Genomic DNA, 71852 nt, shown 5'->3' with positions numbered 1-71852 from the left:
CTCCGCTGTCCCCCTCCATAGGCTTGCATTGAAATCCAAAAAAGCCTACAACTTTTTTTCTGTTAATGTTAGACACCTCAAACTAGGCACCATGATAGCTTATCCATGTATACACATGCATGCCAAGCCTCAAGCAAATCCAAGCATCCCCTGGTTTTCGGGGAATTGTTGAATATCTTTCACCCCATTTGCAGACATGGGATTTACTCCTACATTTTGACAGATAAAAACTTCAAAGTAGGCACCCTCACAGTTGCCGTCTAGATCCACATTCATGGCATGTTTCAACTAAATCCCATCATCCCCTGACTTACAGCTTCTTCAAATGCGTAGGCCTCTAAAGGACAGGATCAAGAAAGGAGGTCAAAAGGGAAAGGGAAAGCCTGGTCAATGGAAAAGGTGTTCGTGTTTCACCTCTCTCCTTGATGCTGCACAGAAATTTCAGGTGAAAAGCAATGGTGTGAATGTGATGTCTGGTATCTCAAGCCAGTAACTCTTAAGAGTAATAGTACTGTCTCACTGCATTAGACACCATGGAAGTAATAGGTATCAATGGAAAAGTTGATGCTTTAATTCTTTTTTCTTATGAGCTGCTCCCTGCTGTTCAACTCAGGCTTAAAGAGAATAATGTAACATTTGGGGGAAAAGATACAGCCTAATAAACCAGCACTGGAAGCTAAGATGGAGAAGATCTCTACAGCTACCATGTATTTCCCTTTGGTGCTTAGGTAGGCTGGAACAAAAGACAACCAAACACTGCAAAACGTCAGCATGCTGAAAGTGATGAACTTGGCTTCATTAAAGCTGTCTGGCAATTTCCTGGCAAGGAAAGCCACCCAGAAGCTGATGACGGACAGAAGTCCCATGTAGCCCAAAAGAAAAGAAAATATGATGGCAGAGCCTGCATTACATCGTACTGTGATTTCTTCAGGGACTGAGTGCATATCTAAGTCTGGGAATGGGGGAGACATTGTGAGCCACAAAGCACAAATGCCAGCTTGAATGAGGGAGCAGGAAAGGACAATGGAGGTGGCCAGTCTTTTTCCCACCCACTTTCTCATGTTAGAACCTGGCTTGGTGGCCATGAAAGCTACAACGACAGTGATGGTTTTGGCCAAGACACTAGAAACAGCCACCGAGAAGATCAAACCAATCACTGGTTGTTGGAGAAAGCAGTTCAGTTTCCCAGGTTGGCCAATGAATAGGAAAGAAGAGAGGAAGCAGAGCAGGAGAGAGATGAGGAGAGTGTAGGTGAGGCCCCGATTGTTGGCTTTGACTATTGGGGTATCTCTGTGCTTAATAAAGGTTTGCAGCACCAAGACTGTGATCAAGGAAAAAGAAACAGCAACAGAAGCTAAACTTTTCCCAAAGGGGTCTTCATAGGACAGAAAGCTTATGACTTTTGGGATGCATCGATCTCGGTCCTTATTTGGATACTGATCTTCTGAGCATTGAGAACAGTCATCAGTGTCTGAAAAGAGAAAGGAAGAGGAGTCATCACAATGTAAAATAATATGTGAAGATAATTTCCATGACAAATCTGAACACTGGTGTCACTGCTACTGCTGTGTATGTGTTGTTGTTGATGTTGTTGTTGTTGTTGTTGTTGTGGAGTTTGTCTTTTGAAAAGATACCTATTTATATCAGAAGGATACTACTGATCTCTGCTGAATTTCTCCTTGGAATATACTTTTCTGACTTTTCTGTCTTAAATGCTGAAAATAATCAAACGTGAGAGGTTTTTGCCTTATTCGTATTATATTGTCTTGATGAAGAAACATATTTCATTATGTATACTCATGCTCTAAGTCCATCTCTTTCCCCACCCATCCAACCCTCAATGGTATATATTTGTTATACTAGTATCCCAAAATTACCCTCTCATACGTGGCTATGATTAGAAATGTTCAGCATTATGAACTACCCTCCTAATGGTTTAAAGAAGTTTCCAGAGTAAGTGTTAAAGTGGTCCCAATTATCCTTGGACAAGCACTGTGAGAAAGTGCTTCTTCTGGACATATGATCCATCTCTTGGCCATTAGCCTGTAATATGTTGCAAGGTTTCATCTCCCCATGCTTTTCAACATCTACATGAAACTGTTTGGTGGAACCACCTGGAACTTTGGGCTGAAGTGTCATCAGTATGTGGATAATACTCAGCTCTTTCTCTCATTTCCAACTACAGATCCTTGGAAGGGTGTGGAAATTTGAACCATGGTATTGGGGCTGTTTGGGGTGGATGAGAGTGAAAAAGCTGAGACTTAATCCAGATGCCACAGGGGTACTGTGGGTTGGAAATCAATAACTTTAGAATGATGTTTACAATTCAACTTAGGTTAGGGTGACCATATGAAAAGGAGGACAGGGCTCCTGCATCTTTAACAGTTGAATTGAAAAGGGAATTTCAACAGGTGTCATTTGTATATAAGGAGAACCTGGTGAAATTTCCTCTTCATCACACCAGTTAAAGCTGCAGGTGCCCTGCCCTCTTTTAAATCTGGTCACTGTAGTATAGCTCCTGCAGCTTTAACTGCTGCGATGAAGATGGAATTTCCCCACGTCCTCTATATATACAAATGACACCTGCTGAAATTCCCTTTTCTATGCAACTGTTAAAGGTACAGGAGCCCTGTCCTCCTTTTCATATGGTCACCCTAACTTAGGTGGAGTTACCCTCCCCCTCCCCATGACATCAAGTGCATATATTACAAGTCCTCCTGGGTTTTGAACTAACTGAGGAAACCTAGGCCTCATCTACACCAAGCAGCATATAGCTGTATGAAAGTGGTTTATGGTGTGTCAATGGGCCTCAACAGCTGTCAGTGCACTTCAATTCCACTATAAAGCAGTAGTGTGGCTCCTGCCTTTTACATACCGCTTTCATAGCACAATATCCTGCTTGGTGTAGATGAGGCCTTAGATGGCTGCTGTGTCCATATCTGGATAGGACAGATGTTGTCTGTTATCCATGCACTAGTTACATCTGGGATTGACTATGGCAACATCCTGTATGTGGGTCTCCCTTTGAAGATGTGCCAGAAACCTCAGCTGGTGCCGAATATGACCACCCAATTGTTGGTGCGGCTGAGACAGTCAGATCATATACTGCATGAGCTGTACAGGTTGCCATTGGGTATTCAAGCCCAATTTGAAGTGTCGCTTTTGACCTTTCACCAGGTTCCCCATATATACAAATGACACCTGCTGAAATTCCCTTTTCAATACAAATGTTAAAGAGCACTGTCCTCCTTTTCATATGGTCACCCTACCTAAACTTTAAGATCAGCAACAGAGCTACTTCTCATTTCCCCTTTCAGGGCTCTTAGGTGGGCAAGTACACAATAGGAGGTGAGACTCTAAAAGAGGCAAAGAGTAGCTCAAGGAGTCCATGACACAGAAAGAACTTTGACACTGGTATTTATTGTTTTATGAATGTATGCTGTAATATTACCAAATTGTTGTTGTTCTTGTTGTTATTCTGAAAATGTTAGGGTTGTAAGCTGCCTTGGGTGTGCTCTCACCTTGAAAGGAAAGGTAAGATAGGAATTGAATAAATTTTAATCATTCCAATTGTAATTTCTAACAATCACTTTCGCCAAAATCAGAGGGAATCATGTTGTATCTTAATTTGGTAAAAACATTCTGATACAATACTAAAGTACTGTGTGTCTAAATAACTGGCTATTTAATGATCTGACTACATAAAATGATACATTCAAGAAGAGTAAATGGTTAAAAATATCAGTCAGAAATTATATCCGAAAAAAGAAAAGACTTGCATTTTAAAATCAACTGAATCTTAGGATTATAGGAATCTGCTTTATATCCTGTAAGACCATTGGTCCATCTAGCCCAGAATTGTCAACACTGACTGGCAGCTACTCTCCAGGATTTAGACAGGAGTTTGCCAGGCCTTCCCGGAGAAGCCAGGAATTTAACCTGTGACCTCCAAATTAGATTGCTGCAATGCCCTTTACATGGGGCAGCCTTTGAAGACGGTTCAGAAGCTGCAGCTTGTGCAAAATGCAGCTGCCAGATTGATAACTGGAACAAGGAGGTTTGAACATATAACACCGATTCTGGCCTGTTTGCATTGGCCGCCTAGATGTTTCTGAGCCCAATTCAAGGTGCTGGTTTTAACCTATAAAGCCCTATATGGCTCGAGACCACAATACCTGATGGAAGGCCTCTCCCAACATGAACCTACCCATACACTGCGCTCAACATCTTAGGTGCCGCTCCGAGTGATTACTCCAAGGGAAGCTAGGAGAATGGCAGCAAGGGAGAGGGCCTTTTCGGTGGTGGCCACCCAACTGTGTAATGATCTTCCCAATGAGGGTCGCCTGGCACCAACATTATTATCTTTCAGATGCCAGGTCAAGTCTTTTCTATTTTCCCAGGCATTTAACAGCATTTAATAATGCTAAGTTTGTTTTTTAACAGACCCCAGAACTGTTTTTTTAAAATGGATACTTTTGGTTTTTTTAATGGTTTTTATGGTTTTAAATTTTGTATACTTTTAAGGTTTACTGTTTTTTACTTTTGTAAACTGCCCAGAGAGCTTCGGCTATGGGGTGGTATATAAATGTAATAAATAAATAAATAAATAAATTCTGCATGGAAAACATGTAGTCCTACTACTTAGCTCAATTGGCAATCAAGAGTTCTAGTAAGTGGTCATAATAATACAGATAAATTTCTGACTGTTACCATGTGGTTGCATGCAAACTAGAGGATCTAGCACTTCCAAAATGATAGTATTGGATTAGCCCTAATGGAATATTGGATGCATCACATCACCTACCAGTTTGGTTTGAAATCTTCCCTTCTGGACATGGATTACAATCATAGCAACAAAACTTCTCCCCTTCTTTCATTATCTTCTGATAACCGGGTTGGCAGGAGTCACTACAGACAGAAATGGGCAGGACCTATCCATAAAGATGAAGAGTATTTATGGAAGCAGACATTAGAAACATTGGATATTTTTAAAAATCTTTTACTTTGATTTGTCTAAACATTCCCAAAGTTTCATCAAGGCATAGGAAACAATTATCACGGCTCTTGTCATTATCCCTGACCTTGAGTGCTTTTGGACAGAGGGAAATTTTGTTTCCTTACAGGTTCATTGCTTCCTGCTTTTCTTTTGCATTTGAAACCTGCTGAATTACACTGCAAGAGAACAGCGTCCAAGTGGCCAGTAATTTAAAACCTCCCAGGCCATATAGTTCAATGGGATAGTGCTCTTTAGTGGGCACATCATCATCATCATCATCATCATCATCATCATAACAATAATAATAATAATAATAATAATAATAATAATAATAATATTTCTTTCCCACCTCTCCATTCTGATCGAGGCGGGGAACAACCATAAATGATAAAATACATAAACCTCAATTAAAACATAATGTACATTTTTAAAAACATCCAAAAAACATCCTAAAAACATTTTAAAAACATCTTAAAATTCCACTGGATAGGCCTGCTGGAAGACATCAGTCTTTATAGCTTTCTTGAATGCTACTAGACTGTTAAGCTGATGAGTGAGTCTCTTCCGGCAAGCCTCTTTTCCCAGGCATTTAACAGCATTTAACAATGCTAAGTTTGTTTGTTTTTTAACGGACCCCAGAACTGTTGTTTTTAAATGGATACCATTGTTTTTATACTGTTTATTTTTTAATGTTTTTACGTTTTGTATACTTTTTTTTGTATTAATATTTTTATTAATTTTCCACATAAACAGAACACATAAGGAAAGGTAAAACAACAATACAAACTATACAAACTACATCACAATATAAACAACTATTAAAATAGTCACAAATACATATGGTATTCCATTTAAAGCGATCTTCATGTCAGATGGCAAGTATCATATTTCTAGTTTACGAGATCCGGACTTTATCAGAGCAAGCAAGTATATTTATCAAATGCCAGAATACAAGTTATATATAAAATCCACATACAAATAAATCATCCTTTTCCAATTGTTTTATATATTCAATAAAAGGTTTCCAGTCCATTACATATGAAGCTATTGTTCTTTCTTTTACTAACACCGTTAATTTCGCCATCTCCGCCAATTCCAACTTATACTTTTTAATGTTTACTTTTTAATGTTCACTGTTTTTAACTTTTGTAAACCGTCCAGAGAGCTTTGGCTATGAGGCGGTATATAAATGTAATAAATCAAATCAAATCAAATCAAATCCAAATTCCACAGTCTGGCAGCAGCAGAAGAGAAGGTCCTCTGGGTTACAGTTGTTAATCTAGTTTTTGCCAGCTGAAGTAGATTTTCCCCAGAGGACCTGAGTGTGCAGGGCAGATTGCAGTGCAACTTGGACTGCACATGGCAGGAAATTGTGACATATTTCAGAAGAGTTGGGTTTCCCAAGGTTTAACTGGGAATTGGAGTGGGATACCCACATGAGACTCACAATGTCATCAAAATGACCCATGAACTTCTGTGAATGGCCACTCCTGAGCATGCTATAAATCACTCGTTTAAAGACACTCTGTGGCCGTTGCTAGATGAGGCCTTAGCACGGTATGAGGCCCGGTCTCCCTCCTGTGCATCCAAATGACGCACAGTGGATTCCGGGGTCAGGCTGGGCTAAGACCTCCCTTAAGCCAGGATAAGCGGATTCGCTTATGTCCCGGCTTTTCCGCAGCCCCGGCCTGAGGCCGGGGCTGCGGAAAGTCTAGTGACTTCCATGGCAAGTAGCCGGAAGAAGCCATGGACTGGGCACAGCACTCCATAGGACTGCTGTGCCCATCGGGCCGGGGGAGTCATGGGGGAGAGGGGGGCTGGGGGAAAGACCAACCTGGCAGGAGAGGAGGGGGAGAAGAGCATGCCCGGGCACGGGCATCGTGGACGGGGGGCGGGGGAAGAGGAGCTGGCATGGGCACGGGCATTGTGGACAGGGTCAGGGGAAGAAGACCGGGTATAGGCTTGGCAAGCGGGGGGTGGGGGGAGAAGAGTGGGCACAGGCATGGGCATGAGCACAGGCATCGGGGACAGGGGACAGGGGAAGAAGAGCAGGCATGGGCATGGGCCTGGCAAGTGGGGGTGTGGGGAGAAGAGTGGGCATGGGCATGGTCACGGGCATGGGCATTGGGGACGGAGGTCAGGGGAAGAAGAGTGGGCATGGGCATGGGCCTGGCAAGCGGGAGGTGGTGGAGAAGAGTGGGCACAGGCATGGGCATGGGCACAGGCATCGGGGACAAGGGAAGAAGAGCAGGCAAGGGCATGGGCATCAGGGATGAGGGTCGGGGTAGAAGAGTAGGCATGGGCACGGGCCTGGCAAGTGGGGGTGAAGAGTGGGCATGGGCACGGGCATCAGGGATGGGGGAAGAAGAGTGGGTACAGGCATGGGCATCGGGGACGGGGGTTGGGGACGCAGAGCGGGCACAGGCACAGGCCTGGCAAGCAGGGGGGAAGAAGAACAGGAACGGGCCTGGCGGATGGGGGGAGGACGGGTGAGAGAGTGGGCAGGGGGGCATCAGGCATTGGGGGGAATCAGGGACAGGGGGAGCAGGGGGGACTTATTTTTTAAAAAAACCACTTACCAAGTGCGGTGGTGCGCTCCTGCGCACATGGCCCTTTAACTTGAAAAAAAAAAGGCAGACGCGATGGGGCTTCCCCTTGCCCCATCACGTCTTACGTGTGGAAAAGGGCGACGGCACGCACTAGCTGTAGCGTGCCGTCACCCCGACTCCCGGCCAGATGATCCGGTAGGTCTAGCAAAGCCCTGTGACTTTTTAGTGTTATATATGGCTCTAGCTTGACAGGGTCAATTCCGGTAGCAAAGTATATGTTTCTGCTTCTGGATCCCAGTTCACACACCCTCATAATGGTGTACCTAACATGACGATTAAATATCACATGATTCGCACCTGATTAAAACTCCTGTGCCAAATGATTGTGTCCTCATTAATGATGAATTCTTTGCCTTCGAGAGCATTGGGATTTACCCATCCAACTTTTACTTTAAGGAAGGACTTGTTTGGAAATGTGACAAAGTTTATTATATCAAATCCACCTTCCATTTCCCCATTATCGTTCAAAGAGACTCTTTCTCCAGCAGAATTGTTAAAGGAAATGCCGTGAAGAAATGGGTGAAGCTTGTTGAAAAAGGAAATAAAGAACAAAATAATAAAACTGTATTGATGACCATGGCTAGACCTACGGTTTATCCCTGGATCGTCCAGGGGTTAAACCTGTTCATCTAGGTGCCACACAGGGGATCCAGTGCTCAGGCAGGGGTGAACCCTGGATGATCCCAGCATAAACCTTAGGTCTAGCTGTGGCCAATGTTCTTACAGAAAACAAAACCGTCTTTCCTTGCTAATATGTGGTTATATTAAACACAGGGCTAATCTACACCCAGCAGGATATTCCACTATGAAAGCATTATGTAAAAGGCAGGAGCCACACTACTGCTTTATAGTGGTATTGAAGATCTTTGCAGGATCTACACTCCTGCTTTATAGCAGTACTGAACTGCACTGACAACTATTTGGGCTCATGACACATCATCTACACCAAGCAGGATATAACAGTGGCATGAAAGTTGTATATAGTATGTGTCAAGGGCCCCAAGAGTTGTCACTGCACTTGAATACCAACATAAGGTGGTAGAATGGCTGCTGCCTTTTATATAACGCTTTCATGCTGCTTTCATAGTGGAATATCCTGCTTGGTGTAGATGAGCCCATAGACACAAAGAACACACTCACTAAAATTAAGGGAAAGTATTAGGAATGACTAATGAAATGATTGCACTGGGTCAAAACATGGCCATGGCTAGATCCGAAATATTGTTTCAGAAAAAAGTTCCAGAATGAAAATTATTTTTTTCAGTGACATGCTGATAAAATGTATGATTCTTTTATTGTTGGCTGCAAGAATAGAGAAATTTGAACACATCTGTCATTGTGAATGAACAAGGTTTATTACACTATTGACGAATTATTCATGGAAGAGAAAATGGAACAGATGTGCTAATCAATTCATAAAAAAAAAAAATCTCAGACCATTATGGAGAGATTACCTGCCATGGCTTCAGATCTTGAAGTTCATCTTGCTTGCCATGGAGAGTTCCTCTGTGGTTGAATCTAGATGAATACAGGGCATGTAAAGCATGTGCCACAGCATAGACAGCATTATAAATACCATAGCTGTGGCCAGTCATTCGCATCTCAAAAAAAGGTCCAGGAAGGGTCTCCAGTTTCTCCTCCCCAGTACATCTTCCAGAGACCTTGTATGGCACCAGGGGATCAGGAGCTGAACAGTCAAAAGCTTGCTCCCAGAACTCCTCCAGAAAATCATCTGCTTGTCTCCATGTGGGTTTTAGGATTTGAAGATATTTTTGGAACCCCAAAGGTTCATTTGAGTGAATGGAGAAGGCAATGGCTCCATGGAACACATGTAAATCAGAATTCCGTAGTAGGGTTGATATGATAAAATCAATCTGGGCTGTTATAATCCATACCTTTGCGCGCAAGATACTTTGCTCATGTCCAATACCTCCTAAATCAATTGTAAAATACCATATATACATCATCACAGATGTTTCACCATAAATTACAAATATTCTGGATTTCCTAAAATTGATAAGTTGATAAATATTATCAGCCAGATCAGTTCTTATATCTCTAGAACTAAAATGGATTTCATTGGGGATTAGTTTTGTGAAGTCCACACAGATTCCATTGTTAGAAAGCAATGGCCCCACGGCTTGCAGGAAACGATCTCCCTGATCATCATCCACCACAAAAAGTCCAACCAACATCCATCCAAAATGCTTTAGCAAACTGATAATTCCATTATACTGATAGGCTTCATTTGGGACCATGTGGAAAAAGGAAGGCAGCTTCCTCATCTCACTCACTACTGGGGCAAAGGAGCCATAAGTGAGCTGAAAGCATTAAAAATAACTGTAAGTGAAAGTATTTCCATTAAATAATTTGCCAAAAGGTTTACTTTATGTATCATTTATACTGAGAGATAAATTACATTAGAACCACAGTTCTAAGTATCATATGAACATATGCTCTTTTATTTATTTAATCTTACTGTATTTGCACATGCCTAGTTAAGGATCCTTGCGAGTGTAAGCGGAAGCATGGAATAAAGACATGGACACAAGAGCTTGGGTTAACAAAGGCCTCTTTATTTATAATAAATAGAATTCCACCCTCCCTGGATCTGCACTTGGAAGTCCGGGAATTAAATCCTTATCTCTGTTCACTTGCCTTGCTTATGGGTGAGCCATTTTCCAAAGCAAGGAGTCCATAAAATTGGCTTCTTGCTTATATGACACTTTGTAAGTGTGGGGAGACCGCCCTACAACACCCCCACCCACTGCCTTAAGGGAGAGCAAGTAGGTGAAGACAGGAGGGTCTCCAAAGGCACACCATATCCTGGCGCGTGAGCCACACAGCCCCCAAGGAGCAGGTCCTCCGGATATGCCGATCACCTGAAAGGTGTCAATGTGCTCACGTCCCTATCTAATACAGTCAATTCCCGCACATTTCCTGCCACAAATTAACCTAATTATACACCCTTCCACAATAATGCCACCAGTATGAAATAGGGAAAAACCACGAATGGAAAAAAATATTCCTACTTAGCCCTCCATCCAAAGGGAGAGGCTGGCTAATCCCATACTACGAACAGGGCAGGAGGGTGGGAGCTGAAAACAGAAGAGGCCGAGCCTCGGGCAGGGCAGCCTTTTATAGCTGCAGCCACACCCTAACTCATGTGGCTCATGTTTCTGAAACAGATGAAGTGTCTCCTTCCTGCTCCTCCCACCTGCAATGGCCACTTTCCCACCCAAACCGTTGGCTGGCCAGGGAGCGAATTTCTGCTTGTACAATATGGAGAAAGATATCATTTTTGAGAAAGAAATCATGCAGAAGAAGCTGACCATTCTGCTTCCTTCCCCTGTTCCTGCTTTTCTCATTTTGTGTTGTACCTTAAATACCAGATTCACATAATACTTTGCTTTTCAGCTTCCCTCTTTCTAAACTTTTCAAAACCACGGCCATAGAGACAAGAAATGGAACACATTGCATATGAGCATTGGAGGTCTCAGGTCTATCACTAACTACCTGTGGAATCTTGTAAGGATTTAAGATGTATGCCATGTTGAGTGAGGTATCAAATGCAAGTGCCCCGATGACAGCTATTAGTTTTTTGAGGGTATCACATTCATAGTTGGGGACAAATCTATGGCTGTTGAAGAGAAGTTTCATGGTGGTGCGATAGGTCATCTGTGCATCATTGTAGCTGTCATAGATGTGGAATCCAAGTGTGAAATTCGGTAAGATGTTTGGGTTCTTGTTAACCTCATTTACAGCAAATGCCAAGGATAAGATGTGTTGGTAGAACTTTGTCATCATGCTGCAAAGAGAGATACTCGTTACTTCGATAATACTATAATACACAGAGGTCTTTTACTACATTATCTGTCAATACCATTCCATTTTAGTTCCTGATTGTAATATTTTTTTCCATTTGTTACAAATGGCTTTAAAGTAACATACAATTCTCTTTCTTAAGCCAAAATTATGTTTCTGATACATAAGAAACCTAAACTGGGGAATGAATTAACACACATAGGGGGAAATAGTTTATATTTATATATTCCTGTTTTCTTGTCTTTCAGTTATTCCTCCCTAACCTTCAGTTCAGAATCTCTTGAATTATGGAGCAGAATAAGCAAAGGCCTTGTGCAGGACTGCTTGATCATTACTACTCTGTTCAAGTCACCATCCACAGGCATCTCCAAGAGGTTTGATTCAATTCTGGAAATCATTACCACCTATATGCACTTGTTGAAAGTGCATCTGTTTTAGGGCTGTGCCCCGCTTTGCTTCAGAGCTGAGAAGCGATAGCGAGGCGGCCTGATTTGCCTCTGGAAAAGGCGGAGGAGAAATGAGTCAGGGGCAAAGAGGATCACCTTGATCCAGAGTGCCAAACACAGGTAAGTGGGAGGGAGGGGACTCATCTGGCGCAGCCGCCGCCACCACAGTCCCTGTGGCGATGGTGATGGAGCCAGGTAAGGGGGCAGGGAGGAGGGAGGCTTACCTGTGTCCAACGTCGTCTGTCGCAGGGTTCAATTAAGGCCCCAGTTGAAGCTAGAAATGAAGGTCGAGGCCTCTTCTGGCTTCAAGCCGGGGCCTCAATTGAAGACTGTGATGATGGACACAGGTAGGGGGTGGGTGGTTGGCTTCCCTGGTGCCACCATCACATCCATGCAGCGATGGCGGTGGAGCCGGATCTCGCTCTGCAGATTGGCCCCAAGCAGATTGTGCCTGATCCGGAAGTTCTGGACAAGGCCATGAAGTGGATTCAGGGGGTCTGTGCACAGCCCTAATCTGCTTTATATATTTTCTTCACTGCATATTTTACAGCCTGAAAATTATTTTTCCAAACACAAGTTGCCATTTTCCAAATATGGTGCAATGGAAATAAAGAAAACAAACCAAATCCTCATCCCAACAGACACACATCACGGTAAGATCACTCATTATGAAAGAAGGAAATCATGGATAAGCAGGTCGGGATATATATTGTTTATTGCTTATTTGTTTATTTGTAACATTTATATACCATGAATTATAATCTCTCAGTGGATCACAACATTAAAGGACAATATTAAAACACAGTATTAAAATATTCCATAAAAACACAGTTTTAACCACTTCAAGCAACATTAAAAGAGTGGTAAAATATTAAAAGTGCTAACAATTGAAAATGCTGGTGCCTGAAAAGAAAAGCTGTAATCAATCTGGCCAAGTTCAAATGATGCGGGGAAGAAAAGACAATTCCTTACTCTTTAAAATAAGAGAACTCTTGCCAAGGTTGTTCGATGAATGAAAATTTTGTTAAACAGAAATTGATCACAGAAACCATCCCACCAATAAGGAGGTCCCCTGACAGAAATGACTCATGCAGAACAGGGGTAGGATCAGAGGCAGGGCATTTCAGTGTATCTACTTCACACACCCAATGCAGAAGCAGAAGCAACAACAGCATCACTATCAGCCCAGTATTCTGGCAGCAAAGCTTATCTTTAGATGGAAATGCTCCCACATCCATCTACAACATCTGCTTGGTTACCGAAACTCCCGGAGTTGGCACATCACATGTTTTTGACAATAATACTTCAACGACAGAGGCTTATTTGCCTTTTCCATAGCAGCAGCAGAGTTACACAACCATGGCTTAGTCAGGCAACTAAGACTGCTAGGACACTGATGAATCCTGGCCAATGAGGCCAGAACAAGCAAGTGTCAGAGATCAAACTGACAGATCCCTGCCGGCCTCTTGCAGTGAATATCACAAGTGGAAGGGTTTATGTAACCACTTCAAGACTTCCTTCATGGTTGTTTTCTCACATTCTGAAAATCCACTGGGCCTTTCTCAGGGGAAAAATAAATTAAAGTGAATTGGATAATAACAGGGGAGAGAATGATTTTTTAGCCACAAGAGGCAGCATAGATGACAAACATGATTCTCAGATCTGAAGAGAAGTTTTCTTTGCTTCTGAGGCCATAGCTAGACCTAAGGTTTATCCCTGGATCGTCCAGGGGTCAAACCTGTTCATCTAGGTGACACACAGGGGATCCAGTGCTCAGGCAGGGGCAAACCCTGGATGATCCCAGGATAAACCTTAGGGGCCTTCCTAGACGAGGGCTTAGCGTGCTTTGAGACCCGGTTTCCCTGCTGTGCATCCAGATGACACACAGGGGAATCCGGGCCCTGTCCGTACTGAGGCCTCCTCTAATGCACCATAAGCAAAGTCGCTTATGGCGCACCTTTTTCGCAGCCCCAGCCTCAGGCCGGAGCTGCAAAACGTCTAGGAAGGTCCGTGGCTTTTTGCACCTACTCGCTCGCGAGTAGCCGCAAAAAGCCACGGACCTGGCACAGCGCTCATACGAGCGCTGTGCCCATCAGCCGGGGGGGGGAAGAGAGGGGCAGGGGGAAGGATGGCAAGGGGGGATGGCAAAGGGGGAGGGCGGGTGAGAGAGACAGCGCCGCACGCCACCGCCCGAGCAAGCAGGCGAGCGGCACTGCCAGGGCAAGGCCTGGCATGGGGCGGCATTGCCCGGGCAAGCGGCGCTGCCCAAGCAAGCAGGCGAGTGGCGCTTGCCCGGGCAATGCCATCCCATGCCAGGCCTTGCCCTCGCAGCGCCGCTCACTTGCTTGCTCGGGCGGCAGCTCGCAGCGCTTTCTCTCTCACCTGCCCTCCCCCCTTGCCATCCTTCCCCCGTTTAAAAAAACAGACTTACCTGGTCCGAAGTCTCCGGGCCGCATGTGGCCCCTTTAAACTAAAAAAAAAAAAAATGGCGGACGCTGCAGGGATCCCGACGTCCCTGCGCGTCCGGCGTCTGGAAGCTGAGGCGGCGCTCGTTAACGTCAGCGCGCTGTCGCCCCGCCTCCAAGCCAGCTTATCCCGGCAGGTCTAGCAAAGCCCTAGGTCTAGCTGTGGCCTGAGTATAACAACATGGAGATGGGTTTCACTTCATGAGGAAAGACCAGCAGCAATTTATGGACCTAAGATGAAGTTCTGAGCTTGACCGAAGGAAGGCTATATTTAAGGATGAGCATTTAAACAAAACTCAAAGTTGTCAAAGTTTTCTAAATTCCACCCATTCCATTATGATTCATTGTGATCTTTCCTTTTCCATTTTTATGAACATTTTATAAATATTTTCCCCAATGTATGCAGCAGTTTTGAATGTCTTTAAATGCACATTTTTTTAGTCATAGAACACTAGAGGAAAGAAAACCCAAGAGTGAATCTGCTATCCTACCACGGGATAACCACATAGCTCATTCCACCATAAAATCATAGAATAGTAGAGTTGGAAGGGGCCTATAAGGCCATCAAGTCCATCCTCCTGCTCAATACAGGAATTTACATTAAAGCATACTTGACAGATGGCTGTCCAGCTACCACTTGAATGCCTCTAGTGTGGGAGAGCCCATGACCTCCCTAGCTAATTGGTTCCATCATCGTACTGCTCTAACAGTCAGGAAGTTTTTTCTGATGTCCAGCTAGACATCATATCTTTCAGCCCTGTGTTCCAACCTATCAAGATTACTTTGAAGTTTGTTTGTGTCTTCCAGGTTATTAGCTATCCACCCAATTACCAGTTTTTCTTGCCACTGTTGCCTTTTTTAAATATATTGAGACTTGGGAATATAAAACTCCCTGCACAAGGCTGTCTCATCTCTGCCAGGTGTTTCCATGTAGTTATGATAAGATCAAGGTCTCATAGTCTTGATCTTATGATAAGATCAAGGTCTTGATGTTATGATAAGATCAAAATTTCCCCTGCTATAGCTAGGGAGTGTCTTCAAATTATCCATGAGGCATAGAAAGCGATAACAATTACAGAACTTCATTTTGGCCACACTTGCCCATGAAACCCAGAAAAGAGTGGATTAAAGCCATGGTGATTAAGCCAGAAAGCCAGGCCATGTTCAGAAGACACCTTAAACCATGGTTTTAACTATGGTAAATAAAGCAAAAAAGCCTCATTCACTTTGGTTGAAGCTGTGGTTTAAGGTGTCTTCTGAACACAGCCTGGCTTTCTAGCTTAATCGCCCTGTTTAAAGACATGGTTTAAGGTGTCTTCTGAACAGGCCCAGTGCACGTTGCTTTCCTTCCCATTTGTGCTTCTAGTCATAGATCTAGGCCTTAGCTAGACCTACCTGACAGTCCGTGATGGAGGGGTGAAGATCTCGTGATGGTTTTATCACAAGATCCCCCTTCTGTTTACACGTGGCACGCGTCACCCTCAGACGGACAGGCATGTTGCCCACCATTTTCTTTTCTTTTCTTTTCTTAAAGAGACAGCAGCACACAAACACTCATGCGCAAAAGTTTGTGGGTTTTTTTTTTTAAATCCCCGCTTCCCCCACTCGAATGGGCACAGTGCTCCTGAGGATCTCTGTGCCTCATGCGCGGGTCACAGCTCCTCGCGAGTAACTATAAGGAGCTGTGACAAACCGTGGCACCGAACCACTTGTTCTATTGCCTCAGACTTAGCCCAAGGCTGAAGAAAAACATGGCCTAAAGGGGAGGGTGAAATCCCGGAGCAAGGGAGGGATGATCCCTCCCTGATTCTGGGATCCCCTGTGTGTCATGTGGATGCACAGGGATGATCCTGGGGATGGGCCTGGGATTTCACCCAGTCTAGCTATGGCCCTAGTCATATAGTTCCCATGGAGAGCTGAATGTCTGCCAGAAGCCCACCCAGATTACATTCCAAGGTTTCTGACCTTGCTAAGCTACTAACAGTGGTCTTACTTTAGACTATTGGATAGTGTATAGTAGGATCACTGCAATTTTGCATAGTAAGTCCTGCATGGCTGTGCAATTATACAAATGACTTCAATTTATAATCCAAATGCATTGTCACTTGCAGAATCTAAGATGAATATGAAGATAAGAAGTGATCAAATGGTTTTTATTTGGTACATAATGTTTGTACTATTATGTAACTGGCAGGGACAAGCTTATAACAGGAAAGAATGAACAAATGAAAAGTATTTTACAATTACTTTTTTTATGTATTACAAATCACCATGCTGTTGTTTTCTACATGAAGAAGGAGTGTTTCTGATGCTTTTAAATAAACAGCTTTTATAAAATTCTAATGGTGATTTTTATTGAAGTACATGGAATTCTTTTAGAGCTTCCCCCCCCCCATTTGTATAACAGCTTGATAGTGTGTCTAACTAGTTTCAAAGAGGCTACACATGAATAAGATGGTTTATCTGGGATAGTAGATAGATACTACTATCTCTTAGTAGTAGTTCCATTGCCTCAGTTCCTTAGACACCACAGAAGTAATGCATTGATTGGGAAGAGTGACGGTTATTATTTTCTCCTTATGAGCTGCTCCCTGTTGTTCAACTCAGGATTGAAGAGATTAATATAACATTTGGGGGTAAAGATACAGCCCAACAACCCAGCACTAGAAGCTAAGATAGAGAAGATCTCCACAGCTACTATGTATGTACCACTGGTACTCAAGGAGGTTGGAACAAAAGTCAACCAAACACTCCAAAAACCAGCATGCTGAAGGAGACAAACTTGGATTCATTAAAAGCAACTGGCAAATTTCTAGCTAAAAAAAGCCCTTTCCTTTGTGGTGTGTAAAGAGGTCACATACCCCTCTGGAGAGGGGATCCTGGTTCCACCTGGAGTCCATATCCCAATACTACTGATTAGTGCTTCGCCAAAAATTCTCCCACATATTTTTGACCATTCTCATTCAATTGGGCGATATAGAGGTGCAATAAAATAAATAAATAAATAAATAAATAAATAAATAAATAAATAAATTTGATGTAAAATTGCTTTCAAAAAGTAATTGAAAGAAGAAATATTTTGGAGAAATTCTCTTGAGTTTGGTTTGGGGTTCTAGTACTTTCTTGACTTATGAAATGGCTGAGGAGTGTGAATAATTGTTTTGTCTTTCTTTGTACAATTATCTCTTTGATAGCCTGTAGCCTCCTTGGATTCCCACATTTCCCACACAGGGGAGGAGGTCATGAATTTATCCCTCCCTAGGGACTTTTATGATCAAGAAGTGCAGGTAGTCTTGGAGACTGCAGAGCAATGTATAGAAAGAAAAAATACAGACAGTACCCTCAGCCAGCTCATGTTGATTAGGTAAGGTAAAAAAATATATATGCCACCAACACACATTCAAAGTAAATTATATAAAAATAAATAAATAAATTCTGGCTACAGGGAGGGATGGAGGGAGGGTGGGAGCCAGAAAGCAAAAGTGGTTTATCCCTGGGTTGCCATGGGGTCAAACCTGTTCATCTAGGTGATACACAGGGGATCCAGTGCTCAGGCAGAAGTGAACCCTGGGTGATCCCAGGATAAACCTTAGGTCTAACTTTGGCCTGGGTTGCTGGTGTACTTTGCCTTTATAAGCATTGCCCCACCCATACCTCATGCTGCACACATGCTGAGCATGCGTGCAACATATATTCCCCTTCCTTTCCCACCGGCACATGCTGGTAGGTTGGGCTTGGCAGCCCCTGCATTGGAGACAAGATGTAGCCAGAGTTTCCTTTTGGAAATGTAACATTAGGACAACCCTGGGGAAGGTGCTACACCCTGAAGAATGACAAAAAGAGCTCAACAGAATTTCAGTCAAGCAGTTTAAAAACCAAGTTAGGAGAATAGAAAATGCCTTTCACATTTCATGTTTCTCTATTTTAATTGGGATGACTCTGAGAAGGACCAAACTTCCGGCTTTTGTTCACAGGCAGTACTCCTGTACATTTGATAAGAGAAGTTGATCTTCATGTTTTTGTCCTTATAAGCTGCTCCCTGGTGTTCATCTCAGGCTTCAAGCGAATAATGTAACATTTTGGAGGAAAGATACAGCCTAACAACCCAGCACTAGAAGCTAAGATAGTGAAGATCTCCACAGCTACGATGTATTTGCCCTTGGTGCTCAGGTAGGTTGGAACAAAAGACAGCCAAACACTGCAGAACATCGGCATACTATGGGTGATACATTTGGATTCATTAAAGGTAGGGCTGTGCACGGACCCCCCGATCTGCTCTGGATCCCGAACCGCAACTTCCAGATCGAGTCTGCTCTACCATGCACCAATCCGCCTATGGTCTGCTCCGCTCCGCGGTGGGGCTCTGGATCTGGATCGGAGCTCTGCGTTTCCCCCCCCCCATAGACTTGCACTGAAAATCAAATGCTTGTAAGTTTTTTACTTTTAATGTTAGAAACCTCAAAATCAGCACCACAAGAGCTTATACATGCATCCACATTCATGGCCAGTTTGAAGCAAATCTGAGCATCCAGTGATTTGTGGCAAATATGTAAATACCCCCCACCCCATTTTCAGAAATGCAAGTATCTCTTTCATTTTTCAAGATACAAATTTGAAAATGGGCACTATTATTTATTTATTTATTTATTTATTTATTTATTTATTTATTTATTTTAGAGTATTTTTATCCCGCCCCTCAGCCAAAAGGCTCTTGGAGCGGCTGACAATTTATCAATAAAGAAGACAGTCCCTGCCATCAGGCTTACATTCTAAAAAAGACACAAAGCACAAGGAAAAAGGGATGGGGAGGGAAGAAGGAAACTATCTCAGGTTCCACCTAGATACACGTTCTTGCCAAGTTTCAAGGAAATCCAACCATGTCCTGATTTTTAGCGATTAAAAAAAAACTTTTTAACCCTCCACCCTAACCCCAATTAACAAACCTTTCTACATCTCCATCACTTTTAACATTATAGAAACCTCAAAACTGGCACCGTGAGAGCTTATCCATGTATCCACATTCATGGCCAGTTTGAAGCAAATCCAAGCATCCAGTGATTTTTTGGAGAATATGTAAAAATCCCCCACCCCATTTTCAGAAATGTATCTATCTCAGGGACATTCTAAAACATAGGACAGTACTTGCCCATGGGGAAACCATACTTGCCCATAGGAATTCATTGCAAAGTGCCTGCCCATAGGGAAACAGGACAATTCCCACCTATAGAGTGCTATGGGCAAGCGCTTTGCAATGGATCCCTATGGGCAAGTACTGTCCTTTGTTTTAGTACATCCCTTTATCTCAGGGATTTTGTAAGCTGCAGACAGCTAAATGGGCTTCTAAATAAATAGATGCCTCTTCATGGCCATTTGAAAGGAAATCCCGACATGCCATGAATTGTAGGGAATATTTAAAGATAAACCTAAATAAGAATCTTCAACACTTCAAAAATTAACAAGGAACTTCAACAGGGTGAGCGCAGCAGCAATGCAGCTGCCTTTTCATCCCCAGGAAGGACTAATGCCCTGAGTCAAAGCAAGACACCCACAAACCAGCCCTGTGAGGTTGGCACAGAAGAGGAGAGGCAGCAGCAGGTGGCAGCTATGCCCTGGCCTGAAACACTGGGAGCAAGCATACAAGAGGCTTGTGGGGTGACCCACACAGCCCATCTACATCTCCCAGGCACCAGGAGGGCAGAGTGGCAGGCAGAGAAGTGACACGCACACACACACGATATGCCATAGATCCATGGGGAAGTAAGTCCCAGGCAGCAGATCCCAATACTCCACAACGACAGCACCCAGGCAGAGGCAGGAAAGCAGGCATGCAGCAGACAATTCTGGGGGCACAAGGAAGTGAGCCAAGGATTGTTTCCACTTTCCAAGCCATCAAAGCCAGTTAAGCAAACCAGCCCTGTGAGGTGAGAATAGCACAGAGAGATCCCTTTTGCATCCCATAACTAATAGCAGACATTTCTGGTGGCACAAGGAAGTGAGCCAAGGATTGTTTCAAAGCCAGTAATGCAAACCATCCCTGTGAGGCGGGAGCAGCACAGAGAGATGCCTTTCCTTTTGCATCCCATAACTAGGAGGCTAGGAGGATAAGAGTAAAGCTTTGTGATCCTTGCTTCAGAGTTGATTGACTGCACTGTGATCATAGCCATTATTAAACAATGGCTGTCTGTCTGCCTGCCTGCCTGCCTGCCTGCCTGCCTTCCCCCCGAGGTGCTGCTGTGGTGGGGCTGACTCCCCCATAGATCTATGGCATATCTCTGCCTGCCTCTCTGCCCGCCTGGTGCCTGGGAGCTGCACTACATGATGGGCTTTGTGGTTTGTACCCACCAGCCTCCGGCATGCTTGCTCCCAGTCCTACTCCTCTGTGCCCACCTCGCAGGGTTGGTTTGCAATGCGTTACTGCTGGCTTAGAAAGAAACAAACAATCCTTGCCTCACTTCCTTGTGCCCCCAGAAATGTCTGCTGCCTGGCTGCCTGGCTGCCTTCCCTCTCTCCTTCTCCTGGGAGCTGCACTACATGATGGGCTTTGTAGTTCGTGCCCACCAGCCTTCAGCATGCTTGCTGCCAGTCCCCCTCCTCTGTGCCCGCCTCGCAGGGATGGTTTGTGTGTGTGTTGCTTTGAATCATGGGATAAGTCCTTCCTGCGCTCACTTAGACTTTTTGACGTTCCAAATAAATTTTTCAAGTGTGGAAGAAGGGTTTAAGGTAATCTTCTCCCCAATTCATATTTAGGGCTATCTGCTCCCCAATTCATGGCATGTTGGGATTTCCTTTGAAATGGCTCCATTGAGCTGCCTGCAGCTTTACATCACTGAGATATTGGGGTGTCCGATATTCAAAAATTCCCCAAAAATCAGGGGATGCTTGGATTTGCTTGAGGCTTGGCATGCATGTGTATACATGCATCAGGTGTCATGGTGTCTAATTTGACATTTCTAACATGAAAATTGACAGAGATACCGAAAGGGGTGTGAATTGGGGTTAGGGGTGATGCGTTATTTTTATTTTTTTATTTATTTATTTATTACATTTTTATACCGACCAATAGCCGAAGCTCTCTGGGCGGTTCACAAAAGTTAAACCCATCATAAAACAAACAACATGTTAAAAGCACAATTACAAAATACAGTATAAAAAGCACAACCAGGATAAAACTACATAGCAAAATTGATATAAGATTAAAATACAGAGTTAGAACAGTAGAATTTAAATTTAAGTTAAAATTAAGTGTTACAATATCGAGAGAATAAAAAGGTCTTCAGCTGGCGATGAAAGCAGTACAGTGTAGGCGCCAGGCAGACCTCTCTGGGGAGCTCATTCCACAACTGGGGTGCCACAGCATAGAAAGCCCTCCTTCTAGTTCCCACCTGCCACACTTTCTTTGGCAGGGGCTCACAGAGAAGGGCCCCTGTAGATCATCTTAAGGTCCGGGCAGGTACATATGGGAGGAGGCATTCCTTCAGATAACCTGGCCCCAAGCCGTTTAGGGCTTTAAATGTTAATACCAGCACTATGAATCGAGCCTGGACCTGGACTGGCAGTCAATGAAGCTGGAAAAGGACTGGCGTAATGTGGCCTCGTCGGCCAGTCCCTGTTAGTAAACGTGCTGCCCTGCTATGTTGAAGTTTCTGGACCATTTTCAAAGGCAGCCCCATGTACAACACATTGCAGTAATCCAAACGAGAGGTTATCAGAGCATGGATAACTGTAGCTAGGCTACCTCTGTCCAGATAAGGGAGTAGTTGGATTATTATTATTATTATTATTATTATTATTATTATTATTATTATTATTATTATTATTATTATTATTTTATATAGCACCATCAATGTACATCAACCTAAGCTGATAAAAGGTGCTCTTTGCCACTGAGTTCACCTGTGCCTCAAGTGACAGTTCTGGAGCCAAGAGCACCCCCAAAGTATGGACCCGATCCTTTAGGGAGAGTGCAACCCCGTCCAGGACAGGGCAAACATCACCTCGCCGGACAGATGAACCACACACTAACAGTACCTCCGTCTTGTCTGGATTGAGTCTCAGTTTGTTAGCCCTCATCCAGTCCATTCCCTTGCCCAGGCACTTGTTCAGAACAGTCACTGCCTCACCTGGGTTTGATGAAAAGGAAATGTTTTAGCTGGGTATCATCCACATATTGATGACACCTCAGTCCGCATCTCCGGATAACCTCCCCCAGCGTCTTCATGTATATGTTAAACAGCATAGGGGATAAGATAGAGCCCTGTGGAACCCCAGGGTTTAGGAGCTACGGCACAGAGTAATAATCCCCCAGCACCACCTTCTGGAATCGGCCATCCAAGTAGGAGCGGAACCACTGCAATGCAATACCTCCCACTCCCAACTCAGACAATCTATCGAGAAGGATACCATGGTCGATGGTATCGAAGGCTGCTGAGAGGTCCAGGAGAACCAACAGGGTCGCACTCCCCCTGTCTCTCTCCCGGCAGAGGTCATCCCACAGGGCGACCAAGGCAGTTTCCATTCCAAAACCAGGCCTGAAACCTGATTGAAATAGATCTAGATAATCTGTTTCATTCAAGAGTGACTGGAGTTGTCCTGCAACCACCTGCTCAAACACCTTGGCCAGGAAAGGGATATTAGCCACCGGCCTGTCGTTGTTAACGTCCTCCGGGTCCAGATTAGGCTTCTTCAGTTAGAGGTTAAAGCCCCGCCAAAAATCAGGGGATGATGTGATTTGCTTGAAACTTGCCATGAATGTGGATCTAGATGGCATCTGTGAGGGCGCCTGCTTCCAAGTTTTTATGTGTCCAAATGTTGGAGTAAATCCCATGTCTTAAAATGGGGTGTCTGATTTTCAAAAATTCCCCGGAAATCAGGGGATGTTTGAATTTCCTTGAGGCTTGGCATGCATGTGTATAAATGGATATGCTATCATGCTGCTGAGCTTGAGGTTTCTTACGTTAACAGGAAAAAAGTTGTAGGCTTTTTTGGATTTCAATGCAAGTCTGGGGGGGGGGGGAATCTGGAAGAGAAGCGGATTGGTGGGTTCATGCACACCACTAGTGGGTACCTTGCAGTGGTGCATTGCCTATTAGTTATTTTACTTAGTATATGATTTAAGGTTGTGCATGTGAATTTACAGGGGCTACTGCTTCAAAACACTGAAAAAAGTCCAATCAAAAGACAGGGTCACTGCAATTTATATAGAAAATCCAACACAGCTGTAGAATTATACAAAAGGCTTGCATTTATAATTATTACAGAAATAAATTGTCAGATTCAGAACCGATGCTTGATATTTGATATGTGAAGGCTATACAATTATGCTAATGAAAGGAAACTTTTGAATTCCTTCACTTCAGAAGGACACTATTATGACATACCAGAAGGGAAGAATGAAAACCATTTATGAATTATGATAGAGCTGATTTTGCTATGGAGGAGGAATGTTTCCAATACTTTTAAAGGAATATATCTTACTGAACATTTACTGTGGTGCCCCCCCTCTCTCCCCCCAGAGCTGTTTCCACCCTATCTATACCAGCTGGCTCAATTCCAGTGTCAACACATTTTAATGAGAAATTGTACTGTTTCCTGAAATAGGGATGGGTGAATTTGTTATCTTTGGCTTCTCTTCCGTTTTGATTGATTTTTAATCAAAACTATTGTTTCATCAAATTATGAAAAAAAATGTTCATTTTGATAAATTCTTATCTAAAAATAAACTGGAAACATGCATACACATCTGTTCCAGCTCATACGGTTGATATAAAATGAATGGTGCTGCCCACTTCATGGGGTTGGGGAGCGAAGAGGCAGAAAAGGGGGAGGTTTATCTTGGAAATCCCGGAGAAGTCGGGTGAGGGGCAGCTTTGTTAAGATATGCTACAACGGCGTATGTTACGCCGGGTGCAGCTAGTGTATCATATAATTTTCATTTTATATCAAATGTATTTTGAGCAGCAGAAAGTAAGAGCATCCTGATCATGCTTGTAAAGAAGCATTAAGATATTACGTGTTGTTACTGTTGCTTAGCAACCTGTATCAGCTGAAGCCTGTACGGAAACATACCTAAGCGACAAAATGGAGACAGCAGAGGAAGGAACATCAAGTTTGGTTATTGATTTTGTGGTGGCCATCAGGAATGGTGAATGAAGACATAGTTCTGGGAGAGGACGAGTAATATTGATAGTTGGACTCAGCTGACACAGCTGTTGGTCCAAGTTGGGTCTCCTTGGAAACAGCTGCTGAGTTAATCCATTCTGGGAAAGGAGGAGTGAAAGAACATTTGTCTGAAGTGAGGCTAACATGAAAGGTCTCAATGTCCTACTTCTAAGCCCTCTGGTGATAGACAGAGATGATATGTGAATTCTGTAACATGAGTTGAACACGGTTGTCTGATATCTTTTAAAATTACCCCCACTGCCTCAATGCATTGGACACCAGGGAAGTAATATATTGAACTGTAAAGTTTGATGCTCTAATTCTTTCTCCCCATTATCAGTTCCCTGTTGTTCAGCTCAGGCTTGAAGAGAAGAATGTAACATTTTGGAGAGAAGATACAGCCTAACAACCCAGCACTAGAAGCTAAGATAGAGAAGATCTCCACTGCGACCATGTATTTGCCCTTGGTGCTCAGGTAGGCTGGAAAAAATGACAACCAAACACTGCAGAACATCAGCATACTAAAGGTGATAAATTTGGATTCATTAAAGGTGTCTGGCAAATTCCTAGCTAAGAAAGCCACGGAAAAGCTGATGATGGACAATAGTGCCATGTAGCCTAGGACAAGATAAAACATGATGGCAGAACCTACATGACATTGCATAGTGATTTCTTCAGGGACTGACTGCATGTCTAAATCCAGGAATGGGGGAGAGGTTGTGAGCCACACAACACAAATGCCAACTTGAATGAGGGAGCAAGAAAGGACAATGGAGGTGGCCAGTCTTTTTCCCACCCACTTCCTCATGGTAGACCCTGGCTTGTTGGCCATGAAAGCTACAACCACAGTGATGGTTTTGGCCAACACACATGAAACAGCCACTGAGAAGATCAAACCAAAAACTGGTTGTTGAAGAAGGCAAGTCAGTTTCTCAGGCTTTCCGATGAACAACAAAGAAGAGAGGAAGCAAAGCAGGAGAGAAATGAGGAGAGTGTAAGTGAGGCCCCGATTGTTGGCTTTGACTATGGGGGTATCCCTGTGCTTAATAAAGGTGTGCAACACCAAGATTGTGATCAAGGAAAAAGAAACAGCAATGGAAGCTAAACTTTTCCCTAAGGGTTCTTCAAAGGACAGGAAGCTTATGACTTTTGGGATGCATTCATCTTGGTCTTTGTTTGGATATAGATCTCCTGGGCATTCAGAGCAGTCATCAGGGGCTGAAAAAGAAAGAAATGGGTTCTCATCTGAATGCTGAGTTATGTGAACTTAGGGCTTTGCTAGACGAGGCCTTTGCGCACCTTGAGACCCGGTTTCCCTGATGACGCACAGGGGAATCCGGGCCCAGGCCGCACTGAGGCCTCCTCTAACGCGCCATAAGCAAAGTCGCTTATGGCGCGCCTTTTTCGCAGCCCCAGCCTCAGGCTGGAGCTGCAAAATGTCTAGCTACTTCCATGGCCTTTTGCGGCTACTCGTTTACTCTCAAGTAGCGCCAGAAAGCCGCAGACCTGGCACAGCGCTCATACGAGCGCTGTGCCCATCGTACCGGCGTGTGTGTGATCCAGGGGGGAGATGGGGGAGGAAAGGCTGGACCGGCAGGAGAGGGGAGGGCGGGGGGCGACAAACAGGAGATCGCGAAGGGGGACAGAGGGCGACGAACAGGAGATCGCGAGGGAGGGCGGGGGCCAATGAACAGGAGATCGCGAGGGAGAGTGGGGGGCGACGAACAGGAGATCGCGAGGGTGGGCGGATGGGGTGGGTTTACATAAAAAAAAACTTACCTTCTCCGGAGTCTTCGGGCCGCACCTGGCCCCTTTAAACTAAAAAAAAAAATGGCAGACGCTGCAGGGCTTGCGTCGTCCCTGCGCGTCCGGCGTCTGGAAGCTGAGGCGGCGCACGCTAACGTTAGTGTGCCTTGGCCCCGCCTCCCTGCCCGATAAGCCGGCAGGTCTAGCAAAGCCCTTAGTTATGTGAACCCTTTCCACCACTAACTTCATTTGATTTCATCAGTTCTTCTGCAGAGAACTATCTTATGGTTTCAAATTCTGAGTTTGTCTTGTCCGCAATTACTTTGGTATACTAGAGGGATACTCCCAAATCCCAAAAGTCGTTACAGTACATGCACATGGTGGGAGTTCCCTCTTCCAGTGTGTTGAAGGACATTAATCTTAGGGCTCAACTACACCAAGCAGCATAGTCCACTATGAAAGCAGTATGAACATGGTATATGAAAGGCAGGAGCCACACTACTGCTTTATAGTGTCATTAAAGTGCACTGACAACTGTTGGGGCCCATGACACCTCTACACCAAGCAGGATATAACACAACAAAAGTGGTCTGAAAGCAGTATATGGTATGTGTCATGGCAATAGTTCTCAGTGCACTTCAATGCCACTATGAAGAATTAGTATGGCTTCTGCTTTTTATACACTGCTTTCATACCGCTTTCATAGTGGGATATCCTGCTGGGTGTAGATGAGCCCTTAGTTACTGTTATACATGGTGCATCATATCACCTACTAGTTTGATTTGAAATCTTCCCTTTTGGACATGGATTACAATCGTAACAGCAAAACTTCTTCCCTTCCACCTTTGTCTTCCGATATCCAGGTTGGCAGGAATCACTACAGACAGAAATTGGCAGGATCTGTATTTAAAGATGTACAGTAATTATGATGAGAGTGTACAATAGGTGTCAGCAGGTATACAAATAAACTGGTGATCATTTGGAATGGACGAGTGCAGATAACAGTGAATGCAACAGTCAACCAGAACTTTCCAGATCATTTGAGCAATCCAGTCGTGAAAGTGATATTTCTTTTTTTTGACTCATAATGATGTCCCCACCAAGAACATTTAGTATCATAAAATCCACACCTGATTATAGCCCCTGTGCCAAACAATCATGTCCTTATTAATGGTGAATTCTTCTCCTTCAAGACCATTGGGATCAACCCATCCAATTTTAACTTTAAGGAAGGAGCTGTTTGGAAATGTAACCAAGTTTGTAATATCAAATCCCCCTTGCATTTCCCTGTTATCATTCAAAGATATTTTTTCTCCAGCTGAGTTGTTAAATGAAAAGTGTTGAAGAAATTGGTGGAGCTAGTTGAGAGGGAAAGAGGGAGAGAGAGAGAAAATATTGTTTGCTTAATATAAAAAAATAATCAAAACATCTTAACCTGTTAATATGGAGAACAATCCAGACTTTGCCCATTGCTAGATGAGGAGTTAGCGCGGTATGAGGCCCGGTGTCCCTCATAGAATCATAGAATCATAGAATAGCAGAGTTGGAAGGGGCCTACAAGGCCATCGAGTCCAACCCCCTGCCCAGCACTCCAGCCTATCAAGATCACTTTGAAGTTTGTTTCTGTCTTCAGCGTTCCCTGCACCTCCTCATCCAAATCATTAATAAAAATGTTGAAGAGCACTGGGCCCAGGACTGAGCCCTGTGGCACCCCACTCGTTGCCTCTCCCCAGTTTGAGAAGGTTCCATTGATAAGTACTCTTTGAGTCCGATTCTCTGCATCCAGATGATGCACAGGGGATCCCAGGGTAAGGACGGGCTAAGTCCTCCCTTGACCCAGGATAACCGAATGTGGTTATGTCCCGGCTTTTCTGCAGCCCCGGGCTCAGGCCAAGGCTGCAGAAGGTCTAGCAGGGTCCGTGGCTTTTCCTGGCTGCTCGCTTACTCGTGAGTAGCCGGGAGAAGCCGCGGACTTTGCACACCATTCCATAGGAGCGCTGTGCCCATCGGGCTGGGGAGATCACGGGGGGGGGGGGAGATGGGTGCCGGGGGAAAGAGCGGACACGGCAGGAGAGAGGGGGGAGAGGAACGGGGACAGGGCATGGCAAGCGGGGATGGGCATTGTGAGCGGGGATGGGCATGGTGGATGGGGGGAGAAGAATTGGGACAGGGCATGGTGAGCAGGGGGAAGAAGAACGGTGACAGGGCATGGCGGAGGGGGGAAGAAGAATGGGGACAGGGCATGGTAAGCGGGGGGAAGAAGAACAGGGACAGGGCATGGCTAGCGGGGGGAGAAGAACAGGGACAGGGCATGGCGAGTGGGGATGGGCATGGCGGACGGGGACAAGACATGGCAGATAGGGGGAGAAGAACAGGGACAGGTCATGGCGGATGGGGGAAGAAGAACAAGGAGAGGGCATGGCAAAGGGGTGAGAAGAACGGGGACAGGGCATGGTGAGTGGGGACGGACATGGCAGACGGGGGGAGAAGAACGGGGACAGGGCATGATGGATGGGAGGAAGAAAAACAGGGACAGGGCATGGTGGACGGGACAGAACATGGTGGATGGGGGAAGAAGAATGTGGACAGGGCATGGCAAGCGGGGGGGAGAAGAATGGCAACGGGCATGGCGGGTGGGGACAGGGCATGGCGAGCGGGGAGAGGACAGGTGAGCCAGTGGGCTGGGGGGCATCAGGCATTGTGGGGGGAGGAAATCAGGGGCAGGGGGAGTTGGGTAACCTTTTATTTATTTATTTTTTAAAAAACTTCTTACCTTTCCATTGGTGTGCACCTGCGCACATAGCCCTTAAAGTCCTAAAAACACTGGACAACGTGACGGGGCTTTCCCTTACCCTGTCGCATGTTACGTCTAGAAAAGGGCGACAGCGCACGCTAGCTGTAGCGCAGCGTCGCTCCTACTTCCCACCGGATTATCTGGTAGGTCTAGCAAGGCCCTTAGTCACATGTAGAGTAAATCTACTAAAATCAATAGGACAAGTCAGACATGACAAAAACTTTTAATGTTTTCACCAAGGCCGTAGCTTGACCCAAGGTTTATCCTAGGATTGTCCTGGGGTCGAACCTGTTCAACTAAGTGCCACACAGGGTATCCAGCGCTCAGGCAGGGAGGAACCTGGGATGATACTGGGATAAACCTTAGATCTAGCTATGGCCTAAGTCTACTCTAAGGATAACTAGGGCTGAATTCCACCCATTCTTTTATGCACAAATATCCACTCTGAAAAAATGTTTTTGTAATTTTCTTATTTTGTAGGTTGCAATCACAGAATACCCTGAACACAGCATGGAGAATGTATGTGACCCCATTCACCAATTATTTGGGAAACAAGTGTTACCTGCCAAGGTTGCAGATTCTTTAGTTCAGCACTTTTGGCACCCACCATTCCTCTGTGGTTGGCCCGAGATGAGCAAAGGGCATGTAAAGCGTGTGCTACAGCATAAGCTGCATTATAAATACTGTAGCTGTGGCCGGTCATGGGCATTTCAAAAGCATGCGCAGGGAGGTTCTCCAGCCTCTCCTCCCCAGTGCATCTTCCAGAGACCTTGTAAGGTACCAGGGGATCTGGGAAAGAACAGTCAAATGCTTGTTCCCAGAACAGCTCCAGAAAGTCATCTGCTTTTGACCAATCAGGCTTTAGCATCTGAAGAAATTTCTCAAACCCAAAAAGTTCATTTGAGTGAATCTTGAAGTATATGGCGCCTTGGAACACTTGCAAATTGGAATCCCGGCTTACATCTGCTAGTATAAAATCAATCTGGGCTGTTATAATCCATACCTTTCCAACAAATATATTTTCCTTATGTTCAGGAATTTCTATTCCATATAAATGATAATACATATACATTAAGGTAAATATTTCACCATAGATGACAAATATTTTAGATTTCCCAAAATTGATAAGCCTATAATAATTATTGGCTATAAAATTTCCTATACTTGGTTTAGTGTTAATACTTCTTCGGGCAGGGATTGGTATTGTGAAGTCTGAACAGATTCCATTCTCGGAAAGCAATGGCTCAAAGGCCTGCAGGAAACGTTCTCCTTGATCATCATCCACCACAAAGAGCCCAACCCACGTCCATCCGAAATACTTAAACAAGCTGATAATTCCCTTATACTGGTGGAATTCACTTGGAACCATGCAGTAAAAAGAGGGGAACTGCATCATTTCACTCTCTGCTTGGGCATATGAGCCATAGGTGAGCTGAAAGAATTGTCATCATCATCATCAGCAGCAGCAGCAGCAACAGCTTCACAACCACCATCACCATCTGTGCTACTAGTATGCTATAATATGAGCAAAATAATAAATTCATCAAATATTATTGAAGCCACAATCAGACTGGGGATAAGTGAGAATCATGAATTCATCCAGAATATTAGGTCCCATTTAAAAACAACAACTCTTAGTTATTTTTTTAATGAAATATATATGCATCTCTAGGGCATACTAAGAATGAGATCGTAGATTCCTGACTCTTATCCTTAAAAAAGTGGTGGGAGCAAAGTGTCAGTGGTGAAGGGCAGTTGTCCTTCCCAGTTCTACCTCTCTCCCATTTGCTGCCCCAACTGCTCCCATTGCTAGCCTGTAGAGATGTTGATTGACCCCCAAGAAAAGGTCTTACCTGTGGAATCTTGTAGATATTTAATAGTTTTGCCATGTGTAGTGAGGCATCAAAGGCAAGTGCCCCAATGATGGCTATTAATTTTTTGTTGGCATCACATTCATAGTTGGGGACAAATCTGTGGGATTTGAAGAGAAGGTCCAGGGTGGTACGATAGGTCATCTGAGCATCGTTGTAGCTGTCATAGATGTGGAATCCAAGTGTGACATTCGGTAAGATCTTGGGATTCTTATTGATCTCATTGACAGCAAAATCCAAGGCCAAGATGTGCTGGTAGAACTTTGTCACCACCCTGCAAATCAAGACAAACAGCCTTTCATTGGAGAATTCTACTACACAAAAATTCTAATTGTATTTCTGCTTGGGCCTGATGGGTGTTGGAATCCAGCAACATTTGGAATGACACAGCTCCTCCACCCCTGCTTCAGCATCTGTGCATTAAATCCATGCTGCACATGACAATAATGCTGGTGTTCACGTTCCAGTTTGCCTTTAACTATGAAATCAGGCCACCATACATTTTTTAAAAAACAAACAAAATCATTGCTAATTTTAAGAGCACATTACGAGAGCAAGTTAAGAAGTAATTTTCAGTTAAGAAAGGATTATGAGAAAAAAATGTGAGATTGTGGGAAAGGAGTGCAGAAAATTTAATTTGATGAAATGGTATTTATTATTATTATTATTATTATTATTATTATTATTATTATTATTATTATTATTATCAATTACATTTATATACCACCCCATAGCCGAAGCTCTCTGGACAGTTTACAAAAGTTAAAAACAGTGAACAATTGGAAAAAGGAAGTACAGAGCTATACAAGAGGGGGAAAGGTGCAGAAGTTAACCAGGTGAGAAAAAGTTCCGGATTTGTGTACATAACCGAAAAGAGAATATTGGGGAATCAAGGAAAAGGCATAGTAAGCAATGTAATGTCTAGAGGCATTAACTTCTACCATTTAAATGCCTAGAAGGTGTTCCATTTCTAATACAGATAACTACATGTGGAGTATTGAGTGGCTCACGTTTTCTACATGTTATCACATCACTGACAGATGAGTATATGTGGTCTATTGCTCCCAAATGGAACATCACATTCTTTGGCTGTAAGATTCATCATTTAGAGAAAGACGTTGGACCTCCAGTTAAACATATCCTCACCTCGCAGTTGGACAGCTCCAGATCAGAGATCCAGGCAGCCAGACCCCCTAATCCAGGATATTGTAAGCTTTAAGAATCTCAAGCAGAACATTCTGATCTATTCCCACCCAATTGTTCCCTCCCTCCTCCCCCTCCCCAGCAGGTGATCCTCATCATTGTCCCTGTTCAGATGAAACACGAAGCCATAGTGATTAAGCACTGTGTAGTTCTGACATCTACACTGATGAGTATTTTTATACAATTTTTGGCTGCTGCTTTATTTATTTTTAGATTTTTATGTTTTCTTGCTTGTTAGACTTAACCTGATTATTATTATTATTTTTAAAAAGTAAAAACTTTTTCTTCTTCTAATTCTTCAAATTTCAATATAGTTTGTAATGTCTGCAAGTGGTGACACACACCCTGAGGAATTATTTCATTTAGACGGAGAATGTATAAGCATATATGTCAAGTGTCAATCTTTTAAATGAAATTGGTATTTAGTGTTTGAGGTTTATGATCTGGCCATGTGGAGGAGGAGAAATTCTTACATTCTGAATTCAGAGAACTCCTGCCAAGGACATTCCTTGAAATTAAATGCTGGGGAAAAGGTACAAATCTGAGAAACCATCCCACCGATAATGAAGTCCCCTGACTGATAAGACTCAAATGCAAGAGGGGCAGGATCAATAGTGAGACAATTCATTGTATCGACTTCACACACCCAATGGAGAAGCAACAGCAGCAACAGTAACACTGGAAATCCACTATTTTGATGCCAAGCCTTCCCTCTGGATGCAAACCGTCCTGCATCCATCTTCAGTTTATGCTTGGATTCAGGAGGCTACCTTGGCTGGCACCAGATTTTGCCAATGTACTATGTAGTTGGAGACTTCTCTGCCTTCTCTATAGTAGCAACATGGTTACAAATGCCAACAGAGATTAGAAGCCTGGCCTAGAAAAGGGGAGGAAAAGCAACCACTGGAGATCAAAGTGACAGAGCCCTGCCTGCCTCTTGCCCTCCATGGCACACGTGGAGGGCTATTTGTAACATGTTTCATGACAGTTTTCAGCTTTCTAAAAACCCATTGGACCTGGGGAAAACAAATTACAGTGGTTTCAGTAATGACAGGGAAGATAATCATTTCTTTTCTCTGAGTGGCAACATGGTTCACAAACGTTTTTTTCAATTCTGAGAAAAGTTTGATTTGCTCATTAGTGGGACAAAAAACAGATGGGTTTAACGTATCAGTCATGAGGAAAGAGCAGAAGTTATTTCTGGCCATCAGATGAAGTCATCAGCTTGGTGTAATGTTTCCTGGTGAAATGAAGCCCACACTGCAGCTCCATTTTTTTTAAAAAAAAAATAGTTGTAATCAAATAGGGGTGTGCACGGACCCCCCAATCCGCTTCTCTTCCAGATTCACAACTTCCGGATTGGGTCCGCTCTGCTCCACTCCGCTCCGCCTATGATCCGCTCCGCTTTGCTGCGAAGCTCCGGATCCGGATCGGAGCTCCGCTGTCCCCCTCCATAGCCTTGCATTGAAATCCAAAAAAGCCTACAACTTTTTTTCTGTTAATGTTAGAAACCTCAAACTAGGCACCATGATAGCTTATCCATGTATACACATGCATGCCAAGCCTCAAGCAAATCCAAGCATCCCCTGGTTTTCGGGGAATTGTTGAATATCTTTCACCCCATTTGCAGACATGGGATTTACTCCTACATTTTGACAGATAAAAACTTCAAAGCAGGCACCCTCACAGTTGCCATCTAGATCCACGTTCATGGCATGTTTCAAGTAAATCCCATCATCCCCTGACTTTTGGCAGGGGTTTAACCTCTAAAGCATCACCCCTAACCCCAATTCACACCCCTTTTAGGCACCGTGACACCTAATGCATGTTTACACATGAATGCCAAGCCTCAAGCAAATCCAAGGCTCCCCTGATTTTGGGGGGATTTTTGAAAATTGGACACCCCATTTTCAGACATGGGATTTACTCTGACATTTTGACAGATACAAAATTTGAAGTGGGCACCCTCACAGATGCCATCTAGATCCACATTCATGGCACGTTTCAAGCAAATCCCATCACCCCTGATTTTTGGAGGGGTTTAACCTTTTAACTCAACCCAATTCAAGTCCCATGCTAGAACTCTGTCAATTTTCAAAGAGTACTTATCAATGGAACCTTCTCAAACTTGGGAGAGGCAACGAGTGGGGTACCACAGGGCTCAGTCCTGGGCCCAGTGCTCTTCAACATTGTTATTAATGAGGTGCAGGGAACGCTTTTCAAATTTGCAGATAACACAAAATTGGGTGGGATAGCTAATACCCTGGAAGACAGAAACAAACTTCAAAGTGATCTTGATAGTCTTGATAGTGCTGGGCTGAAAACAACAGGATGAAATTTAATAGGGATAAATGCCAAGTTCTACATTTAGGAAATAGAAACCAAAGGCACAGTTACAAGATGGGGGATACTTGGCTCAGCAATACTACAAACGAGAAGAATCTTGGAATTGTTGTAGATTGCAAGCTGAATATGAGCCAACAGTGCGATATGGCTGCAAGAAAGGCCAATGCAATTTTGTGCTGCATTAATAGAAGTATAGCTTCCAAATCACGTGAGGTACTGGTTCCTCTCTATTCGGCCCTGGTTAGGCCTCATCTAGAGTATTGTGTCCAGTTCTGTGCTCCACAATTCAAGAAGGACGCAGACAAGCTGGAGCGTGTTCAAAGGAGGGCAACCATGATCAGGGGTCTGGAAACAAAGCCCTATGAAGACAGACTGAAACAACTGAGCATGTTTAGCCTGGAGAAGAGAAGATTGAGGGGAGACATGATGGCACTCTTCAAATACTTAAAAGTAGGGATGTGCTCCGCTCCGATTAGGAGCGTAGAAGCAGTAGCGGATTGGCCTGCTCCGCCTTACCCAGAGGCGGAGTAGGAGCGGACCGCGGACCCCCTAGAAGCAAGGCGAAGAGAAGCGACCATTTTTCGGAGCTCCGAGTTCAGTCGGAGCGCTCCGGTCGCCATCTTGAAAACATTTCGCCATAGGATTGCATTGCGGCAAATAATCGCGCATAACTACGTTGTTTTTGAAGCTATCGTTCTGGAAATTCTTGTGCACAGAGAGTCGTGGATGGGGGTCATTTTGAGACCACTCTCACCTCTCTGCGTGCTGTGGTTCACGTGCAATATTTTTTTAAAAATCGGGTCAACCGCGGGGCTCAAACTGCGTTTCGGCTTTTCGCCCATAGGATTGCATTGAGGGAAAGAATCGGGGATAACTGGGGGGGGGTTTAAGCTATCGTTCTGAAAATTCTTGTGCACAGAGAGTCGTGGATGGGGGTCATTTTGAGACCACTCTCAACTTTCTGCATCGTACGGGTCGCGGGCTAGAAGTTTTTTAAAAATAGGGTCAACCGCGGGGCTCCGTTTCGGCTTTTCGCCCATAGGATTGCATTGAGGGAAAGAATCGGGGATAACTGGGGGGGGGGGGTTTAAGCTATCGTTCTGAAAATTCTTGTGCACAGAGAGTCGTGGATGGGGGTCATTTTGAGACCACTCTCAACTTTCTGCGTGCTGTGGTTCACGTGCAATATTTTTTTAAAAATCGGGGTTTGGGTTTTTTTTTATTATTATTATTATTATTTTGGAAGCGATGACAGGCACATTCAACTCCCAATCCTGATGAGAATTCATCTCCTCAGAAAGCATCCTCCTCCAATCCCAGCGTTGGAGGGGGGACTAAGGCAGACCCACCCTGAGAACTTTCTGTTTTGTGTCTCTTTGTGGGTTGGCGTTCGTGGAGGGAACACTTACTTAGCTAGTGCTCCTGCTTTGGAGATAGATTAATTTAATATAGGTTTAGTTTGGCGCGTGTGTGTGTTTGTTTGCTTCTTTCTGACTTGTAGCTTAGTTTGCCCTGTGTTTTCCCCTTACTTTGATTTAATATAAACTTTATTTTTGAATTTTGGAGTGTGTGGTTGGGTTGGTTGCCCCCCCCCTTCCCTGTATTAAAGCCTGACTGTTCTGCTTTTGTGAAAGCTTTCTTTTGAAAGCATACACACACTTTTTGTCCCATTTCCCTACATTTATATTCTTAAACATATTTTATTATATTCTTTCACATAGTCCATTAGTATATATTCTCATACATATTATATTAGTATTCATATTTTGTTCTTCTTATAGTAGTGGTTGGTTCTTTTTCCCCCTCCCCTCTCTTAAATCCTGATTGTGTTTCCTTCTATCTTCTATATACCAAATATACCAAAAAAATTGGATTCTCTTTTTCTTCTCTGTGTAACTTCGACGGAGTGGGCTGCTTTTGTCAAGTTCAACAGGCAGCCACAGATTGAGCATTTTGGGGAAAGCATACGCACACCATTTCCCTATTCTTAAACATATTATTATTATATTCTTTGACATAGTCTTAGTAGTCTATTAGTATACATTCTCATACATATTAGTAGTAGTATTCATATTTTGTTCTTCTTATAGTAGTGGTTGTCCCATTTCTTGTCCCATTTCCCTACATTTATTAGTAATATTCTAAAACATATTATTATATTCTTGTAGATATTCTTAGTAGTATATTCTCATACATATTAGTAGTAGTATATTTTATTGTTCTTGTCCCATTTCCCTACATTTAAACATATTATATTCTTCTTATACATATTCTTAGTAGTACCTTATACATAGTATTAGTAGTATTAATATTTTGTTAGTCATCATGAAAAGAGAAAGCAGGCGTGCTGAAAGCAGCAAGGCTCAGTCTGCCAGCAGGGCTTCCTCTCCTCCTGTGAAACTCAAACGGGCAACTCCTTGGCTGACTGCTCCAAAACAGAAGCAGGACAAGCAGCAGGCAGAGCCACTCTCTTCTGCAACTTGTGCCCGGCGTTCTCTTTTTGAGGGTGGGAATGGGAAAAGTGCCCGTTTGCAAGAGGCACGTGGCAGCAGTGCCATTAGAGGAGGAGGAGTATCCCCAACTCCTTCATTCTCCTTTCAGCCCACGAGCCCGCTGATGGACCTAGACGAGGTCCTCAGCACAGTGGAGGGGGGGGAGGAGGAGGAGGCGGTGGGCCTCCAGGATGTGGGGGCTGAGGAGGAGCAGCAGCAGGCCGAGGCTCTCTCCCCAGTCTCATCCCACACCCCTGTTTCTGTGGCAACACCAGAGAGCTCAGGCGGGCAATTGGTGGTGTCACCACAGAAACGAAAGACAAGCATCGTGTGGGACCACTTTGAGTTGGGAGCGGATCCCCGCTTTGCTGTCTGTCGCCACTGCAAACTCAGCCTAAGCAGGGGTTCATCGACAGGGCATTATGGAACCAGCAGCATGAAGATGCATCTTCATAGGCAGCACCAGGCGATCTTGCTGGGGAAAGAGGCGGGCAAGGCGACTGGTTCCAGGGGAAAGCCGAAGGCTGCTGCTGGCACTGCCACTCTAAGCTCTCCATCTCCCATCCCCACAAGGGTTAGGCAGGCAACCCTGCAGGACATGGGGTGGGGGAAGTATTGACCCACAAGATGGCGTTTTCCAATGCCCACCCAGGGTGCTACTGTGTTGGGGCATCTGCCGGGACTGACTCCTCCCCAATACTAGATCTATGACATGTCACTCTGCCTGCCCCTCTGCTAGCCTGTCCTCCTCGGTGACCGACTCGCTGGGATGGTTTGCGTTTGCAATGCGTGACTAACTGCAATGCTGGCTTAGAAACCAGCCATCACTTCCTTGTGCCCCCAGAAATGCCCGCAGCCTGCCTGCCTGCCTGCCCGCCTCCCCCGGGGTGCTGCTGTGGTGGGGCATCTGCCAGGACTGACTCCTCGCCTACTCTGCCTGCCTCTCTGCCCGCCTGGTGCCTGGTTTGCTCCCAATCGTCCTCCTCTGTGCCCCTCAAGGCGTAACTGCTGGCTTAGAAAGAAACAACCAGCCATCTTTGCCTCACTTTGCGCCCACTTATGGGTTGGTTTGCTATGCGTTAGTGCTCAAGCCATCCTTGCGGCACTACAATGCATGCTGCCTGCCTGCTTTCCATTGATGGTGCTATATAAATAAATAATAATAATAATAATAATTCTCCCCTTCCCGCCTTGCAGCGATGGTGTATGTGTCTTGCTTTGACTAAGGGGAGAAGTCCTTCCTGCGCTCACTTAGACTTTATCAAATTCAATAATCCCTTTTTCAAATGTGCCAGAAGATTTAGGGTTATCTCGTGGCATGTTGGGATTGCCTTGGAACTGGCCCCATTGAGCTGTCTGCAATTGCAACTTTAAATCCCTGACATACTGGAGTGTTCAAATTTCAAAAGTTCCCCTAACATCAGGGGATGATGGGATTGCCTTGAAACTTGGTGTCCATGGGGACACATGGGTAAGCTGTCATGGGACCAAAGGATAGGTTTCTAACGTGCAAATTGACGTAGTTGTAGAATGGGACTTGATTTGGGGTGAGTTAAAAAGTTTAAGCCGCGCCAAAAATCAGGGGATGATGGGATTTGCTTGCAACTTGGCGTGCATGTGGACACATGGATAAGCTCTCCTGGTGCCGAGTTTGAGGTTTCTAACATGCAAATTGACGGAGCTATCCCAAGGGGTGTGAATGGGGTGCCCGATTTTCATAAATTCCCCAAAAATCAGGGGATGATGGGATTGCCTTGAAACTTGGCGTGCATGTGGACACGTGGATAAGCTATCATGGTGCTGAGTTTGAGGTTTCTAACGTGCAAATTGACGTAGTTGTAGAATGGGACAATTTGGGGTGAGTTAAGCCATGCCAAAAATCAGGGGATGATGGGATTTGCTTGCAACTTGGCGTGCATGTGGACACATGGATAAGCTCTCCTGGTGCCGAGTTTGAGGTTTCTAACATGCAAATTGACGGAGCTATCCCAAGGGGTGTGAATGGGGTGCCCGATTTTCATAAATTCCCCAAAAATCAGGGGATGATGGGATTGCCTTGAAACTTGGCGTGCATGTGGACACGTGGATAAGCTATCATGGTGCTGAGTTTGAGGTTTCTAACGTGCAAATTGACGTAGTTGTAGAATGGGACAATTTGGGGTGAGTTAAGCCATGCCAAAAATCAGGGGATGATGGGATTTGCTTGCAACTTGGCGTGCATGTGGACACATGGATAAGCTCTCCTGGTGCCGAGTTTGAGGTTTCTAACATGCAAATTGACGGAGCTATCCCAAGGGGTGTGAATGGGGTGCCCGATTTTCATAAATTCCCCAAAAATCAGGGGATGATGGGATTGCCTTGAAACTTGGCGTGCATGTGGACACGTGGATAAGCTATCATGGTGCTGAGTTTGAGGTTTCTAACGTGCAAATTGACGGAGCTATCTAAAGGGGTGTGAATTAGGGTTATGGGAGGTGCGTTAGAGGGTAGAGCCGCGCCAAAAATCAGGGGATGATGGGATTTGCTTGCAACTTGGCGTGCATGTGGACACATGGATAAGCTGCCCTGGTGCCGAGTTTGAGGTTTGTAACATGCAAATTGACGGAGCTATCCCAAGGGGTGTGAATGGGGTGCCCGATTTTCAAAAATTCGCCAAAAATCAGGGGATGATGGGATTGCCTTGAAACTTGGCGTGTGTGTGTATACGCCCATGAGGTGTCATGGTGCCAAACGTGAGGTTTCTAACTTCAACGGAAAAAAAGTTGTTTACTTTTTTAGCTTTCAATGCAAGCCTATGGGGGGGCAAAAACGGAGCTCCGGATCCGATCCGGAGCTCCGGGCGGAGCGGAGCGGAAGTGGGCGGAGCGGGGGCGGGGCGGAGCGACCCGCTCCGAAAAATGGCGGATCTGCAAGTGAAGCGGAGCGGGGGGTCCGTGCACACCCCTACTTAAAAGGTTGTCACACAGAGGACAGCCAGGATCTCTTCTCGATCCTCCCAGAGTGCAGGACATGGAATAACAGGGTCAAGTTAAAGAAGCCAGATTCCAGCTGGACATAAGGAAAAACTTCCTGACTGTTAGAGCAGTACGACAATGGAATCAGTTACCTAGGGAAGTTGTGGGATCTCCCACACTAAAGGCATTCAAGAGGCAGCTGGACAAGCATCTGTCAGGGATGCCTTAGGGTGGATTCCTGCATTGAGCAGGGGGTTGGACTCAATGGCCTTGTTGGCCCCTTCCAACTCTGCTATTCTATGATTCTATGATTTTTTTTTCATTTGTATGAACATTTTGTAAATATTTTCCCCAATGTATGCAGCAGTTTTGAATGTCTTGGAATGCACATTTATTTTAGTCATAGAACACAAGAGGAAAGAAAATCCAAGAGTGAATCTGCTATCCTACCATGGGATAATGTGGTTGGGCTTTTTATACTGGTTGTGTTTTTTATACTGTATTTTGTAATTGTGCTTTTAACCTGTTGGTTGTTTTATTGTGGTTTTAATTTTTGTGAACTGCCCGGAGAGCTTCAGCTATTGGGCGGTATAAAAATGTAATAAATAAATAAATAAATAACCACATAGCTCATTCCACCATAAAATCATAGAATAGTAGAGTTGGAAGGGGCCTATAAGGTCATCAAGTCCAACCCCCTGCTCAATACAGGAATTTACATTAAAGCATACTTGACAGATGGCTGTCCAGCTACAACTTGAATGCCTTTAATGTGGGAGAGCCCACGACCTCCCTAGCTAATTGGTTCCATTATTGTACTGCTCTAACAGTCAGGAAGTTTTTTCTGATGTCCAGCTAGACATCATATCTTTCAGCCCTGTGTTCCAACCTATCAAGGCCACTTTGAAGTTTGTTTCTGTCTTCCAAGTTATTAGCTATCGACCAATTTCCAGTTTTTCTTGCCACTGTTGCCTTTTTTAATATGTTGAGACTTGGGAATTTGAAACTCTCTGCACAAGGCTGTCTCATCTCTGCCAGGTGTTTCCATGTAGTTATGATAAGATCAAGGTCTTGATGTTATGATAAGATCAAAATTTCCCCTGCTATAGCTAGGGAGTGTCTTCAAATTATCCATGAGGCATAGAAAGCGATAACAATTCCAGAACTTCATTTTGGCCACACTTGCCCATGAAACCCAGAAAAGAGTGGATTAAAGCCATGGTGATTAAGCCAGAAAGCCAGGCCATGTTCAGAAGACACCTTAAACCATGGTTTTAACTATGGTGAATAAAGCAAAAAAGCCTCGTTCACTTTGGTTAAAGCTGTGGTTTAAGGTGTCTTCTGAACAGGCCCAGTGCATGTTGCTTTCCTTCCCATTTGTGCTTCTAGTCATAGATCTAGGCCTTAGCTAGACCTACCTGATAGTCCGTGATGGAGGGGTGAAGATCTCGTGATGGTTTTATCACAAGATCTCCCCTCTGTTTACACGTGGCACGCGTCACCCTCAGACGGACAGGCATATTGCCCACCATTTTCTTTTCTTTTCTTAAAGAGACAGCAGCACACAAACACTCATGCGCAAAAGTTTGTGGGTTTTTTTTTTTAAATCCCCGCTTCCCCCACCCGAATGGGCAAAGTGCTCCTGAGGATCTCTGTGCCTCATGCGCGGGTCACAGCTCCTCGCGAGTAACTACAAGGAGCTGTGACAAACCGTGGCACCGAACCACCTGTTCTGTTGCCTCAGGCTTAGCCCAAGGCTGAAGAAAAACCGGGCCTAAAGGGGAGGGTGAAATCCCGGAGCAAGGGAGGGATGATCCCTCCCTGATCCTGGGATCCCCTGTGTGTCATGTGGATGCACAGGGATGATCCTGGGGATGGGCCTGGGATTTCACCCAGTCTAGCTATGGCCCTAGTCATATAGTTCCCACGGAGAGCTGTATATCTGCCAGAAGCCCACCCAGATTACATTCCAAGGTTTCTGACCTTGCTAAGCTACTAACAGTGGTCTTACTTTAGACTATTGGATAGTGTATAGTAGGATCACTGCAATTTTGCATAGTAAGTCCAGCATGGCTGTGCAATTATACAAATGACTTCAATTTATAATCCAAATGCGTTGTCACTTGCAGAATCTAAGAAGAATATGAAGATAAGAAGTGATAAAATGGTTTTTATTTGGTACATAATGTTTGTACTATTATGTAACTGGCAGGGACAAGCTTATAACAGGAAAGAATGAACAAATGAAAAGTATTTTAAAATTACTTTTTTTATGTATTTCAAATCACCATGCTGTTGTTTTCTACATGAAGAAGGAGTGTTTCTGATGCTTTTAAATAAACAGCTTTTATAAAATTCTAATGGTGATTTTTATTGAGGTACATGGAATTCTTTTAGAGCTTTTTCCCCCCATTTGTATAACAGCTTGATAGTGTGTCTAACTAGTTTCAAAGAGGCTACACATGAATAAGATGGTTTATCTGGGATAGTAGATAGATACTACTATCTCTTAGTAGTAGTTCCATTGCCTCAGTTCCTTAGACACCACAGAAGTAATGCATTGATTGGGAAGAGTGATGGTTATTATTTTCTCCTTATGAGCTGCTCCCTGTTGTTCAACTCAGGATTGAAGAGATTAATATAACATTTGGGGGGAAAGATACAGCCCAACAACTCAGCACTAGAAGCTAAGATAGAGAAGATCTCCTCAGCTACTATGTATGTACCACTGGTACTCAAGGAGGTTGGAACAAAAGTCAACCAAATACTCCAAAAAACAGCATGCTGAAGGAGACAAACTTGGATCCATTAAAAGCAACTGGCAAATTTCTAGCTAAAAAAAGCCCTTTCCTTTGTGGTGTGTAAAGAGGTCACATACCCCTCTGGAGAGGGGACCTGGTTCCACCTGGAGTCCATATCCCAATACTACTGATTAGTGCTTTGCCAAAAATTCTCCCACATATTTTTGACCATTCTCATTCAATTAGGCGATATAGAGGTGCAATAAAATAAATAAATAAATAAATTTGATATAAAATTGCTTTCAAAAAGTAATTCAAAGAAGAAATATTTCCAGGAATAATCCAGGAATAATCATAACAACAAGAATTTTTTTAAAAGGCTTTGTCTGACTTTATTACCAGTAAAGGAAAAGTGGACGTGCCCAGAGGGACAGGGGATTCCCGTCATTTGACTACTCTTGTCTAGGTACATGCCTTTGAAAAGCGACATCACTCTTTTACTCGTGCGTGTCATTGGCTTCCTCAATTGCTAACCTTTGGAGGGTTCTGATGACCCCCACAAGGCAGGGCAGTGTGCACTGGGCACATCCACATGGAGTATGGAATCATCCCCTTGCACCACATCTATTCAGTTGTTCCCCAAGGTTATGGTTGGTAGTAGGGGTGTGATCCACTTAGCTTAGGATCGGAGAAGCAACAGCGAATTGGGGTGATCCTCCTCCGCCTGAGGTGGAGGAGAAGCAAATCGAGGGGCTGGAGAAGTATGGTGAAGAGAGGTGACCAGAAGCGGAGTGCTCCTCTTTTCGCGGAGCGATCCGCCCACCATTTTGGATTATTTCGCCCATAGGATTGCATTGCGGAAAAGATTAGTGGATAACTTTTTTGTTTTTCAAGCTATCTATTTGAAACTTGGTGTGCTTAGAGAGTCGTTGGTGGGGGTCATTTTGAGCCTATTTTCAGCACCCTGCATGGTGCGGTTTGCTTGCTATTTTTTAAATAATAACAGGGTAAAAAAAGCGGAAGAGGTACCTTTTTGAAGTGCTGAGAGGCAGATTCAACTCCCGGTCATGATCACCTGATGAAGCATCCTCCAATCCCAAAGTTGGAGGGGGGGGGTAGGCAAAACGGGATACTTCGAAACTTGGGATACTGGGAAACTTCTCTTTCTTTGTCTCTGAACGGACTTTTCCCAGTGTGTTTCTTAAACAGTAGCCCCACCAAATGCACAAACACAACCTGAAATCATACACTAAGCAAATAAATAACAGATAGGAAACACAGCACTGCTACCCACTCTAACCTTGGTGAACAACTGAATAGATGTGGTGCAAGGGGATGAGGTCCCCTAGGGCATGTGGACGTGCCCAGTGCACACACTCCTGCTTTTGGAGGGTCATCAGAGCCCTCAAAAGTTTACAATCTAGAATTTCAAGAAGCTAATGCCTGTCATTAGTTGAAGTGACAGGTAGGTAGCTTCTTAAAGACTGGTACTTACTTAGGGCCAGTCAAATTGGCATATCCCCCTCCCCCTGGGCACGTCCACTTTCCTCTTACTGGTAAAAGACAGACATAGCCTTTTTAAAAAAATTCTTCTTGTTGTTTATTCAGCAACACTGCTGCTTTTAATTCCACCCCTCCTTTGTTTATTTATTTATTTATTCCATTTTATATTTATACACCCCATAGCCCAAGCTCTCCTGGCTTTTCCTCTTCAGTGAAGTCAGGCAGGCTTTCATTGTGGTTCAACTCCTTATTGTTGTTGTTGTTGTTATTATTATTATTGCTATTAATATTAATTAGTACTGCTATTATTAACATTATTATTTTGTTGTTGTTTAATAATGGCTGTAATCACAGTGCAGTCAATCAACTCTGAAGCAAGGATCAAAAAGCTTTACTCTTATCCTCCTAGCCTCCTAGTAGTTATGGGATGCAAAAGGAAAGGCATCTCTCTGTGCTGCTCCCGCCTCACAGGGATGGTTTGCATTACTGGCTTTGAAACAATCCTTAGCTCACTTCCTTGTAGGGGTGTGCACAGACCCCCCGCTCCGCTTCACTTGCAGATCTGCCATTTTTCGGATCGGGCCGCTCCGCCCCGCCCCCGCTCCGCCCACTTCCGCTCCGCTCCGCCCGGAGCTCCGGATCCGGATCCGGAGCTCCGTTTCCCCCCCCCATAGGCTTGCATTGAAAGCTAAAAAATTATACAACTTTTTTTCTGTTCAAGTTAGAAACCTCATGTTTGGCACCATGACACCTCATGGGGATATACACACGCATGCCAAGTTTCAAAGCAATCCCATCATCCCCTGATTTTTGGCGAATTTTTGAAAATCGGGCACCCCACACACAACATCCCTGCGAGGTGGGCAGGGGAGGAGGGAGGGAAGGCAGGCAGGCATGCAGCTGGCATTTCTGGGGGCATAAGGAAGTGAGCCAAGGATAAGCCAGTAATGCATATAAAATGGAATAAATCAATCAATAAACAAAGGAGGGGTGGAATTAAAAGCAGCAGTGTTGCTCAATAAACAACAAGAAGAACTTTTTTTAAAAGGCTATATCTGTCTTTTACCAGCAATAGGGGGATGTGCCCGGGGGAGGGGGAAGTAGCTGCCAGTTCAAGACACTGACAGCCACAGCTCTGAGAAGAAGTAAAACGCTCACTTCGACTCAGAACAGGCATTGCTCCACCACTGAAAAGTGACCATTCACTTCAACTCATGATAGGCATTGCTCCACCGTTTTACTCTCTTTGGAAGGCTCTAATGGCCTTCCAGTGCAGGAGAGAGTGGGGGCACGTCCACGATGAGATGCCCTAGGGGAGCTCATCCCCTTGCACCACATCGATTCAGTTGTTCCCCAAGGTTAGGGTGGGGAGCAGTGCTGTGTTTCTATCTCTTATTCTTGGCTTAGTATATGATTTCAGGTTGTGTTTGTGCATTTGGTGGGGCTACTGTGTTAAAAAACACGGGGAAAAGCCCGTTCAGATGAAGAAAGAGAAGTTTCCCAGAATCCCAAGTTACCTGTTTTGCCTATGCCCTCCTCCAACTTTGGGATCATCATGACCGGGAGCTGACTCTGCCCCTCAGCCCTTTGAAAAAGGTATTTTTCCTGCCGATTTTTTAAAAACGTCTAGCCCGCGACCCGTACGATGCAGAAAGTTGAGAGTGGTCTCAAAATGACCCCCATCCACGACTCTCTGTGCACAAGAATTTTCAGAACGATAGCTTAACCCCCCCCAGTTATCCCCGATTCTTTCCCTCAATGCAATCCTATGGGCGAAAAGCCGAAAACGCAGTTTGAGCCGCGCGGTTGACCCGATTTTCACAAACATATAGCCCGCGACCCGTACGATGCAGAAAGTTGAGAGTGGTCTCAAAATGACCCCCATCCACGACTCTCTGTGCACAAGAATTTCCAGAACGATAGCTTCAAAAACAACGTAGTTATGCGCGATTATTTGCCGCAATGCAATCCTATGGCGAAATGTTTTCAAGATGGCGACCGGAGCGCTCCGCCTGAACTCGGAGCTCCAAAAAATGGGCGCTTCTCTTCGCCTTGCTTCTAGGGGGTCCGCGGTCCGCTCCTACTCCGCCTCTGGGTAAGGCGGAGCAGGCCAATCCGCTACTGCTTCTACGCTCCTAATCGGAGCGGAGCACATCCCTACTTCCTTGTGCCCCCAGAAATGTCTGCTGCCTGCTTGCCTGCCTGCCTGCCTGCCTTCCCCCCGGGGTGCTGCTGTGGTGGGGCATCTGCCGGGACTGACTCCCCCATAGATCTATGGCATACCTCTGCCTGCCTCTCTGCCCACCTGGTGCCTGGGAGCTGCACTACATGATGGGCTTTGTGGTTTGTGGTTTGTGCCCACCAGCCTCCGGCATGCTTGCTCTCAGTCCTCCTCCTCTGTGCCCACCCCGCAGGGTTGGTTTGCAATGCGTTACTGCTGGCTTAGAAAGAAACAAACAATCCTTGCCTCACTATCTTGTGCCCCCAGAAATTTCTGCTCCCTGCCTGCCTTCCCTCCCTCCTCCTCCTGGGAGCTGCACTACATGATGGGCTTTGTGGTTCATGCCCACCAGCCTCCAGCATGCTTGCTGCCAGTCCCCCTCCTCTGTGCCCACCTCGCAGGGATGGTTTGTGTGTGTCTTGCTTTGACTCAGGGGATAAGTCCTTCCTGCACTCACTTAGACTCTTTGACGTTCCAAATAAATTTTTCAAGTGTGGAAGAAGGGTTTAGGGTAATCTACTCCCCAATTCATATTTAGGATTATCTACTCCTCAATTCATGGCATGTTGGGATTTCCTTTGAAATGGCCCCATTGAGCTGCCTGCAGCTTTACATCACTGAGATACTGGGGTGTCCTATATTCAAAAATTCCCCGAAAACCAGGGGATGCTTGGATTTGCTTGAGGCTTGACATGCATGTGTATACATGCATCAGGTGTCATGGTGTCTAATTTGACATTTCTTACTTGAAAATTGACAGATATATCGAAAGGGGTGTGAATTGGGGTTAGGGGTGATGCGTTATTTTTATTTATTTATTTATTTATTTATTTATTTATTACATTTTTATACCGACCAATAGCTGAAGCTCTCTGGGCGGTTCACAAAAGTTAAAACCATCATAAAACAAACAACATGTTAAAAGCACAATTACAAAATACAGTATAAAAAGCACAACCAGGATAAAACCACGCAACAAAATTGATATAAGATTAAAATACAGAGTTAGAACAGTAGAATTTAAATTTAAGTTAAAATTAAGTGTTAAAATATCGAGAGAATAAAAAGGTCTTCAGCTGGCGATGAAAGCAGTACAGCGTAGGTGCCAGGCAGACCTCTCTGGGGACCTCATTCCACAACTGGGGTGCCACAGCATAGAAAGCCCTCCTTCTAGTAGCCACCTGCCTCACTTCCTTTGGCAGGGGCTCATGGAGAAGGGCCCCTGTAGATTATCTTAAGGTCTGGGCAGGTACATATGGGAGGAGGTGTTCCTTCAAATAACCTGGCCCCAAACCGTTTAGGGCTTTAAATGTCAATACCAGCACTTTAAATCGGGCCCGGACCTGGGCTGGCAGCCAATGAAGTTGTAAAAGGAATGGCGTAATGTGATCTCACCAGCCAGCCCCAGTTAGTAAACGGGCTGCCCTGTTTTGTACCAGTTGAAGTTTCTGGACCGTTTTCAAAGGAAGCCCCATGTACAACACATTGCAATAATCCAAACGAGAGGTTATCAGAGCATGGATAACTGTATCTAGGCTACCTCTGTCCAGATAAAGGAGTAGTTGGTATATCAACCTAAGCTGATAAAAGGTGCTCTTTGCCACTGAGTTCACCTTTGCCTCAAGTGACAGTTCTGGAGCCAAGAGCACCCCCAAAGTACGGACCTGATCCTTTAGGGAGAGTGTAACCCCATCCAGGACAGGGCAAACATCACCTCGCCAGACGGATGAACCACCCGCTAACAGTACCTTTGCCTTGTCTGGATTGAGTCTCAGTTTGTTAGCCCTCATCCAGTCCATTCCCTTGCCCAGGCACTGGTTCAGAACAGTCACTGCCTCACCTGGGTTTGATGAAAAGGAAATGTTTTAGCTGGGTATCATCCACATATTGATGACACCTCAGTCCGCATCTCCAGATAACCTCCCCCAGCATCTTCATGTATATGTTAAACAGCATAGGGATAAGATAGAGCCCTGTGGAACCCCAGGGTTTAGGAGCCACGGCACAGAGTAATAATCCCCCAGCACCACCTTCTGGAATCGGCCATCCAAGTAGGAGCGGAACCACTGCAATGCAATACCTCCCACTCCCAACTCAGACAATCTATCGAGAAGGATACCATGGTCGATGGTATCGAAGGCCGCTGAGAGGTCCAGGAGAACCAACAGAGTCGCACTCCCCCTGTCTCTCTCCCGGCAGAGGTCATCCCACAGGGCGACCAAGACAGTTTCTGTTCCAAAACCAGGCCTGAAACCTGATTGAAATGGATCTAGATAAGCTGTTTCATTCAAGAGTGCCTGGAGTTGTCCTGCAACCACCTGCTCAAACAACTTGCCCAGGAAAGGGATATTAGCCACCGGCCTGTCGTTGTTAATGTCCTCCGGGTCCAGATTAGGCTTCTTCAGTTAGAGGTTAAAGCTCCGCCAAATATCAGGGGATGATGTGATTTGCTTGAAACTTGCCATGAATGTGGATCTAGATGGTATCTGTGAGGGTGTCTGCTTCCAAGTTTTTATCTGTCAAAATGTTGGAGTAAATCCCATATCTGAAAATGGGGTGTCTGATTTTCAAAAAATCCCTGAAAATCAGGGGATGCTTGGATTACCTTGAGCCTTGGCATGCATGGATATATACATATATCCATGTGTATACATGGATATGCTATCATGGTGCTGAGCTTGAGGTTTCTAACATTAACAGAAAAAAAAATGAAGGCTTTTTTGGATTTCAATGCAAGTCTATGTGGGGGAAAGCAGAGCTCTGATCTGGATCCGGAGCTTTGCGGTGATCCGGAGTGGACTATAGGTGGATTAGAGTGGAGCAGAGCAGACCCAATCCGGAAGTTGCAAATCTGGAAGAGAAGCGGATCGGTGGGTCCATGCAATGTCAATTTGCATGTTAGAAACCTCAAACTCGGCACCAGGACAGCTTATCCATGTGTCCACATGGACGCCCAGACTCAAGGCAATCCCATCATCCCCTGATTTTTGGCATCACTTAAACTTTTTAACTCACCCCAAATCAAGTCCCATTCTACAACTATGTCAATTTGCACGTTAGAAACCTATCCTTTGGTCCCATGACAGCTTACCCATGTGTCCCCATGGACACCAAGTTTAAAGGCAATCCCATCATCCCCTGATGTTAGGGGAAGTTTTGAAAATTGGGCACTCCAGTATGTCAGGGATTTAAAGTTGCAATGCAGACAGCTCAATGGGGCCAGTTCAAAGGAAATCCCAACATGCCTCTTCTCATGATGACTAATAAAATATTAATACTACTACTAATATGTATAAGAAGAATAAAATATTAATACTACTACTAATATGTATAAGAATATACTATATACTACTAAGAATATGTATAAGAATATAATAATATGTTTAAATGTAGGGAAATGGGACAAGAAGTGTGTGTATGCTTTCCTCAAAATGCTCAATCTGTGGCTGCCTGTTGCACTTCACAAAAGCAGTGCACACACAGCACACTCACAGTCCAAGTTACACAGAGAAGAAAAAGAGAATAATATTTTTTTGGTATTTTTTTGTATATAGATAGAAGGAAACACAATCAGGATTTAAGAGAGGGGAGGGGGGAAAGAACCAACCAAACACTACTACTAATATGTATAAGAAGAATAAAATATTAATACTACTAATATGTATGAGAATATACTAATATATATACTACTAAGAATATGTAAAAGAATATAATAATATGTTTAAGAATATTACTAATAAATGTAGGGAAATGGGACAAGAAGTGTGTGTATGCTTTCAAAAGAAAGCTTTCACAAAAGCAGAAGGAACACAGTCAGGCTTTAAAAAAGGGAAGGGGGGGACAACCAACCAAACAAACAAACACACACTCCAAAATTTAAAAGTAACGTTTATATTAAATCAAAGTAAGGGAAAAACACAGGGCAAACTAAGCTAAAAGTCAGAAAGAAGCAAACAAACACACACACGCCAAACTAAATCTATCCTAATCTATCTCCAAAGTCCAAACACAGCAGCAGCACTAACTAAATAAGTCCTCTCTCCACGAACGCCAACCCACAAAGAGACACAAAGCAGAAAGCTCTCAGGGTGACTCTGGCTTAGCCCCGCCTCAAACGCTGGGATTGGAGGATGATGCTTCATGAGGTGATCAATTCTCATCAGGATTGGGAGTTGAATGTGCCTGTCATCGCTTCAAAAAAAATAAAAAAATAAAAACCCAAACCGATTGTTGACCCGATTTTTAAAAAATTCTAGCACGTGAACCACAGGATGCAGAAAGTTGAGAGTAGTCTCAAAATGACCCCCATCCACGACTGTCTAAGCACAAGAATTTTCAGAACGATAGCTTAAAAAACAACCCAGTTATCCCCGATTCTTTCCCGCAATGCAATCCTATGGGCGAAAAGCTGAAAACCGCCGTTTGAGCCGCGCTGTCCCTGTTTGTTGACCCGATTTTTAAAAAAATATAGCATGCGACCCGCATGGTGCAGAGAGGTGAGAGTAGTCTCAAAATGACCCCCATCCACGACTCTCTGTGCACAAGAATTTCCAGAATGATAGCTTCAAAAACAACCTAGTTATCCGTGATTATTTTCCGCAATAAAATCCTATGGCGAAATGTTTTCAAGATGGCGATCGGAGCGCTCCACCTGAACTAGGAGCTCCGAAAAATGGCCGTTTCTCTTCGCCTTGCTTCTAGGGGTCCACGGCCCGCTTCTACTCCGCCTCTGGGTAAGGCGGAGCAGGCCAATCCGTTACTGCTTCTCCGCTCCTAATCGGAGCGGAGCACATGCCTAATATATGAAGGCTATACAATTATGCAAATGAAAGGAAAGTTTTGAGTTCCTACACTTCAGAAGGACACTACTATGACATACCAGAAGGGAAGAATGAAAACCATTTATGAATTATGATAGGGCTGATTTTGCTATGGAGGAGGAATGTTTCCAATACTTTTAAAGGAATATATCTTACTGAACATTTACTGTGGTGCCCCCCTCTCTCTCTCTCCCCAGAGCTGTTTCCACCCTCTCTATACCAGCTGGCTCTATTCCAGTGTCAACACATTTTAAAGAGCCATTGTACTGTTTCCTGAAATAGGGATGGGTTAATTTGTTATCTTTGGCTTCTCTTCCGTTTTGATTGATTTTTAATCAAAACTTTTGTTTCATCAAAATATGAAAAAAATGTTCATTTTGATAAATTCTTATCTAAAAATAAACTGGAAACATGCACACACATCTGTTCCAGCTAATACGGTTGATATAAAATGAAAATTATATGATACACTAGCTGCACCCAGCGTAACATACACCGTTGCAGCATATCTTAACAATGCTGCCCCTCGCCTGACTCCTCCGGGCTTTCCAAGGTAACCCTCCCCCTTTCTGCCTCTTCGCTCCCCCCCCCCCCATGAAGGGGCAGCACCACGGTCTGGAGCATGAGCAAGGCACGGCTGGGCCTGGGGCTATCAGGAGGCAAGCAGCCTGCCACCCCAGCTACCAAGGGCCCTGGCCGTGCCTCGCTCATGCTCTGGACCATGGTGCTGCCCACTTCATGGGGTTGGGGAGCAAAGAGACAGAAAGGGGGGAGGTTTACCTTGGAAATCCCGGAGGAGTCGGGCAAGGGGCAGCTTTGTTAAGATATGCTACAACGGCGTATGTTACGCCGGGTGCAGCTAGTGTATCATATAATTTTCATTTTATATCAAATGTACTTTGGGCAGCAGAAAGTAAGAGCATCCTGATCATGCTTGTACGGAAACATTAAGATGTTACGTGTTGCTTAGCAACCTGTATCAGCTGAAGCCTGTACGGAAACATATCTAAGCAATATATATATATGAGATTTGATACAATATGGAGACAGCAGAGGAAGGAACATCAAGTTTGGTTATTGATTTTGTGGTGGCCATCAGGAAAGTTGAATGAAGACATACTCTGGGAGAGGAAGAGTAATATTGATAGTTGGACTCAGCTGACACAGCTGTTGGTCCAAGTTGGGTCTCCTTGGAAACAGCTGCTGAGTTAATCCATTCTGGGAAAGGAGGAGTGAAAGAACATTTGTCTGAAGCGAGGCTAACATGAAAGGTCTCAATGTCCTACTTCTAAGCCCTCTGGTGATAGACAGAGATGATAGGTGAATTCTGTAACATGAGTTGAACACGGTTGTCTGATATCTTTTAAAATTACCCCCACTGTCTCAATGCATTGGACACCAGGGAAGTAATATATTGAACTGTAAAGTTTGATGCTCTAATTCTTTCTCCCCATTATCAGTTCCCTGTTGTTCAGCTCAGGCTTGAAGAGAAGAATGTAACATTTTGGAGAGAAGATACAGCCTAACAACCCGGCACTAGAAGCTAAGATAGAGAAGATCTCCACTGCGACCATGTATTTGCCCTTGGTGCTCAGGTAGGCTGGAAAAAATGACAACCAAACACTGCAGAACATCAGCATACTAAAGGTGATAAATTTGGATTCATTAAAGGTGTCTGGCAAATTCCTAGCTAAGAAAGCCACGGAAAAACTGATGATGGAGAGTAGTGCCATGTAGCCTAGGACAAGATAAAACATGATGGCAGAACCTACATGACATTGCACAGTGATTTCTTCAGGGACTGACTGCATGTCTAAATCCAGGAATGGGGGAGAGGTTGTGAGCCACACAACACAAATGCCAACTTGAATGAGGGAGCAAGAAAGGACAATGGAGGTGGCCAGTCTTTTTCCCACCCACTTCCTCATGGTAGACCCTGGCTTGTTGGCCATGAAAGCTACAACCACAGTGATGGTTTTGGCCAACACACATGAAACAGCCACTGAGAAGATCAAACCAAAAACTGGTTGTTGAAGAAGGCAAGTCAGTTTCTCAGGCTTTCCGATGAACAACAAAGAAGAGAGGAAGCAAAGCAGGAGAGAGACGAGGAGAGTGTAAGTGAGGCCCCGATTGTTGGCTTTGACTATGGGGGTATCCCTGTGCTTAATAAAGGTGTGCAGCACCAAGATTGTGATCAAGGAAAAAGAAACAGCAATGGAAGCTAAACTTTTCCCTAAGGGTTCTTCAAAGGACAGGAAGCTTATGACTTTTGGGATGCATTCAGCTTGGTCTTTGTTTGGATATAGATGTTCTGGGCATTCAGAGCAGTCATCAGGGCCTGAAAAAGAAAGAAATGGGTTCTCATCTGAATGCTGAGTTATGTGAACTGAGTTATGTGAACCCTTTCCACCACTAACTTCATTTGATTTTATCACTTCTTCTGCAGAGAACTATCTTATGGTTTCAAATTCTGAGTTTGTCTTGTCCGTAGTTACTTTGGTATACTAGAGGGATACTCCCAAATCCCAAAAGTTGTTACAGTACATGCACATGGTGGGAGTGTTGGGAGAAACAAGTATTGTGGTACAAATTCCTCCGCAGCTCGCAAATAAATGCAAGCGTGAGTTTTGAATCTTCAATGCAGTTTATTTAGAGAAGTTCTTTAAAAACAAAACAACCAGGCTTGTAGCAGCAAATTATAACAAAGCAATTGTCTCACCATAAATCAAAGTAAGCATAACAGCTTTACGGTTCTCCTTGACAAAAGTTGGCTTTGCATCAAAACAGCATACTCCTTCCTCTGGCAGCAGCAGCAGCTTACGCCATACCCTCAAACCTCCACTGGCTGACTGCATATTACTGTGAAAGAGTGAGCTTTTTACTCCCTTCATTCAAACACCAACAGGTGTACTGAGCTTGCAAGTCTTTGCCAATAATCTGCCTTAATTACTGTTAAGGTTAACACGAAAACCTGACATCCCCCTGCTTTTTGTGTACACTGATACAGTAATTACTTCATTTAATACAATTGCAAGTATTTTGTCAACTTCTGATGTTGTTCCTTACTTATCGGTTTAGACAACAAATCCGCAGGAATGTCTTTTCCAGCTAAATATTGAACTTGCAATAAACCATTTCTTATACATTCTTTTGCATGACACAATTTGATTTGCAAATATTTTGTTCTTTGCTTACAACTATCAGTTTTTAAGATAGAAATACTTGATTGATTGTCTTGATAAACAATAACAGGTTTTGGTACATCAATCTCAGCATCCTTTAACAATTGTAATAACCATTTAATGTTTACAATTGCATAGTTAAAAGCATTCAGTTCTGCTTCACAAGAACTTAATGAGGCTGTAGACTGTTTTTTACAGGACCAATCAAATAAACTGTTATTTAACATGTAACAAACTCCAGATGTACTTTTTCTATCATATCATCTCCAAAGTTAGCATCAGCATGAATTTCTAAACCTCCAGTGCATTCCTTTGTGAACTTCAACCTGTACTTCAAAGTGCCCTTTAAATAACGTGCTATTCGCTTCATAGCTTTCCAAGTATGTTCTGTGGGTTTAGCAGTTTGCCTACTCAATAAATTTACACTCACAGAAATATCTGGTCGGGTAGCATTGGCAATAAAACTTAGTTGCCCTAGTATACTTCTGTACAAGGTAGCATTTTCAAAATGTTTACTTTGACCATCTGCTTGGAAATTCTGCACCATTGGAGTATCGACAGAATTAGCATTCTGCAAATTAAGTTTGTCAATAACATCCCTTATTTTCTTTGATTGATGCAAATAAATATTGGCCTCTTGGTCTTTTTCTACTTCTAAAGAAAGAGAATTAGTTACATTACCTAAGTCTTTTAACTCAAATTGTTCTTTTAAATTCTGTACAAACCTGCTGTCAAGAAGTTCCATGAAAGGTTGTTTTTTAACTAACCTCCAGGTTTTATTCTTATCTAGTGAATTTAATTCAGTTTGTATGGCTTGAAGCCAAGGTTTAGCATTTTCTTCAGACAGTTTCTGTACATCTTTATAACTTTGTGGTTCATAAATGGCTCTACCAGCAAATTCATCAGAGTATCTCACAGGAGGTATACCTTTGGTAGAACGTTCTGACTTACGCACTACAACATGCTCATCCTTAGAACTATCAGCATCACTATCCTTTTCCACTGTGTCCCTAGTATGCAATGGTTTCTTATCTTCTGCATCACTCCCTGATTCTTCTGATTGTTTTAAACTGTCCCTTTCATTACTGCTATCCTCACTTTCATCACTATCACCACTATCATTACTTTCTGTTTCACTTTCGTCAACAGGAGTGGATTGGAAAATTCCAACTCGTTCCCAATTAACATTATACTCAACACTTCTTGTTAATCTTATATTTTGAGTATTTTTCATTAGCGCTCTATATGACCCTTTTTCATAACCAAGAAATATTCCATGTTGACCTTTTTCTTGTAACTTCTGACTTTGTGGTGTATGCACCCACATGTCAGATCCAAAAATCTTAAAATGACTCACAGAAGGTTTTTTGTTGTACAATTTTTGATAAGGAGTGCACTCTATTACTGAACTTATGCTTCTATTACGCACATAGTTAAAACAGTTCAGTGCCTCTGCCCAGAACTCATCTCCTAAGTTGGCATCGTGCAGAAGTGTTTTTAACCCCTGCTGTTTTCCTTATCCTTGTTTATTCCTTTTTTTACAATTTCTACGTAGATGCCCCATCTCTCCACAAGAAAAACAACGACGTACTTTTAGTGCCGCTATCTTCTCACTCTCAGCAGTTTAATTACCCCTGCTGTTTGATATGTGCTTTTGGGAAGTTGCAACTGCATCATTACACCTGGAAGCCACACGCCTATCTACTTCAGCCATGAGCCTCGCTTGAATAAGTTCAAGAGTCAGCTGTGCTGGGGGCAAAGCAGCTAATTGAGCAGCGATACTTTCATAACTTTCATTTAAACTGCTCCATACAACGTAGCAGAATTGCAAGTCAGGAATTTCTACTTCACGTCGTAATAACTCATCTCGGAGCGACCTTAAATTCCTCAGAGGTTTAGCTAGGTCACCATCTGCAGCAAGTTCAGCCCGATACATTTGTTTGAAATACACGATGGTCGACCCGGTTCCACGACGAAGATGAATTGTTTCTAATGCTGTCCACATTAGTTTCGCAGTTTGTTTTTCAATGGATATTAACCAATTGTTGGTCTGAGACAGCCAAAATAATTAGAGCCTTTGCTTTGGCGTCATCATTACTCCATGTCTGCGTAACAGGAGCGGGAGGATCTTCTGCTATGACTCTCCAACTTTTTCATTCACCAGAAATGCCTCCATCCGGTAACACCAAATAGAAAAATTGGAGTCATCAAGCTGAGGGAAATAAAAGCTGCTGTCTTTATGTTCCGCCATTGAGCCTTGCGTGAACAGCCAGCCATTAAGCAATTAAACAGTAGCCAGAAGAGCAGCCAAATGTCCAGCACTCACGTTGTTTAAACAAACTCACTCTGCCGTCCCGAAGCCTCTCTGGTACAGCATCCAAGGTTCCAGAAATCTTCTCCTGGGACTGCATTAAAGTTCAAAATTCTTCTCCTGGGCCCATAACCAGATGTTGGGAGAAACAAGTGTTGTTGTACAAATTCTTCCGCAGCTCGCAAATAAACGCAAGCGTGAGTTTTGAATCTTCAATGCAGTTTATTTAGAGAAGTTCTTTAAAAACAAAACAACCAGGCTTGTAGCAGCAAACTATAACAAAGCAATTGTCTCACCATAAATCAAAGTAAGCATAACAGCTTTACGGTTCTCCTTGACAAAAGTTGGCTTTGCATCAAAACAGCATACTCCTTTCCCTGGCAGCGGCAGCAGCTTACGCCATACCCTCAAACCTCCACTGGCTGACTGCATATTGCTGTGAAAGAGTGAGCTTTTTACTCCCTTCATTCAAACACCAACAGGTGTGCTGAGCTTGCAAGTCTTTGCCAATAATCTGACTTAATTACTGTTAAGGTTAACACGAAAACCTGACAGGGAGTTCCCTCTTCCAGTGTATTGAAGGACATTAATCTTAGGGCTCAACTACACCAAGCAGCATAGTCCACTATGAAAGCAGTATGAACATGGTATATGAAAGGCAGGAGCCACACTACTGCTTTATAGTGTCATTGAAGTGCACTTACAACTGTTGGGGCCCATGACACATCTACACCAAGCAGGATATAACACTGCGAAAGTGGTCTGAATGCGGTATATGGTATGTGTCATGGCAATAGTTCTCAGTGCACTTCAATACCACTATGAAGAATTAGTATGGCTTCTGCTTTTTATACACTGCTTTCATACCGCTTTCATAGTGGGATATCCTGCTGGGTGTAGATGAGCCCTTAGTTACTGTTATACATGGTGCATCATATCACCTACTAGTTTGATTTGAAATCTTCCCTTTTGGACATGGATTACAATCGTAACAGCAAAACTTCTTCCCTTCCACCTTTGTCTTCCGATATCCAGGTTGGCAGGAATCTCTACAGACAGAAATTGGCAGGATCTGTATTTAAAGATGTACAGTAATTATGATGAGAGTGTACAATAGGTGTCAGCTGGTATACAAATAAACTGGTGATCATTTGGAATGGACGAGTGCAGATAATAGTGAATGCAACAGTCAACCAGAATTTTCCAGATCATTTGAGCAATCCAGTCGTGAAAGTGATATTTCTTATTTCTGACTCATAATGATGTCCCCACCAAGAACATTTAGTATCATAAAATCCACACCTGATTATAGCCCCTGTGCCAAACAATCATGTCCTTATTAATGGTGAATTCTTCTCCTTCAAGACCATTGGGATCAACCCATCCAATTTTAACTTTAAGGAAGGAGCTGTTTGGAAATGTAACCAAGTTTGTAATATCAAATCCCCCTTGCATTTCCCTGTTATCATTCAAAGATATTTTTTCTCCAGCGGAGTTGTTAAATGGAAAGTGTTGAAGAAATTGGTGGAGCTAGTTGAGAGGGAAAGAGGGAGAGAGAGAGAAAATATTGTTTGCTTAATATAAAAAAATAATCAAAACATCTTAACCTGTTAATATGGAGAACAATCCAGACTTTGGCCATTGCTAGATGAGGAGTTAGCGCGGTATGAGACCCGGTGTCCCTCATAGAATCATAGAATCATAGAATAGCAGAGTTGGAAGGGGCCTACAAGGCCATCGAGTCCAACCCCCTGCCCAGCACTCCAGCCTATCAAGAACACTTTGAAGTTTGTTTCTGTCTTCCAGGGTATTAGCTATCCCATCCAATTTTGTGTCATCTGCAAATTTGATCAGCATTCCGTGCACCTCCTTGTCCAAATCATTAATAAAAATGTTGAAGAGCACTGGGCCCAGGACTGAGCCCTGTGGCACTCCACTCATTGCCTCTCCCCAGTTTGAGAAGGTTCCATTGATAAGTACTCTTTGAGTCCAGTTCTCTGCATCCAGATGATGCACAGGGGATCCCAGGGTCAGGCCGGGCTAAGTCCTCCCTTGACCCGGGATAACCGAATGTGGTTATGGCCCGGCTTTTCTGCAGCCCCGGGCTGAAGCCAAGGCTGCAGAAGGTCTAGCAGGGTCCATGGCTTTTCCTGGCTGCTCGCTTACTCGTGAGTAGCTGGGAGAAGCCGTGGACTGGGCACACCATTCCATAGGAGTGCTGTGCCCATCGGGCCGGGGGGGATCATGGGGGGGGGAGATGGGTGCCGGGGGAAAATGTGGACACGGCAGGAGAGGGGGGGAGAAGAACGGGGACAGGGCATGGCAAGCAGAGATGGGCATGGTGAGCGGGGATGGGCATGGTGGATGGGGGTGAGAAGAATTGGGACAGGGCGTGGTGAGTGGGGGGAAGAAGAATGGGGACAGGGCATGGCGGACGGGGGAAGAAGAATGGGGACAGGGCATGGTGAGCGGGGACGGGCATGGCGGATGGGGGGAGAAGAACAGGGACAGGGCATGGCGGATGGGACAGAACATGGCGGATGGGGGGAAGAAGAATGTGGACATGGTATGGCGAGCGGGGGGGAGAAGAATGGGAACGGGCATTGTGGGTGGGGACAGGGCATGGCGAGCGTGGAGAGGACAGGTGAGCCAGTGGGCTGGGGGGCATCAGGCATTGTGGGGGGGAGGAAATCAGGGGCACGGGGAGTTGGGTAACCCTTTATTTATTTATTTTTAAAAAAACTTCTTACCTTTCCGTTGGTGTGCTCCTGCGCACATGGCCCTTAAAGTCCTAAAAACACTGGACAACGTGACGGGGCTTTCCCTTACCCTGTCGCATGTTACGTCTAGAAAAGGGCGACAGCGCGCGCTAGCTGTAGTGCAGCGTCGCTCCTACTTCCCACCAGATTATCTGGTAGGTCTAGCAAGGCCCTTAGTCACATGTAGAGTAAATCTACTAAAATCAATAGGACAAGTCAGAGATGACAAAAACTTTTAATGTTTTCACCAAGGCCGTAGCTTGACCCTAGGTTTATCCTAGGATTGTCCTGGGGTCAAACCTGTTCATCTAAGTGCCACACAGGGCATCCAGAGCTCAGGCAGGGAGGAACCCGGGATGATACTGGGATAAACCTTAGATCTAGCTATGGCCTAAGTCTACTCTAAGGATGACTAGGGCTGAATTCCACCCATTCTTTTATGCACAAATATCCACTCTGAAAAAATGATTTTGTAATTTTCTTATTTTGTAGGTTGCAATCACAGAATACCCTGAACACAGCATGGAGAATGTATGTGACCCCATTCACCAATTATTTGGGAAACAAGTGTTACCTGCCAAGGTTGCAGATTCTTTAGTTCAGCACTTTTGGCACAAACCATTCCTCTGCGGTTGGCCCGAGATGAGCAAAGGGCATGTAAAGCATGTGCTACAGCATAAGCTGCATTATAAATACTGTAGCTGTGGCCAGTCATGTGCATTTCAAAAGCATGCGCAGGGAGGTTCTCCAGCCTCTCCCCCCCAGTGCATCTTCCAGAGACCTTGTAAGGTACCAGGGTATCTGGGAAAGAACAGTCAAATGCTTGTTCCCAGAACAGCTCCAGAAAGTCATCTGCTTTTGACCAATCAGGCTTTAGCATCTGAAGAAATTTCTCAAACCCAAAAAGTTCATTTGAGTGAATCTTGAAGTATATGGCGCCTTGGAACACTTGCAAATTGGAATCCCGGCTTACATCTGCTAGTATAAAATCAATCTGGGCTGTTATAATCCATACCTTTCCAACAAATATATTTTCCTTATGTTCAGGAATTTCTATTTCATATAAATGATAATACATAAACATTAAGGTAAATATTTCACCATAGATGACAAATATTTTAGATTTCCCAAAATTGATAAGCCTATAATAATTATTGGCTATAAAATCTGCTATAGTTGGTTTAACGTTAATATTTCCTCGGGCAGGGATTGGTATTGTGAAGTCTGAACAGATTCCATTCTCGGAAAGCAATGGCTCAAAGTCCTGCAGGAAACGTTCTCCTTGATCATCATCCACCACAAAGAGCCCAACCCACGTCCATCCGAAATACTTAAACAAGCGGATAATTCCCTTATACTGGTGGAATTCATTTGGAACCATGCGGTAAAAAGAGGGGAACTGCATCATTTCACTCTCTGCTTGGGCATATGAGCCATAGGTGAGCTGAAAGAATTGTCATCATCAGCATCATCATCAGCAGCAGCAGCTTCACAACCACCATCACCATCTGTGCTACTAGTATGCTATAATATGAGCAAAATAATAAATTCATCAAATATTATTGAAGCCACAATCAGACTGGGGATAAGTGAGAATCATGAATTCATCCAGAATATTAGGTCCCATTTAAAAACAACAACTCTTAGTTATTTTTTAATGAAATATATATGCATCTCTAGGGCATACTAAGAATGAGATCGTAAATTCCTGACTCTTATCCTTAAAAAAGTGGTGGGAGCAAAGTGTCAGTGGTGAAGGGCAGTTGTCCTTCCCAGTTCTACCTCTCTCCCATTTGCTGCCCCAACTGCTCCCATTGCTAGCCTGTAGAGATGTTGATTGACCCCCAAGAAAAGGTCTTACCTGTGGAATCTTGTAGATATTTAATAGTTTTGCCATGTGTAGTGAGGCATCAAAGGCAAGTGCCCCAATGATGGCTATTAGTTTTTTGTTGGCATCGCATTCATAGTTGGGGACAAATCTGTGGGATTTGAAGAGAAGGTCCAGGGTGGTACGATAGGTCATCTGAGCATCGTTGTAGCTGTCATAGATGTGGAATCCAAGTGTGACATTCGGTAAGATCTTGGGATTCTTATTGATCTCATTGACAGCAAAATCCAAGGCCAAGATGTGCTGGTAGAACTTTGTCACCACCCTGCAAATCAAGACAAACAGCCTTTCATTGGAGAATTCTACTACACAAAAATTCTAATTGTATTTCTGCTTGGGCCTGATGGGTGTTGGAATCCAGCAACATTTGGAATGACACAGCTCCTCCACCCATGCTTCAGCATCTGTGCATTAAATCCATGCTGCACATGACAATAATGCTGGTGTTCACGTTCCAGTTTGCCTTTAACTATGAAATCAGGCCACCATACATTTTTTAAAAAACAAACAAAATCATTGCTAATTTTAAGAACACATTACGAGAGCAAGTTAAGAAGTAATTTTCAGTTAAGAAAGGATTATGAGAAAAAAAATGTGAGATTGTGGGAAAGGAGTGCAGAAAATTTAATTTGATGAAATGGTATTTATTATTATTATTATTATTATTATTATTATTATTATTATTATTATTATCAATTACATTTATATACCACCCCATAGCCGAAGCTCTCTGGACAGTTTACAAAAGTTAAAAACAGTGAACAATTGGAAAAAGGAAGTACAGAGCTATACAAGAGGGGGAAAGGTGCAGAAGTTAACCAGGTGAGAAAAAGTTCCGGATTTGTGTACATAACCGAAAAGAGAATATTGGGGAATCAAGGAAAAGGCATAGTAAGCAATGTAATGTCTAGAGGCATTAACTTCTACCATTTAAATGCCTAGAAGGTGTTCCATTTCTAATACAGATAACTACATGTGGAGTATTGAGTGGCTCACGTTTTCTACATGTTATCACATCACTGACAGATGAGTATATGTGGTCTATTGCTCCCAAATGGAACATCACATTCTTTGGCTGTAAGATTCATCATTTAGAGAAAGACGTTGGACCTCCAGTTAAACGTATCCTCACCTCGCAGTTGGACAGCTCCAGATCAGAGATCCAGGCAGCCAGACCCCCTAATCCAGGATATTGTAAGCTTTAAGAATCTCAAGCAGAACATTCTGATCTATTCCCACCCAATTGTTCCCTCCCTCCTCCCCCTCCCCAGCAGGTGATCCTCATCATTGTCCCTGTTCAGATGAAACACGAAGCCATAGTGATTAAGCACTGTGTAGTTCTGACATCTACACTGATGAGTATTTTTATACAATTTTTGGCTGCTGCTTTATTTATTTTTAGATTTTTATGTTTTCTTGCTTGATAGACTTAACCTGATTATTATTATTATTTTTAAAAAGTAAAAACTTTTTCTTCTTCTAATTCTTCAAATTTCAATATAGTTTGTAATGTCTGCAAGTGGTGACACACACCCTGAGGAATTATTTCATTTAGACGGAGAATGTATAAGCATATATGTCAAGTGTCAATCTTTTAAATGAAATTGGTATTTAGTGTTTGAGGTTTATGATCTGGCCATGTGGAGGAGGAGAAATTCTTACATTCTGAATTCAGAGAACTCCTGCCAAGGACATTCCTTGAAATTAAATGCTGGGGAAAAGGTACAAATCTGAGAAACCATCCCACCGATAATGAAGTCCCCTGACTGATAAGACTCAAATGCAAGAGGGGCAGGATCAATAGTGAGACAATTCATTGTATCGACTTCACACACCCAATGGAGAAGCAACAGCAGCAACAGTAACACTGGAAATCCACTATTTTGATGCCAAGCCTTCTCTCTGGATGCAAACCGTCCTGCATCCATCTTCAGTTTATGCTTGGATTCAGGAGGCTACCTTGGCTGGCACAAGATTTTGCCAATGTACTTTGTAGTTGGAGACTTCTCTGCCTTCTCTATAGTAGCAACATGGTTACAAATGCCAACAGAGATTAGAAGCCTGGCCTAGAAAAGGGGAGGAAAAGCAACCACAGGAGATCAAAGTGACAGAGCCCTGCCTGCCTCTTGCCCTCCATGGCACACGTGGAGGGCTATTTGTAACGTGTTTCATGACAGTTTTCAGCTTTCTAAAAACCCATTGGACCTGGGGAAAACAAATTACAGTGGTTTCAGTAATGACAGGGAAGATAATCATTTCTTTTCTCTGAGTGGCAACATGGTTCACAAACGTTTTTTTCAATTCTGAGAAAAGTTTGATTTGCTCATTAGTGGGACAAAAAACAGATGGGTTTAACGTATCAATCATGAGGAAACAGCAGAAGTTATTTCTGGCCATCAGATGAAGTCATCAGCTTGGTGTAATGTTTCCTGGTGAAATGAAGCCCACACTGCAGCTCCATTTTAAAAAAAAAAATAGTTGCAATCAAATAGGGGTGTGCACGGACACCCCGATCCGCTTCTCTTCCAGATTCACAACTTCCGGATTGGGTCCGCTCTGCTCCACTCCGCTCCGCCTATGGTCCGCTCCACTTCGCTGCGAAGCTCCGGATCCGGATCGGAGCTCCGCTGTCCCCCTCCATAGCCTTGCATTGAAATCCAAAAAAGCCTACAACTTTTTTACTGTTAATGTTAGAAACCTCAAACTAGGCACCATGATAGCTTATCCATGTATACACATGCATGCCAAGCCTCAAGCAAATCCAAGCATCCCCTGGTTTTCGGGGAATTGTTGAATATCTTTCACCCTATTTGCAGACATGGGATTTACTCCTACATTTTGACAGATAAAAACTTCAAAGCAGGCACCCTCACAGTTGCCATCTAGATCCACGTTCATGGCATGTTTCAAGTAAATCCCATCATCCCCTGACTTTTGGCAGGGGTTTAACCTCTAAAGCATCACCCCTAACCCCAATTCACACCCCTTTTAGGCACCGTGACACCTAATGCATGTTTACACATGAATGCCAAGCCTCAAGCAAATCCAAGGCTCCCCTGATTTTGGGGGGATTTTTGAAAATTGGACACCCCATTTTCAGACATGGGATTTACTCTGACATTTTGACAGATACAAAATTTGAAGTGGGCACCCTCACAGATGCCATCTAGATCCACATTCATGGCACATTTCAAGCAAATCCCATCACCCCTGATTTTTGGAGGGGTTTCACCTTTTAACTCAACCCAATTCAAGTCCCATGCTAGAACTCTGTCAATTTTCAAAGAGTACTTATCAATGGAACCTTCTCAAACTGGGGAGAGGCAACGAGTGGGGTACCACAGGGCTCAGTCCTGGGCCCAGTGCTCTTCAACATTGTTATTAATGAGGTGCAGGGAACGCTTTTCAAATTTGCAGATAACACAAAATTGGGTGGGATAGCTAATACCCTGGAAGACAGAAACAAACTTCAAAGTGATCTTGATAGTCTTGATAGTGCTGGGCTGAAAACAACAGGATGAAATTTAATAGGGATAAATGCCAAGTTCTACATTTAGGAAATAGAAACCAAAGGCACAGTTACAAGATGGGGGATACTTGGCTCAGCAATACTACAAATGAGAAGGGTCTTGGAATTGTTGTAGATTGAAAGCTGAATATGAACCAACAGTGTGATATCGCTGAAAGAAAGGCCAATGCAATTTTGGGCTGCATTAATAGAAGTATAGCTTCCAAATCACGTGAGGTACTGGTTCCTCTCTATTCGGCCCTTGGTACGACTCATCTAGAGTATTGCGTCCAGTTCTGGGCTCCACAATTCTAGAAGGACGCAGACAAGCTGGAGGGTGTTCAAAGGAGGGCAGCCAGGATGATCAGGGGTCTGGATACAAAGCCCTATGAAGACAGACTGAAACAACTGAGCATGTTTAGCCTGGAGAAGAGAAGATTGAGGGGAGACATGATGGCACTCTTCAAATACTTAAAAGGTTGTCACACAGAGGACAGCCAGGATCTCTTCTTGATCCTCCCAGAGTGCAGGACACAGAATAACAGGGTCAAGTTAAAGAAGCCAGATTCCAGCTGGACATCAGGAAAAACTTCCTGACTGTTAGAGCAGTACGACAATGGAATCAGTTACCTAGGGAAGTTGTGGGATCTCCCACACTAAAGGCATTCAAGAGGCAGCTGGACAAGCATCTGTCAGGGATGCCTTAGGGTGGATTCCTTCATTGAGCAGGGGGTTGGACTCAATGGCCTTGTTGGCCCCTTCCAACTCTGCTATTCTATGATTCTATGATTCTTTTTTCATTTGTATGAACATTTTGTAAATATTTTCTCCAATGTATGCAGCAGTTTTGAATGCCTTGGAATGCACATTTTTTAAAGTCATAGAACACTAGAGGAAAGAAAATCCAAGAGTGAATCTGCTATCCTACCACGGGATAATGTGGTTGGGCTTTTTATACTGGTTGTGTTTTTAATACTGTATTTTGTAATTGTGCTTTTAACCTGTTGGTTGTTTTATTGTGGTTTTAATTTTTGTGAACTGCCCGGAGAGCTTCGGCTAGTGGGCGGTATAAAAATGTAATAAATAAATAAATAAATAACCACATATCTCATTCCACCATAAAATCATAGAATAGTAGAGTTGAAAGGTGCCTATAAGGCCATCAAGTCCAACCCCCTGCTCAATACAGGAATTTACATTAAAGCATACTTGACAGATGGCTGTCCAGCTACAACTTGAATGCCTTTAATGTGGGAGAGCCCACGACCTCCCTAGCTAATTGGTTCCGTCATCGTACTGCTCTAACAGTCAGGAAGTTTTTTCTGATGTCCAGCTAGACATCATATCTTTCAGCCCTGTGTTCCAACCTATCAAGGCCACTTTGAAGTTTGTTTGTGTCTTCCAGGTTATTAGCTATCCACCCAATTACCAGTTTTTCTTGCCACTGTTGCCTTTTTTAAATATATTGAGACTTGGGAATATAAAACTCCCTGCACAAGGCTGTCTCATCTCTGCCAGGTGTTTCCATGTAGTTATGATAAGATCAAGGTCTCATAGTCTTGATCTTATGATAAGATCAAGGTCTTAATCTTATGATAAGAACAAAGTCTCCCCTGCTATACCTGGGGAGTGTCTTCAAATTATCCATGAGGCACAGTAAGTGATAACAATTCCAGAACTTCATTTTGGCCACACTTGCCCATGAAACCCAGAAAAAAAGTGGATTAAAGCCATGGTGATTAAGCCAGAAAGCCAGGCCATGTTCAGAAGACACCTTAAACCATGGTTTTAACTATGTTGAATAAAGCAAAAAAGCCTCTTTCACTTTGGTTAAAGCTGTGGTTTAAGGTGTCTTCTGAACACAGCCCGGCTTTCTAGCTTAATCGCCCTGTTTAAAGACATGGTTTAAGGTGTCTTCTGAACAGGCCCAGTGCACGTTGCTTTCCTTCCCATTTGTGCTTCTAGTCATAGATCTAGGCCTTAGCTAGACCTACCTGACAGTCCGTGATGGAGGGGTGAAGATCTCGTGATGGTTTTATCACAAGATCCCCCCTCTGTTTACACGTGGCACGCGTCACCCTCAGACGGACAGGCATGTTGCCCACCATTTTCTTTTCTTTTCTTTTCTTAAAGAGACAGCAGCGCACAAACACTCAGGCGCAAAAGGTTTGTGTGTGTTTTTTAAAAAAAATCCCCGCTTCCGCCACCCCAATGGGCACAGTGCTCCTGAGGATCTCTGTGCCTCATGCGCGGGTCACAGCTCCTCGCAAGTAACTACAAGGAGCTGTGACAAACCGTGGCACCAAACCACGGCATTCAAGAGGCAGCTGGCATTCAAGAGGCAGTTGGACAACCATCTGTCAGGGATGCTTTAGGGTGGATTCCTGCATTGAGCAGGGGGTTGGACTCGATGGCCTTGTAGGCCCCTTCCAACTCTGCTATTCTATGATTCTATGATTCTATGACCACCTGTTGTGTTGTCTCAGGCTTGGCCCAAGGCTGCGGAGAAACCAGGCCTAAAGGGGAGGGTGAAATACCAGAGCAAAAGAGGGATCATCCCTCCCTGATCCTGGGATCCCCCTGTGTGTCATGTGGATGCACAGGGATGATCCCAGGGATCAGCCTGGGATTTCACCAGGTCTAGTTATGGCCCTAGTCATATAGATCCCACGGAGAGCTGAATGTCTGCCAGAAGCCCACCCGGATTACATTCCAAGGTTTCTGACCTCGCTAAGCTACTAACATTGGTCTTACTTTAGATCACTTCCTTGTGCCCCCAGAAATGTCTGCTGCCTGGCTGCCTGGCTGCCTTCCCTCTCTCCTTCTCCTGGGAGCTGCACTACATGATGGGCTTTGTAATTCGTGCCCACCAGCCTCCAGCATGCTTGCTGCCAGTCCCCCTCCTCTGTGCCCGCCTCGCAGGGATGGTTTGTGTGTGTGTTGCTTTGAATCAGGGGATAAGTCCTTCCTGCGCTCACTTAGACTTTTTGACGTTCCAAATAAATTTTTCAAGTGTGGAAGAAGGGTTTAAGGTAATCTTCTCCCCAATTCATATTTAGGGCTATCTGCTCCCCAATTCATGGCATGTTGGGATTTCCTTTGAAATGGCTCCATTGAGCTGCCTGCAGCTTTACATCACTGAGATATTGGGGTGTCCGATATTCAAAAATTCCCCAAAAATCAGGGGATGCTTGGATTTGCTTGAGGCTTGGCATGCATGTGTATACATGCATCAGGTGTCATGGTGTCTAATTTGACATTTCTAACATGAAAATTGACAGAGATACCGAAAGGGGTGTGAATTGGGGTTAGGGGTGATGCGTTATTTTTATTTTTTTATTTATTTATTTATTACATTTTTATACCGACCAATAGCCGAAGCTCTCTGGGCGGTTCACAAAAGTTAAAACCATCATAAAACAAACAACATGTTAAAAGCACAATTACAAAATACAGTATAAAAAGCACAACCAGGATAAAACTACATAGCAAAATTGATATAAGATTAAAATACAGAGTTAGAACAGTAGAATTTAAATTTAAGTTAAAATTAAGTGTTACAATATCGAGAGAATAAAAAGGTCTTCAGCTGGCGATGAAAGCAGTACAGTGTAGGCGCCAGGCAGACCTCTCTGGGGAGCTCATTCCACAACTGGGGTGCCACAGCATAGAAAGCCCTCCTTCTAGTTCCCACCTGCCACACTTTCTTTGGCAGGGGCTCACAGAGAAGGGCCCCTGTAGATCATCTTAAGGTCCGGGCAGGTACATATGGGAGGAGGCATTCCTTCAGATAACCTGGCCCCAAGCCGTTTAGGGCTTTAAATGTTAATACCAGCACTATGAATCGAGCCTGGACCTGGACTGGCAGTCAATGAAGCTGGAAAAGGACTGGCGTAATGTGGCCTCGTCGGCCAGTCCCTGTTAGTAAACGTGCTGCCCTGCTATGTTGAAGTTTCTGGACCATTTTCAAAGGCAGCCCCATGTACAACACATTGCAGTAATCCAAACGAGAGGTTATCAGAGCATGGATAACTGTAGCTAGGCTACCTCTGTCCAGATAAGGGAGTAGTTGGATTATTATTATTATTATTATTATTATTATTATTATTATTATTATTATTATTATTATTTTATATAGCACCATCAATGTACATCAACCTAAGCTGATAAAAGGTGCTCTTTGCCACTGAGTTCACCTGTGCCTCAAGTGACAGTTCTGGAGCCAAGAGCACCCCCAAAGTATGGACCCGATCCTTTAGGGAGAGTGCAACCCCGTCCAGGACAGGGCAAACATCACCTCGCCGGACAGATGAACCACACACTAACAGTACCTCCGTCTTGTCTGGATTGAGTCTCAGTTTGTTAGCCCTCATCCAGTCCATTACCTTGCCCAGGCACTTGTTCAGAACAGTCACTGCCTCACCTGGGTTTGATGAAAAGGAAAGGTTTTAGCTGGGTATCATCCACATATTGATGACACCTCAGTCCGCATCTCCGGATAACCTCCCCCAGCGTCTTCATGTATATGTTAAACAGCATAGGGGATAAGATAGAGCCCTGTGGAACCCCAGGGTTTAGGAGCTACGGCACAGAGTAATAATCCCCCAGCACCACCTTCTGGAATCGGCCATCCAAGTAGGAGCGGAACCACTGCAATGCAATACCTCCCACTCCCAACTCAGACAATCTATCGAGAAGGATACCATGGTCGATGGTATCGAAGGCCGCTGAGAGGTCCAGGAGAACCAACAGGGTCGCACTCCCCCTGTCTCTCTCCCGGCAGAGGTCATCCCACAGGGCGACCAAGACAGTTTCTGTTCCAAAACCAGGCCTGAAACCTGATTGAAATAGATCTAGATAATCTGTTTCATTCAAGAGTGACTGGAGTTGTCCTGCAACCACCTGCTCAAACACCTTGGCCAGGAAAGGGATATTAGCCACCGGCCTGTCGTTGTTAACGTCCTCCGGGTCCAGATTAGGCTTCTTCAGTTAGAGGTTAAAGCCCCGCCAAAAATCAGGGGATGATGTGATTTGCTTGAAACTTGCCATGAATGTGGATCTAGATGGCATCTGTGAGGGCGCCTGCTTCCAAGTTTTTATCTGTCCAAATGTTGGAGTAAATCCCATGTCTTAAAATGGGGTGTCTGATTTTCAAAAATTCCCCGAAAATCAGGGGATGTTTGAATTTCCTTGAGGCTTGGCATGCATGTGTATAAATGGATATGCTATCATGCTGCTGAGCTTGAGGTTTCTTACGTTAACAGGAAAAAAGTTGTAGGCTTTTTTGGATTTCAATGCAAGTCTGGGGGGGGGGGAATCCGGAAGAGAAGCGGATTGGTGGGTTCGTGCACACCACTAGTGGGTACCTTGCAGTGGTGCATTGCCTATTAGTTATTTTACTTAGTATATGATTTAAGGTTGTGCATGTGAATTTACTGGGGCTACTGCTTCAAAACACTGAAAAAAGTCCAATCAAAAGACAGGGTCACTGCAATTTATATAGAAAATCCAACACAGCTGTAGAATTATACAAAAGGCTTGCATTTATAATTATTACAGAAATAAATTGTCAGATTCAGAACATATGCTTGATATTTGATATGTGAAGGCTATGCAATTATGCAAATGAAAGGAAAGTTTTGAATTCCTACACTTCAGAAGGACACTATTATGACATACCAGAAGGGAAGAATGAAAACCGTTTATGAATTATGATACGGCTGATTTTGCTATGGAGGAGGAATGTTTCCAATACTTTTAAAGGAATATATCTTACTGAACATTTACTGTGGTGCCCCCCTCTCTCCCCCCAGAGCTGTTTCCACCCTATCTATACCAGCTGGCTCAATTCCAGTGTCAACACATTTTAATGAGACATTGTACTGTTTCCTGAAATAGGGATGGGTGAATTTGTTATCTTTGGCTTCTCTTCCGTTTTGATTGATTTTTAATCAAAACTATTGTTTCATCAAATTATGAAAAAAAATGTTCATTTTGATAAATTCTTATCTAAAAATAAACTGGAAACATGCATACACATCTGTTCCAGCTCATACGGTTGATATAAAATGAAAATTATATGATACACTAGCTGCACCCAGCGTAACATACGCCATTGTAGCATATCTTAACAATGCTGCCCCTCGCCTGACTCCTCCGGACTTTCCAAGGTAAACCTCAACCCTTTCTGCCTCTTCGCTCCCCCCCACCATGAAGGGGGCAGCACCATGGTCCAGAGCATGAGCAAGGCACGGCTGGGCCTGGGGCTATCAGGAGGCAAGCAGCCTCCCACCCAGCCACCAAGGGCCCTGGCCATGCCTCACTCATACTCTGGAACATGGTGCTGCCCACTTCATGGGGTTGGGGAGTGAAGAGGCAGAAAGGGGGGAGGTTTACCTTGGAAATCCCGGAGAAGTCGGGTGAGGGGCAGCTTTGTTAAGATATGCTACAACGGCGTATGTTACGCCGTGAGCAGCTAGTATATCATATAATTTTCATTTTATATCAAATGTATTTTGAGCAGCAGAAAGTAAGAGCATCCTGATCATGCTTGTACAGAAGCATTAAGATATTACGTGTTGTTACTGTTGCTTAGCAACCTGTATCAGCTGAAGCCTGTACGGAAACATACCTAAGCGACAAAATGGAGACAGCAGAGGAAGGAACATCAAGTTTGGTTATTGATTTTGTGGTGGCCATCAGGAATGGTGAATGAAGACATAGTTCTGGGAGAGGAAGAGTAATATTGATAGTTGGACTCAGCTGACACAGCTGTTGGTCCAAGTTGGGTCTCCTTGGAAACAGCTGCTGAGTTAATCCATTCTGGGAAAGGAGGAGTGAAAGAACATTTGTCTGAAGCGAGGCTAACATGAAAGGTCTCAATGTCCTACTTCTAAGCCCTCTGGTGATAGACAGAGATGATAGGTGAATTCTGTAACATGAGTTGAACACGGTTGTCTGATATCTTTTAAAATTACCCCCACTGCCTCAATGCATTGGACACCAGGGAAGTAA

At 44.0% G+C, this 71852-nt stretch overlaps 3 protein-coding genes across 3 annotated transcripts; all 3 read right to left on the bottom strand.

Annotated features, from left to right (window-relative positions):
- Window positions 1-569: 569 nt before the first annotated feature.
- Window positions 570-11412, bottom strand: LOC134405909 (vomeronasal type-2 receptor 26-like). Its single transcript, XM_063137160.1, has 4 exons — window positions 11122-11412; window positions 9060-9926; window positions 4805-4931; window positions 570-1321 (listed from the first exon to the last, which is right to left on the bottom strand). Exons 1-4 carry the CDS (start codon window positions 11410-11412, stop codon window positions 570-572), a joined length of 2037 nt encoding a protein of 678 aa, XP_062993230.1.
- Window positions 11413-17153: 5741 nt separating this feature from the next.
- Window positions 17154-32741, bottom strand: LOC134405908 (vomeronasal type-2 receptor 26-like). Its single transcript, XM_063137159.1, has 6 exons — window positions 32587-32741; window positions 30893-31184; window positions 29602-30042; window positions 27019-27145; window positions 24850-25717; window positions 17154-17193 (listed from the first exon to the last, which is right to left on the bottom strand). The coding sequence occupies exons 1-6, from the start codon at window positions 32739-32741 to the stop codon at window positions 17154-17156; spliced, it is 1923 nt and encodes a 640-aa protein (XP_062993229.1).
- Window positions 32742-52626: 19885 nt separating this feature from the next.
- LOC134405907 (vomeronasal type-2 receptor 26-like) lies at window positions 52627-63147 on the bottom strand. Its single transcript, XM_063137157.1, has 5 exons — window positions 62993-63147; window positions 61304-61595; window positions 60017-60886; window positions 57629-57755; window positions 52627-53528 (listed from the first exon to the last, which is right to left on the bottom strand). The coding sequence occupies exons 1-5, from the start codon at window positions 63145-63147 to the stop codon at window positions 52627-52629; spliced, it is 2346 nt and encodes a 781-aa protein (XP_062993227.1).
- Window positions 63148-71852: the final 8705 nt, after the last annotated feature.

Source organism: Elgaria multicarinata, chromosome 11, assembly GCF_023053635.1.
Source record: "Elgaria multicarinata webbii isolate HBS135686 ecotype San Diego chromosome 11, rElgMul1.1.pri, whole genome shotgun sequence".
Lineage (NCBI taxonomy): Eukaryota > Metazoa > Chordata > Lepidosauria > Squamata > Anguidae > Elgaria > Elgaria multicarinata.
The sequence above is the reverse complement of the archived record's forward strand: the minus strand, read 5'-3'. Positions and strand labels throughout refer to the sequence as shown.

Coding starts and splice junctions, on each gene's coding strand:
- LOC134405909 (XM_063137160.1), bottom strand. CDS start 11,412: ATGATGACAAAGTTCTACCAACACATCTTATCCTTGGCATTTGCTGTA. Junction 4,932..9,059: donor AAGATCTGAAGCCATGGCAG/GTAATCTCTCCA, acceptor CTTTATGGATAG/GTCCTGCCCATTTCTGTCTG. Junction 1,322..4,804: donor GAAGATTTCAAACCAAACTG/GTAGGTGATGTG, acceptor CCTTGATCACAG/TCTTGGTGCTGCAAACCTTT.
- LOC134405908 (XM_063137159.1), bottom strand. CDS start 32,741: ATGAATTGTCTCACTATTGATCCTGCCCCTCTTGCATTTGAGTCTTAT. Junction 30,043..30,892: donor ATATCTACAAGATTCCACAG/GTAAGACCTTTT, acceptor TTTGTTGGAAAG/GTATGGATTATAACAGCCCA. Junction 25,718..27,018: donor GAAGATTTCAAATCAAACTA/GTAGGTGATATG, acceptor TTTCTTTTTCAG/CCCCTGATGACTGCTCTGAA.
- LOC134405907 (XM_063137157.1), bottom strand. CDS start 63,147: ATGAATTGTCTCACTATTGATCCTGCCCCTCTTGCATTTGAGTCTTAT. Junction 57,756..60,016: donor AGAATCTGCAACCTTGGCAG/GTAACACTTGTT, acceptor CTTTAAATACAG/ATCCTGCCAATTTCTGTCTG. Junction 53,529..57,628: donor GAAGATTTCAAATCAAACTA/GTAGGTGATATG, acceptor TTTCTTTTTCAG/GCCCTGATGACTGCTCTGAA.